The following is a 71,430-nucleotide window of genomic DNA, read 5'->3' as shown; positions in this document are numbered from 1 at the left end:
TCTCCCCTCCTCTATGCATTGCACGTTTTATGGCATAACTGTTGCCTCCAGTCTCTCTCCTTTTTCCTCAACACCTCAAACTTTCTCTTAATCCTAGCACTTGCTTTCTCAGTCCTTCACTCCTCTCACTTCTTGAATGTATTTTTCTCTTCTGCAAAAAGAAAGTCCTTGTCCTTCTAACATAAGGGAATCAAAGTTTGTTTCAGCTCCTTTGACTCTCTCCCTTGCTTCCCTAATCTGCACTAGTACCGAAAGCCCAACTCTTAAGGACAGGGGTCTCCTGAGACAGTAAGAGAGACTAAGAGGCTGAGAGTACTCATATTACTGGGGATTTTGTGTCACATAGACTAGGTTTTCTCAGCACCAGAAAGAGGTTTGCCTGCTGTTACGGCCAACCTGCTTTGCTCACCGCTCCCACACTGGCACAGGGTAACCAGCATGATGGTGTGCAAAGACCCTGGGCCCTCGTGAGCCTCTGACTGGGGAGGGAGCCTATCTTAGTTACCAAGTGCTGATGTAATACAAACACCACAAGTGGGCAGCTTTAAAGAACAGAAATTTTTTTTGTCACAGTACTGGAGGCTAAATGTTCAAATCAGGGTCTCAGCCGAGTCAATTCTGTCCTTGTTGGTAGCTCCAAGTGTTCAGTTCCTTGGCCATCCTCGCGTGGCATCTGTCTTCCCCAGTATGTGTGTGCCTCTGTATCTAATTTGCTCTTTTTATAACTCAGAATTAATTAGGTTTAGGATACATCCTACACTGATTGGTATGATCTCAGCTGAATTGATTGATTACATTACATTAGGTTGCATTATGAAAAGTGATTACATTACGTTGCATTGCGTTGTATTACATCCATAGGTATAGGGGTTAGGATTCCAACACATATTTTGGGGGACACAATTCAATCTTTAACAGAGCCCAACTATTCTTAAGAGTCTTAAGTGTCACAGATATGGCCATAAGGTGAGCCACAAACTCACCCCTCACTTAAGGCCTAAGATGGACTTTCATTTGCTTGTTCTGTGAACTTAAACAAAATAATAGGAATCTTTAAGGCCACCCCCTTTCTTTCTCTTCCACATTAATTTTTCTCAGATCAACAAATCCAGGGGCCCCGCAACTTCTCATGCAGCCTGAATTTCCTCTAAAAATAACCCTTCATTCCAGTCGAACCTGCTTTGCTGATGTTCATTCTATCCCCCATCTCTGCCCTGACCACTGCAATGGCTTCTCTAATGTCAGCATTTGCAGAGGCTCCTTTTTCCTCTCTCAGTGCATGTTCAATCTTCTTTCTTGCACCCTTCTGAAATGACCAATTCTAGTCCAAGGTTTGCTGGGTAAATTGGCCACAGACACAGAGGTGGTTGGAGCTCTGAAGCCACTGATGACCTTGGATGGACAGCTGCATGTCCTTCCCATCCTCTCCATATAGCTTCCTGCCCCAGAAGGCTGCCATTCTTGAAACAGCTTAGAGCATGGTTTGGCCACAAGTCAGAATCCTCATCAGGCACTGATAATGCTGAGCTACCTGAAAACATCCACAATTTCTGGTGCTACGGGGTGATTTTTCTGGACAAATTGCCTCTCTCTGATTATTAGTCCAGTTTAAAGGAAATTATGCCCAAATAGGAGTCCCTGGATTGGAAGTTCAAGCCCACCCAGAGGCACCTTAGAAGAAAGACCTGGTGATCTAATTCTGAAAAACCAGCCATTGAAAACCTTATAGAGTACAGTTCTTCTCTGACACACATGGGGTTGCCATGAGTCAAGGTTGACTCAATGGCAAGGAGTAATCTCAAGTATCTAGGGCAGGGTAGGGACTGTGGTATGTCTACCCCAGACTTCCATTTCATTAAAGGAGATTTTAGAAATTTAGTGTCCTTCAATGTTGCTTTATGCAACTTCCATGATCTCTTCTCAACTGTCATATCTTTTTTTTTCAACTGTCATATCTTGAGGAAGCCTGTGAAATTCTGCTTAGAGAAAATGCACACAAAAATTTGTAGATCTCATTCTAATACATCTAGTTATACTCTGCCCCTTTCAGAGAACCTAAAAATACTGTCAAAAGTGGTGTCTAGCACTTCCCTCTTGCTATGGGATGGTGTCCCGAGGGCCAGCAAGACACTATCAGCTGCAGTTTAGCAGTCACTGCAGGAGTATACTCCAGTGTTACTCCACAGATGCAGAAGAAGACTATGCCAGTGTCATCGACAAGGAGCCCAAAATGTAATCCACATCTTCAAAACGTTACAGCAGTGCTGGGTCTTAGGCAGAAGTGAGGAGAAGGGCCCCGTCAACCACACATTCACAGTTTAAGGGCACAAGGCCTGCATTTTTAAGGCAAAAGGACCCTACTGGAAAACCTCCAATGGCCTCCCTTTCAGAATAAGCCGTACCTGATCTGTTTCTCTCCACCCTATTCCCGTCCACCTTTTTGACTCACAGCCCACCTCTCTCTACTCCAGCCCCACCAGGCTCCTTGCTATTCCTCTGCCCTAGGTCTGTGCACATGCTGCAACCCTCTTCCCCTAGAATCTACATGCCTCCCTTCCTTCAGGTCAAACATGGCCTTATCAGTGAGGCCCCCGACCATCACCTTATACAACACAGCAGCTCCCACTCCCTTTATCCAAGAACTCTCTAATTCCATTACTTTGCTGTTATACTATATTATACTGTATTTTTTGCTTGTTTATTTATTTATTGTCTCTCATCCCCACTTAGAATGTAAGATCCATTAGGGGAGGGGTTTTGTTTTGTTCACTGCTGTATATCAAGCATCTAGAATAGTGCCTGGCACATGGTGGGTACTCAATGAATATTTGTTGAATAGATGAATTAATGAAGTCTGAATCCATATCTAGACAAAGCAGCAGCTCCCTTAAGTACATGTAGTCTGCAGAGCTCCAACTCTGCCTTCTGTTAGAGAGCAGTTAGCGTCCTGGGTTTCAGCCATCTACTTTGGTGATCTGTGGCTTCTAGTTGCACAATTAAATGCTCCATTTAGTGAATTTTCTGTTACTAATTTTAAGATTGCTAGCTGAAAGGGGATATTATTAATAGAAATAATTTTTAAATATTAATTTTTAAAGCTAGTGTTCCTCTTCCCTTTGAGTTCCTGAACTGTCAAACTGTAATAATTTAAGGCAATGTTAGCCTAGGGTACTTTTTACTATTAAAAAATTAAGACCTATTTGTCCCTTGCTTGTGCCCTTCCCTACTTCTGTCCTAAAACCAAAGCACAAAACAGAACAAAAACAAACCAAAAATTCTACACATTTGTTAAATATCTAATAAGGGATGCATAAAAATCAGTCTTTCCGGGAGAGTAAAGCCAAATTAAAACCAAACATCAGACAAGGATAAGAAAAACAGTACCCCAGGAATTGAAGTCAGTCTCTAAACAACGTAAGTAGGACAATTTCAATAAGGCTGTGTTAGTCTCCACAGTATTGTCTGGGTCTCTAAGAAGCAAGAGGGCAACTGTATGTGAAGTTCATTGCTGATGGCCCAAATCAAATGTATTAAACTGGGAACTCGATCCTTCCCAGAGGGTGATCCCAAGTCACATATCCAACTTCCTATTCCTCCCAGCCCATCCTGTATTATTAAAAAATCAATTCCCTCTTACCGATGTCATTAGTGGCTCTTTGTTGCTCAGCAGAATAATGGTACCATCTAAGATGCCTCTGGAAATGGTAGATACTAAGTTACCCAAAATTTCACATTATTAGAACATTGAAATTGCTGCTGTTTGTATTAAAATGTGGGCTCTGAGATATAAGGCCTCTCTGCTTTATATTTGTGAACGTTTATTAGCGTTTGGGGACAGTTCTCTTCATAGAAAAGAGTTATGGAGGAAAGTTCAAAGGAGAAGCATGGAGATGATATTAGGGCTGTTATTTGGGATCTGCATTCTAATGGAAGAAAGGAAATAATCAACAGTGATCTAAGAGAGAAGGAAAAGCTCAAAAGAACTCCGTAGAGCTTTAACTCTGAGGCAAACTCTAGCACAGAGGCTGGTGAGCAACATTGTCCTCTGATTCCATGGAGGGCAGGAAGAAGACAAAGCATTTAGGTCAGGTCTCTTGAAGGACTTCTTGAGAGTGATGGATATGTGAGAGGAACAACAACAAAAAAACTCATTGCTGTCAAGTCAATGCCAACTCATAGCAACCCAATAGGACAGAGTAGAATTGCTCCATAGAGCTTCCAAGGAACACCTGGTGGATGTGAACTGCCAACTTTTATGGTTAGTAACCATAGCACTTAACCACTACGCCACCAGGGTTTCCATGTGAGAGAAAGGAGCCTGGAATCTCCTTTCCGGGAGACCTTGGAAGACAGGAGTGAGTCTTACTTGCCTGAGTTTAGCTTAGTAGAAATGTAGTTACCTACCACTGAGGCCTGCTGGCTCTGCGATATTTCTACAATCCCACTATCCACATTTTAACCACAAATCAAAGTTGAAAGAATTCCAAAGTGATTGCGTGATTTTCAAGATAGGAAGGTTACCATGGTCTCCAATACCCATAGACAGACATGTCCCTAATCCATCTGCTCATCCCTATTCTACAAGCAACACTATACTTCAGGCCCTTATTATCTCTGCCTGAGGCATGGTAATATCATCTGTTATTTCACTTCCAGTCTTCCCTCTGACCATTTTTTCCCCTCTCCTCCCCATATATCCACCTCTTCACAGCAACTACCAAAAACCAAACCCACTGCCATTGAGTCGATTCCAATTCATAGCGACTCTATAGGGTAAAGTAGAACTTAATAGGGCAAAGTAGAACCGCCCCATAGAGTTTCCAAGGAGCGCCTGGCAGATTCGAACTGCTGACCTCTATGGTTTCAGCTGTAGCACTTAACCACTACGACACCGGGGTTTCCTCACAGCAACCGGAGGAACTCACATTTGAGCCTTTCACATCTCAATTTCCAAAGCCTTCCCATAGCCTCCAGGCTCATTTTTTTCACCACTTCCTACCCCCTGGTTACACAAATCCGCTGGCAGTTCGCATACACACAGCACATTGTTTCAAGCCTTCATTCATGCTGTTCTCTGCATAAAAGTCCTTTCCCCCTTTCTTTTGTTCTTTCTTCTTCTCTTTGTGGATATTTATTAACTGAGAAATATAGTACAGATACATAGAAGTAAATAAACATGAATGTACAATTTAATTAATAAAAGCATGCCTATATAATCACTATCCAGGTCAAGAAACAGAATATCACAAGCATCTTTCCCCTACCCAAAAGCCACCCCCTCTCCTACCTTAAGACCCTTCACGGTCAAAACTCTTTCCTGCATCCCTAGAAGTAACCCTTTCCTTGATTTTCGTGATAATGATTTCCTTGCTTTTCTTTATAGTTTTATTACATATTTATATATCTGTAAATAATATAGTATGATTTTGCCTGTTTTGAACATTATATGTATTTTTTTTTTGTCTGCTTTTCCACAACATTATATTTTTGAAAGTCATCAGTGTAGTAGGGGTAGCCATGTTTTTTGTTTTGTTTTGTTTTCATTTTCATTGTTCTACAGTATCCTATTGTATGATTGTACTGCAATGTATTTATCTGCATTCTATCGTTCCACTCTACTGTTGGTGGACATTTCAGTTGTTTTCAGATTTAAGCTATTGTTAGCAATGCTGCTATGAACATTTTAGTACATGTTTTATAGTTCACATACGCGTGACTTTTTAGGATTGCAGAATCATAAGGTATGTTTATCATCAGCTTTACTAGAGAATATCAAATTGTTTTCAAAGGTGTTTGTAATAATTTACACTCTACCAGTAGGATAAGAGCTCTCATTGCTCCGCATCTTCACCAACACTTGGTATTGTTAGACTTTTTAATTATTAATTTGCTTTCTGATATAATCCAAAGTGCCTAGAATAGTGTCTGGTTCATAGTAGGCACATATTACATATTTATTGAATAACTGAATATTTTCTAATTTCCAAACATGAGGATTTGCCAGTTGTATTTAAAAGCTTAATTCCATGGTGGTTGAAGAACATTTCCTGTTTGAGTGCCACCTTTTGAAACTTATTGAGATCTGCTTACTAGACAAGTTTTTGCTTATAAGTGTTATTACATGCATCATGAAAGAATATGTATTTTTGCATTTGTTGAGTGTAAGGCTTAGATTTGCCCATTAGGATAAGTTTATAAACAGCGTTGTTCAAATCTTCTCTATCCTAAGTGATTTTTTTCTACTCATATTACAAATTTCTAAGAAAAACGTATTACAATCGTCTACTATGTTTGTGAATTTATCATTGTAGTTCTGATAATTTTTGCTTTATATATTTTGAGTCTATGTTGTTAAATGTGATTTAAATTTTTAAATTGTCATATCTTCCTGGAAAATTGAACTTTCATTATTATGAGATGATTCTCTTTATCACTAAGAATGCTTTTGGCCTTAAAGCCAGTTTTGTCTGGTATTAATATGGCTGTACCAGCTTTCTTTTAGTTGGTGTACATGATATACATTTTTCCTGTCATCAACTTTCAATCTCTGTGTCTTTATGTTTTAGGTGTATGTCTGGTAGACGATGTAGAGTCAGATTTTGATTTATTTTTCTTTTAATCTATTTTCACACTCTATCTTTCAACTAGAGTGTTTAGCCCGTTTATACTTAATATTAATGCAGTTAAAACTTGGACTTAAATATATCATGTTATTGTGACTTTCTATTTGCCTCTCTTGTTCTAAGCTTCTTTTTATCTCCTTTCTTACCTTTTTTTAGATTGATTGAATATGTTTTATCATGTCATTTTCCCCCTCTAATAGAATTGACTCGACGGCAGTGGGTTTGTTTTTTTTTTTTTTTTTTTTTTGATTAATAGTTTGTAAGTGATAAATCCACTTTCATTTAGTGGTTTACCTAGAAACTGTTGTTGTTGTTAGGTGCTGTTGAGTCGGTTCCAACTCATAGTGACCTAATGTACCACAGAATGAAACACCGCCCAGTCCTGTGTCATGCTCACAATTGTTGCTATGCTTGAGCCCATTGTTGTAGCCACTATGTCAGTATATCTCATTGAGGGTCTTCCTGTTTTCTGCTGACCCTGTACTTTACCAAGTATGATGTCCTTCTCCAGGGACTGATCCCTCCTGATAACATGGCCAAAGTATGTAAGACGCAGTCTTGCCATCCTTGCTTCTAAGGAGCATTCTGGTTGTTCTTCTTCCAAGACAGATTTGTTTGTTCTTTTGGCAGTCCATGGTATATTCAATATTCTTCGTCAATACCACGATTCAAAGGCATCAATTATTCTTTGGTCTTCCTTATTCGTTGTCCAACTTTTGCATGCATATGTTGCGATTGAAAATATCATGGCTTGGATCAGGCATACCTTAGTCTTTGAGGTGACATCTTTGCTTTTCAACACTTTAAAGAACCTAGAAATTGCAACATGCAAAATTAACTTATCAAAGTCTGAAGTTAACGTTTTTACCCTACTCCCAAGAAATACAGGGACCTCAAAACACCTCCTGACTTGTACATTATTGTTATTGTCCATTTTAAAGTCTATCTTTTTTTTTTTTAATCCTACAAGATATTATTATTCTTATTTATTTAGATTTAATGGTATTCTTTTCTTTCGTTCCTCCCAGGATCTAAGGCTTTTATCTGGGATCATTTTCTACCTTAAGAAATTCCTTAGAAATTACCTTAGTGAGGGTGTGTTGGTGGCAAACTCTCACAGTTTTTGTCTGAAAATGTCTTTATGCTATGAGTCGGAATCGACTCGATGGCACTGGGTTTGCTTTTGGGTTTTTATACTTGAAAAATATTTCTGCTAAAAACAAACTTCTAGTTTGGCAACTACTATCCTCCAATACATTGAAGATATCATGCCACTGTCTTCTAATGTCTATTTTTGTTGTTCACTAGTGAGCTCTCAGCCTGATTTTTGCTCTTTGGTTTTTGACCCTCAAGCTGCTTTTAAATGTTTTCTCTTTGTTTTTCTGAGGTTTCACTTCAGATATATCTTCTTTTTAATCCTTCTTAGGTTTTAATGGACTTCTTAAACCTTTAGACTGGTATCTTTCATCAGTTCCAGTCCCGTGTTTAAGTATTCCAATATTGCTTCTGTCCATTCTCTTTCACTTAACATTCTGGAACACTGATTAAATATACAGCAAAAATGTTCTCACTCTATACTCTCTGTTACCCTTAACCTCGCTTCTATGTTTTCCTGGTTTTTTTTTTTTTTTGTCTCTCATGCCACATTCTGGGTATTTTCTTTAGACCTATCTTATAGCTCACTAATTCTCCCTTCAGCTATGTCTAATTTGCTATTAAACCTATTATGTTTTTTATTTCACTTACTGTGTTTTTCAGTTTTAGAAGTTCTATTTGTTTATTTTTCAAATCTGAAAGTTATTCTTTATGATTTTCTGTTCACAACCAGTATTTTATTTCCTTAAACATGGTAGGCATGGTTGTTTTATAATCCCCATTCAATAATTCTATTATTTGAAGTCTTTGTGGGTCTGTTTCTTCTCTTCTACTGGTTATTGCTAGGGTGACTAGTATCATGAGTGCTTGGTTATTTTTCTTATATGTAACTGCACTGTCCCTGGGAATTTGTGTGTGTGGAGGTGGGGGCGGGGGGCAGGATTTGAGGCCTCTAACAAAGTGACTTCCTCCGGAGAGATGTACTTGCTTCTGCCAGCTGCTCAAGTGACTACCAGTCAGAACCACTTTAAACCAAATCAAGAAGTTGAGGTTTTTAGGACAATCCACATAATGTGAATTTGGACTTCAAATCTTCGAGAGTAGTTGTCTGGGGAATCATCATGCCTGTCCACTGAAGAACATCCTTCTGTGTTTCCTCACTCAGAGATTCATCCATGCCTCTAAGTCATTCTGTTTGTTCATATTCTTCAGTGAGATCATTGGCTTCGTCAGGATGCTTGTAGCTCATACCAAAACCAAAAACCAAACCCAGTGCCATGGAGTCAATTCTGACTCATAGCGACCCTGTAGCACTACTAAATTTTTAATTTATTTCATTTTACATTTTTATCACCTCTTACACTGAACTTATTTGCTTTATCCTACAATACGCATGAAACAGTTCCACAATACCAGTATTAGCACTAACAGTAAAGCTACAGAATGAAGTTTTTGTTTGTTTGTTTGTTTTGTATGTTTCAGATTTGGGTTTCAATGTTATATTTATTTCATTAAAAAACGTTTTGAAGTTATCCTTTTTCTGTGCTTTGAAATAAAGATTCCCATGTAAAGCCATCTTGGACACTTTTAAGAAGATGAAAAAAAAAATTCTATCCAGTATTTTTAGTTGCTTTCAGCAGGATGGCTGGTCTAAATAAGCTAGCCCATCTTTTTCCTGGGGGAGAACTCTCCACCTCTTCTTACCTGGTTTACTCCGTCTAATCTCTCAAGACTTCATCAGTTATCATCTCCTCTAAAATGCCTTCTCCCAATCCCCCAGATTGTGTCAAGCACCCCTCTTCTGTGCTCCTACCAGACATTGTTCATTCTTGTGTTATTGCACTATATTGAAGTAATCCATTAATGCAGTCATTATCCTCCATTAGTGGGAAGTTTCTGAGGACAGGGATCATGCATTGCCTTCATTTTTGAACTTACAGTGTCTAGTGCCAAACACAGTACTCTCGACATACAGTAGGAGCCTTGATAAATATTTGATGATGTAATCTTTGATCAGACCCCTCCCACACACACAGACCTGTTCCTATCTTTGTAAATGGCTCTTCAGTTCATCCAGATGCTCACAGCAAAAATCTAGGAGTCTTACTTGGCAACTACACACCCTCATCCCCAGCTTACAATCAATTGCCAAGCCCTATCACCTCTGACGTTGAAATTTTTCAAACTTACCCACTTCTTTCCCTCTGTGTAGCCAGCCATCCTAGTCCAATCCCCCATCATTTCTTGCCTAGATCACTTAGACTGCTGTTTTCCCTATTTAATACTCACCTGCCCCCTCTGTAACCCCTTCTTCACCAACAAGTCAACATGATCCTTTAAAAACCCAGATGTAATCATGTCACTTGCATGAAACCTGTCGATAGCTTCCTTTTCTTCTGGGATAAAATTCAAAATGCTTAACATGTCCCCCAAGACCCTACTTAATCTGAAGCCTCCCTACCTTTCCAGTCTAAGCTTGTGTCCCTCTCCTCATCTTCCAACTTCCTAACTCTTCCCCTCTCAGCCCTTTGAACACACTGCTCCGTTTACCTGGAAGGCCCCCTCCCTGCACCTTGTTCCTGTCTTTAATCTGATTACTTCCATTCATCTTCCATGTCTGTGCTCAGGGAAGCTTTCCTTTATCTTCCAGCCTGAACAAGGTCCTCTTCTGAATGGTAATATGACCCTCTACACTTTTCCCTTACGGAACTTATGATGATTATTTAGGCATTCAGGTGATTATTTCTCTAATGTTTGTTAATCTTACTAATCTAAAATTTCCCTGAAGGCAGAGACCATGTCTGTCTTGTTCTAAATTATATCTTTAGCATCTATCACAATGCACAGCATAGTAATAGGATTTAATAAGTATTTGTTGGATGAATGGATAAAAAAATGAATCAATGACTAAACAAAAAAGGAATTACTGAACTTTGAATAAAAAGCCTCAAGGAGCAAATACTCTATTTCTCCTCCAGGGGGAGACAAACTCCTACTAGAAATAGCACAGGCCTCCAGAGAGCAGAAAATTCTGAGATCAACTAACTTGCTTTTCAAACCCCTGAAGCTGATTCAGAGTATCTGATTATATCTCTGCTGGTGGAACTTTCCAGATCAGTCTGGACCACCCAATGGTACCAGGCCGGTGGGCATTTTCTCTCTTGGGCAATCTTAAAACCTCATCTGTTAGAGTTTGTCCACTTCAGTCTTGGTTTGCCGGGTAACGTAGTTGTGAATGCCTACATTCTTGGGAAAGTAGTATCATGTATATTGCATTTTAAAATTAACATTAATGTTGTAATTTTTAGTTTTTCTGTAGTTAGTTTTTCAAAATCCCTCCGGCAAACTTTGTCTTCGAAGACTGAAAATATTTAAAAATTATTCTGATAGTAGAAAATATTGGTAGCCCATAGGGCCAAAAAATAATAAAATATTGATGAAAAACTAATTTGAAAAAGTAATCCATAAATATCCCTGAGCCTTGGGGAAAGTTAAAACGAAAAAGATTTGAGTTTGAATAACGAGAGCATGTCTGTCTTTGAAGTGTTTCTGAAAGAAGTCCTTGTTTAACCCTAATGACGCGTCGGAGGAGGCAGTCCCTGCTGCACATAAATCCCGCTCTTCCCTCCACTGACCTCTTTCTCTAGGACAAGGCTTAAGAGTCTAAAAAGTTTCATGAGACATTCTATTTCCTCTGAACTTTCTTTTTCTTTTCCGTTGCTCTATTTCTAAAGCTTTCTTCTTCTTTTTTTTTTTTTTCGTTTTAAATGTGCCTCTGATCACTCTTTCAGTACTTACAGGCTTTGCATTCTTCCTGTCTTGGGGAGGTCCGTTCTCTGAAGTTCAGTTCATCTGGGATTAATCCACTACCTCCTGTGTGTCTGGAAACCCTGGTGGCCTAGTGGTTAAGTGCTACAGTTGCTAACCAAATGATCAGCAGTTCGAATCTGCCAGGCGCTCCTTGGAAACTCTATGGGGCAGTTCTACTCTGTCCTACAGGGTCTCTATGAGTCGGAATCGACTGGACTGCACTGGGTTGTTTTTTGAGTGTCTGTTGGGGCTGTGCTATGTGGGAGGAGGTGAGGGCAGGAAACCTAGTCTCTCAGCTAGAGGTGTTTACAATGTAGCTGGGAAGAATAGACATTTGGTAACCTTGAACAAATATAAAATGATACAAAGATGACATAAATAAGAATCGATATTTATACAGTTTACAGAACCACTTTTCAGAATGCGATCTAACTTTTGTGAAATTAATCCTTGGGATAGTCTTGTTACGCTCATCTCCATTATAAAAAAAAAAAAAATTTTTTTTTTCCATCTCCATTATACAGATCAGAAAACAGACTTATGACAGGAAAAGTAACTTGCTTAGACAGGTGAAGTAACTAGAGTTACTATCAGAACTGGAGCCCTGGTCCCTATGGTGTTTGCATGATAAACCAAAAAACCAAACCCAGTGGCAGTCGATTCCCATAGCGATCCTAAAGGACAAAGTAGAACTGCCCCATAGAGTTTCCAAGGAGTGCATTTTTGGCCAGAGGCCAGAAAACTGTTGTGAAAGGGTTCATGTTACCACTTAGAGAAGTCTCAAGACAGAATTCCTCTCCTCCAGCACACTGTCACTCTAGACGATCACATGCAAAATCAGGACAGCATTTGGAGCCAGCAGGTAAAGGAAGGAGTTTTTCACTCCAAAAAGGAATGGCACAAAAGCCTGTGGCTGTTAGGTACTCACAAGGCTCACAGGGCAAGACACCTAGGTCTGTTATCTGGGACACCTCCACAGCATCTACCCATGGAGGCTGGATACTAATAACATGTTGAACAGTGACAGCAGCAGTCATTACAAGAAAAAAAACATCATTATCAAATTTCCAGTTCAGATTTATTCCAAGGGCTGAAAATAGGAACACTAGTTGTAATGTCAATCAACACCATCCAAGGAATACTTCTTGAGCACAGAACTGGAAGTAGCAAGGGATAGAAGAGAAAATAATGACCAGAAAATCTCATGGGAGTCACAGCACATTAAAAAAGAACTTATAGTATCACTTATTATAATCAAAAGTTGAACAGAAAAAACCAACTAGAATACATAGAGATGAAATCAAGATGTTGAATGCAAGATTCATGCGATGTGATCCAAATGCAACTTTATTTGCCTTTTACCACATTGTAAAATATATCACAGGGAAGTATTTGTCCCCTGCCTTCGAATGGAAAATTGGGATGATTACCTGACTTTTCTGTTCACTCAGATAATTGACAGTCTTTCAGGTGACCATACTTTAAGTCAAAAAAGGCAGTCTTAATTTAGTAATTAGATGTTTGCAGTCCAAGATGGTTATCAAATAACTTCAGTCTTCATTCTCAGGTACTGGTCTGAGACTTCTTGTCCCTCTCACCCGTGTAAGGACTATTGCCTTGCTTTCAGCTTTCTCTTCTACTTGCCACCTCCTTCAGTTAAAAGAAAAGAAAATTGTTGTCCTTGAGTCAATTCCAACTCATAGTGACCCTACAGGACACAGTAGGGTCCCCATACGGTTTCCAAGGAGCAGCTGGTGAATTCAAACTTCTGGCCTTTGGTTAGCAGCCAAGCTCTTAACCAAGGCTCCACCAGGGCTCCCCTCGCACACTGGGTAACTGCTATTTGATCTGCTGGTATCAAAGTGGGAGGACGCAGGACAGCTAAGTTCTTTTTCAGTAGAGTTACCCTGCACTAGCTGGGTCTGGCAGATGGTTAAAGTTAACTCTTTCTTTTGCGGGGTGCTTTTAAAGGTTCTTTGGAGATTCCCATCATCGGAAGCCTCTCACTTGAGTCCCTTTAACCCAGGTGGATGCAGGTGATAGCCTGTGACAACCTCTGTGGATTCTAGGATTTCCGGGTTCATCTCTAGCTTCTGGCCCCTGGGTCCCTCCAAACCTCTAGGCAGCCCTTTTGAATATACCCAAGGCAGTCCCATGTGGCTGTCTTCCATGTGGCCCACATTTATACATTTGTCACCCCTCTTGAACCCGGGATTGTAGGTGGATTCTACTGCAGTCTCCTCTACTCCCTGAGCATAAACCAAAAAATATCAAACCCATTGCTGTGGAGTCAATTCCAACTCATGGTGACCCTATGTGTGTCACGCCACAGAGTTTTCAATGACTGTAATCTTATGGAAGTAGGTCACCAGGCCTTTCTTCCACAGCACTGCTGGGTGTAGTTGAAATGCCAATCTTTTGGCTAGTAGCCAATCATAAACAGTTTGTACCACCCAGGGAAACTTTTTGTGGCCCTTTAAAAACAAATGGTTGCCATTGAGTAGACTCTGACTCAAGGCAACCCCATGTGTGTCAGGGTAGGACTGAGCTCCACAAGGTTTTCATGGTCATGACCTTTCAGCAGCAGATCACAGGCCTTTCTTCTGAGGTGCCCTCTGGCTAGGTTTGAACTATCAACCTTTCAGTTAGTAGCCAAGAGCTAACCATTTTTGCCACTCAGGGAGCCCCTCTATGGCCATAAAAACCAAAACCCACTGCCGTTGAGTTGATTCCAACTCACTGCAATCCTATAGGGTGGAGTAGAACTACCCGAAAGGGTTTCCAAGGCTGTAAACCTTTACAGAAACAACTACCACATCTTTTTTCTGCAGAGCAGCTGGTAGGTTCAAACCTTTGACATTTCTGTTAGCAGCCAAGCCTTTATAAGGCAAAAGTTGGTGCAGTTCTCTGTTTTACCACTACGGGGAACACATTCCAGGATCTCTAGTCCCACAAAGCCCTCTCTAGGCTTGAGGAGAAAAAAGCCACACCACTGCTTCTTCCCTGTTTAGGTGGAAGGGGAGTGGGGACTCAACAGCACAAACACATTTCTCCCCAAGAAACCTCTTCGCAGACCCTCGTCTGGCCACTCTCTTGATCTCACTGTGAAGTAGAACTGTCCTTCAACATTGGCTTTGTACATAAAAACCTTGTTGCAGTAATCATCTTTAATTATAATCAACCATTTGCATATCTAGCTCCTAACCCTTGATGATAAGGGACTGTGTCTCTCTATTTCTGTCTTCCCTGTACTGCTGAGCACAGGGCCTGAAACAAAATAGATACTCAGTAAATGTCTGATGAGTGAATGAATGAGCCTGAAACATTGGTCCCACTCACACTGTAAAATGTTGTCGTTGTGTGTGTTGTCGAATCAGTTCCGACTCATAGCGACCCTATAAGACAGAGAACAACTGCCCCCATAGGATTTCCTAGGCTGTAAATCTTTAGCGGAACAGATCATCAGGTCTTTTCTCTCAAGGAGCTATTGGTGGGTTTGAACCTCCGACCTTTTGGCTAGCAGCCAAGCACTACAGCATTGCACCATCATGGCTCCTTGCACTGTAAAATAGCCTGTATGAGTAGCCTATTTTATTACTCCCTGGCAGACTCTAATCTTTCTTACACTTATGATTGTAGTTTCCCAGAATTTATATGCCTTAGCATTTACCAAAGAAGCCCTGGTGGCACAGTTGTGAAGCTCTTGGCTGCTAACCAAAAGGCTGGCGGTTGGAACCCACAAGCTGCTCCACAGGAGAAAGATGTGGCAGTCTGCTCCAGTAAAGATTACAGGCTTGAAAACCCTGTGGTGCAGTTCTACTCTGTCCTATAAGGTCAAGATGAGTCAAAATTGACAGAAAAGGGGTTTTTTGGTTAGTGTTTATTAACCAAGAAATTTTGAGATCTAAGATAACACCAGGGGAAAAAAATCCATCTTTTTTAAGGAATAAATGGATAAATGAACATTCAATATTTCGGTGTTTTAGAATGGGATGTCAAATCAAGTCTTCTCAGAAAAAAAAATTCCCCCAAAGGTATGAGAATTGTGAGTATTATTTGAGTAATTTATTTCAAAAACCTAGAACTGGCCAAAAGAACAAAGAAATGAAAAATTACATAAACAAATTGGCAAAATGTTAATATGTTAAATAAAGGTAATGGACACAAAGGAGTTCATCATACTATTCTCTCTAGTTTTACTGTATGTTTCAACATCTTTATAATAAAAACAACATTCAAAAACCGAAGCTGGGAATCAACACTGTCTTTAACTTGCTTTAGAAAGGAGGTGCCAGAAGAAACAAAAATGAAACAGAGATAATGCCACCCTTGCATCTTTGCTGTTGTTGTTGTTAGGTGCCATCGAGTCAGCTCTGACTCATAGTGACTCTATGTACCACAGAACATCTTTGCAGGTTCCATTAATATAGTAGTAGTATGATAGCCACAAAGCTGTTATCATTTGGACTAGAGAGCAAAATTTTTGAAAGGAGAAATTTTTGCCTAGGAACAAGGTAGAATCAGAATTTGTAGAACTAGAAGGATATTTAGAGATCATCTCTGTCAACCCCTCACTTTACAAAACCGAAAACAGAGAAATGAAATAATTTATCAACCTCAGAGCCAGGCCAAAAACCTAGGTCTTCCATACTCTGGTCTCAAGCTCTTTCCAACATGCAAGTTGGCATGTGATGTTGAGCAAGAGCTTCCAAGGCATGAAACCTAGGAGGAGGGGCAGATGCCAACCTGCAACTGTGGTACTTGTATTTGTTGGATCCTTAAAAAAAAAATTTTTTTTTTGACTATTATCTCTGCTGTGTGCAGGTGGGGACCTCCTTTGGTTTTGCAGTGGATTCTCAGAGATAGAGGGGTGGATCCACTACAGTTAGACTTAGTAAGCTGAAGGCCAGAAAGACAGTCACCAACTCCTCAACAGGTTAGTTGTATGAAGTTCGTAGTCCACTCTCAGGGACTGTGGGTGTTGCCAAGCAGACCATCACCTTACTAGATCTAGAGAGAAGGAGATTTAGCAGGTCTGGCCCCACAGCATCATGGAATGGAACTTATTACGTATTACTGCCTCTTGCCACATAATTCCCCAGCCAGGTCACATCCAGGAGGGCTTAGGGGAGAATATACCATCGGGCTGTTGATGTTCATCACAGTTTTAGACACAGATGTGGATGGAGGCTTGATGGGTACTGAGTGAAATGGGACTAGGTCTGGACAAGGCATGTAGGCGGCTGGATTTTCCCTGTGTTCTGCTGCTGCCCAGTAAAGAAATAGGTTCCCAGAATGCACTCCCCCATTTTGGATCAGCACAGACTCAAGTACATTTAGTCCCTGTGTTTGGGAGTTTAATGTTCCTTTGGGCTCTGACATAGATTACAGAAGCATAGATTGTTTAGAGGCAATGGGCACAGAATCAAACTCTTTCCATTCACTGACTGCAATTATATGCAGTAAAGTAGCTTGGGGATGGGGTTGGGGGCTCTTGCCTCCACAGAGTCTCATTCAGACCCCTTTCAAGCTACCCCATGTAAACCTGCAAATTAAGTAAAAACAATGTGGTCAATTTGTAACTACAGCTTCAAGTCAATCCCCCAGGCTTCCCATCCCAATCAGAGGGCTGCCTCCTAAAACCCTCTTACACAGAAATCTTGGAGCTTCCAATGACCAACCCCTATGTGTCTGTCAGTTTGTTGTACTATGGGAGCTTGCATGTTGCTGTGATGCTGGAATCTATGCCACCTGTATTCAGATACCAGCAGGGTCACCCATGGAGGACAGGTTTCAGCTGAGTTTCCAACGAAGACAGGCTAGGAAGAAGAACCCAGCGGTCTACCTCTGAAAATAATTAGCCGGTGAAAACCTTATGAATAGCAGCGGAACAATGTCTGATATCGTGCCAGAAGATGAGCCCCCCAGGTTGGAAGACAGTCAAAAGATGGCTGGGGAAGAGCTGCCTCCTTATGTACAGTCAACCTTAACGATGTGGATGGAGTAAAGGTTTCACGACCTTCATTTGCTGATGTGGCATGACTCAAAATGAAAAGAAACAGCTGCAAACATCCATTAATAATCGGAACCTGGAATGTACAAAGTATGAATCTAGGAAAATTGAAAATCATCAAAAATGAAATGGAACACATAAACATCAATATCCTAGGCATTAATGAGTTGAAATGGACTGGTATTGGCCATTCTGAATCAGACAATCATATAGTGTACTATGCCGGAAATGACAACTTGAAGAAGGAATGGTGTTGCATTCTTCATCAAAAATAACATTTCAAGAACTATCCTGAAGTACAGTCCTGTCAGTGATGGGATAATATCCATACACCTACAAGGAAGACCAGTTAATACAACTATTATTCAAATTTATGCACCAACCACTAAGGCCAAAGATGAATAAACTGAAGATTTTTATCAGCTTCTGTAGTCTGAAATTGATCGAACATGCAATCAGGATGCATTGATAGTGACTGGTAATTGGAATGCGAAAGTTGGAAATAGAGAAGGATCAGTAGTTGGAAAATATGGCGTTGGTGATAGAAACAATGCTGGGGATCGAATGATAGAATTTTGCAAGACCAACGACTTCTTCACTGCAAATACCTTTTTTGACCAACATAAACGGCGACTATACACATGGACCTCGCCAGATGAAATACACAGGAATCAAATCGACTACATCTGAGGAAAGACAATGGAAAAGCTCAACATATCAGTCAGAACAAGGCCAGGAGCTGACAATGGAACAGAACACCAATTGCTCATATGCAAATTCAAGTTGAAACTGAAGAAAATTAGAACAAGTCCACAAGAGCCAAAGTACAACCTTGGGTATATTCCATTTGAATTTAGAGACCATCTCAAGAATAGATTCGACACATAGCACATTAATGACCAAAGACCAGATGAGTTGTGGAATGATATCAAGGACATCATACATGAAGAAAGCAAGAGGTTATTGAAAAGATAGGAAAGAAAGAAAAAATCAAGATGGATGTCAGAGGAGATTCTGAAACTTGCTCTCGAATGTCAAGCAGCTAAAGCAAAAGGAAGAAATGATGAAGTAAAAGACTGAACAGAAGATTTCAAAGAGTGGCTCGAGAAGACAAAGTAAAGTATTATAACGACATGTGCAAAGAGCTGGAGATAGAAAACCAGAGGGAAGAATACACTTGGTGTTTCTCAAGCTGAAAGAACTGAAGAAAAACTCAAGCCTCGAGTTGCAATACTGAAGGATTCTATGGCAAAAATATTAAACTACGCAGGAAGCATCAAAAGAAGATGGAAGGAATACACAGTTATTATACCAAAAAGAATTAGTCAATGTTCAACCATTTCAAGAGGTAGCATACGATCAGGAATCGATGGTACTGAAGGAAGAAGTCCAAGCTGCACTGAAGGCATTGGTGAAAAACAAGTCTCCAGGAATTGATGGAATATCAATTGAGATGTTTCAACAAACAGATGTAGCACTGGAAGTGCTCATTTGTCTATGCCAAGAAATTTGGAAGACAGCTACCTGGCCAACTGGCTAGAAGACATCCATATTTTTGCCTATTCCCAAGAAAGGTGATCCAACTGAATGAGGAAATTATAGAACAATATCATTAACATCACATGTAAGCAAAATGTTGCTGAAGATCATTCAAAAGCAGCTGCAGCAGTCTATAGAGAGGGAAATGCCAGAAATTCAGGCCGGATTCAGAAGAGGATATGGAACCAGGGATACCATTGCTGATGTCAGATGGATCCTGGGGGAAAGCAGAGAATACCAGAAGGATGTTTACCTGTGTTTTATTGACTGTGCAAAGGCATTTGACTGTGTGGATCATAACAAACTAGGAATAACATGGCGAAGAATGGGAATTCCGGAACACCTAATTGTGCTCACGAAGAACCTTTACATAGATCAAGAGGCAGTTGTTTGGACAGAACAAGGAGATACTGTGTGGTTTAAAGTCAGGAAAGGTATGAGTCAGGATTGTATCCTTTCACCATACGTATTCAATTTGTATGCTCAGCAAATAATCCAGGAAGCTGGACTATATGAAGAAGAACGGGGCATCAGGATTGGAGGAAGACTCATTAACAACCTGCATTATGCAGATGATACAACCTTGCTTGCTGGAAGTAAAGAAGACTTGAAGCACTTACTGATGAAGATCAAAGACCACAGCCTTCAGTATGGATTACACCTCAACACAAAGAAAACAAAAATCCTCACAACTGGACCAGTGAGCAACATCATAATAAACAGAGAAAAGATTGAATTTGTCAAGGATTTCATTTTACTTGGATCCACAATCAACAGTCATGGAAGCAGCAGTCAAGAAAGCAAAAGATGCATTGCATTGGGTAAATCTGCTGCAAAGGACCTCTTCAAAGTGTTGAAGAGCAAAGGTGTCACCTTGAAGACTAAGGTGCACCTGACCCAAGCCATGGTATTTTCAATTGCATCATATACATGTGAAAGCTGGACAATGAATAAGGAAGACTGAAGAAGAATTGACATCTTTGAATTGTGGTTTTAGTGAAGAATATTGAATACACCATGGACTGCCGAATGAACAAATCTGTCTCGGAAGAAGTACAAACAGATTGTTCCTTAGGAGCAAGAATGGCGAGGCTGCATCTTACATACTTTGGACATGTTGTCAGGAAGGATCAGTCTCTGGAGAAGGACATCATGCTTGGTAAAGTACAGCGTAAGCGGAAAAGAGGAAGACCCTCAATGAGATGGACTGACACAGTGGCTGCAACAATGGGCTCAAGCATAATAATGATTGTGAGCACGGCACAGGACAGGCAGTGTTTTGTTCTGTGGTACACAAGGTCACTATGACTCAGAACCAACTCAACAGCACCTAACAACAACCAATGACCAAAGCAGCCTTTAGTCTAGAGTTTGAAAGAGGTAGCTTGCAGGCATAATGTAAAACGATTTTTAGAAAATTGTTGCCAACATTTGCAATTTCAGGGAATTCCCATTCTTAAAAATCTAGATTTCAGCTTCTTTTGAGAAACTGGGCAACCTCACCATGGTGGGATGGGAGGGAGGGACCCAAAACCCAGTGCCATGGAATCGATTCTGACTCGGGAGGGAGGGGGACGCATTCCTGCATGGTACAAATTCACCCTTCAGACAGGGCATGAGCTGCATGAACTGTCTGACCCCTGCTTTAATCTCAAACCGGTTAGATTTTGTGACTTAGGCCAGTTTTGGGAAGTAAGTGCTGCAACACTCTTGACCCAACAGGCTGCTTCGTTAAACCGCCCGTGTGGGGAGCTTCTTTCTTTACATTCAGCACCATGTGCTGCTGGCTTTGAAATGTTTACGCTGTACACATGAAGCACATCTCTCAGAGGTGCCAGCATGGCTCTCCCTGGGTAGGAAGGGTTACTGTCAGCAATGACATCCGTTTTAGTCCTCAACATTTGGGCTACACCCCTAAGGTGGTTGAGTTTGTCTTCAGTGTAGTTCACTCCGATGGAGGGTGGACAATATCCAGGACGGGTACTAAAGAACATGGATTCGCTTCAACATGGTGGATAAATGCTGGAAGTCTCTCATTTGCCAAAGAGACTTTCTTGGAAACAATCTAGTCTCCTAAGCAAGTGTACCGGTGTGAATTCAGTCGACGCAAGGTTTGGTTTAGCGAGTGTGGCTAAGGAGGGTAGAATAGTCTGGGGATAAGGTGCCCAGGCCGTTTCTCGCGTGGAGACAGTGGCGAGGTAGAAAAGGGCACGGATGGCCCCACCGCAGGCCTCGTCTACGCAGGTGTGACCACAGAGGCGGCCCGAGAGCCTGGGCCCCTGAGCTTTTTCCCACGGTAGGACTCGGACCCGAGCCCCCTGACTGTGGCCGAGAGTGCTACATCTCGCGCCCGCGCAAAGCCTCTGGGCGAAATGAGAAAGTAACGGGTGAACGAAGCTCAGAAGGACACAGGTTGCCCCGCGAGTCTGCGCAGGCGCAACTGGTTCTCGGACGCCGGCCCGTGCGCAGGCGCGCTTCCTAGTCGGCCTTGTCCTGTAAACAGAAGGACCCGCTGCGACAACTTCTGCTTCCGGGTCACGCCTTGACAGCGGCTTTCGCCTCCCAGCTCAGCCTTGCGGTTCGGTGAGTCCGGCACTCGGTGCGGGAAGGTCTGCAGCCAGGTTCCCCACCCCGGGACACCACACCCAGTAACGCTCCCCGCTCGAGGCCCGTGAGCCCTCCAGGCTGTGAGACTTCGTTCCGGGCTTTGGGGAGAGATCCGTGCGAGGGTCGGTCCACTTCTGGGGCTTCTCTGGCGCAAATTGCGCGACCCCCTTTCAGTACCACCACCAGGAGATTTGCCGGGATCGCTGCGACCTTTTGGGAGCCCATGTGGAAAGTGACACCACACGTCCTTGCATGTTGTGCCCTTGCCTCCCGCCCCCTAGCCTCGGAGAGACCGAGCTGCCGCGAGCCCTTAAGGGTCCAGCAGGTGCGGTGGGTGGAGGGCGCCTCTGGCTGGGCCGAGGGTCTCCTCGCGGGCCGGAGGCCCAGGCCTGGCTAGCGCCAGAGCCTGAACGTCGCCTCTCTCCCACTTTGCTTCCAGCGTCGCAGTAAAAACTCTTCGGTGATACCTCCCGATCCTGTCGTAAAGAGAATGGGGGAGAAAGGGCTGTCAGCCCCAGCAGAAGGGGCCCAACAGGGTCAAACCGTGCACGGGTGCACGGAGAGAGGTCGTGTTTAGATTTCCTTGACCGTTCCTTCCTGACAGGGAATGTTGTCAATCTGCCCGAGATTTACCTCTTCTACCGGGAGCTTTGGGGCAGCAGCAGACGACCAGTGATGAGTTAGGTCGAGAGCGCCTCGAAAATGAGTGCAGGTTGTTTCATCAGATTATGAAAGGTGTCGGTCACCTAGAAATGGTGAAGAGTCTCTTCAGTCCAAGCCTTCCGTTTTAGATAGACCCTTTCTTGGAATCGCTGACTCAAATGTCCCTCTGCCTTTTTTGTTTGTTTGTTTTGTTTTCTCCTTCCTTGTTAGAAAGAAGTGTGAGATACAGACCTTCTCTCTGGCTGTTGGAGACATTAAAACATACGCTAAATCTAAAATATCTAGAAAATTTCAGAGAGACATGTAAACAAACGTGTAAGCTCATTCATTCATAGTAGGAGGGAGATGCTCAGTTTGAATCATTGACACATATGAGTTGGATATTTTTCACTCTCATTCTGTTAATGGAAACCCTGGTGGTGTAGTGGTTAAGTGCTACGGCTGCTAACCAAAGAGTCACCAGTTCAAATCCGCCAGACGCTCCTTGGAAACTATGGGGCAGTTATAACTCTGTCCTATAGGGTCGCTATGAATCGACTCCACGGCACTGGGTTTGCTTTTGGATTTTTTTTTTTTTCTGTTAATTAGCACTGTATATTTTTTAAACACATAAATGGCTACTCACTAGCAAAATAGAAACTATTAGAATTTGTAGTATATCCCATCATGTGTAAAGGGATACTTCATTATAAAAAGTAAAAATTAATTATTATGAGATAACCAAAATAATTATTCCTTGGTTTTTTAGTAATCATTGTATGAATAATGTGCTTAATTATTACAAGTATTGAATTTATTAGGATTCTAAGTAATAAGGTTTGTATTGGTTCAAAAAATACAATTGCAATTTATTGAGGTCCTGTCATGTGTCAGGCACTATTGGAAAGAAACACAGTCTTTATCACCAAGGAGATTATAGTTTAATAAGAACAGAGACTCCTAAACAGTTACACCTAAAGCGTTGATACTGTACCCTCTTTTTTCTACAGTTTCTCATATGTACTTTTTCATAGAAATGTTCCACCTTATTTGCTGTAATTTTAAATGTTCCCAACTAGCACCTCTTACATAGCCAAAAGTTTTATCACAGTTGAATTTAAGTATATTGCATTATTTTCTTCCTCCATCCTAAAATTCTCCATCCTGTTGTGGTTTCAATACATACTTCAATATATATTCAATATATATACTTGCCCAAATCTATTTTTCAGTTGTCATAAATAACCAATTGTCAAAATACTTAATTCTATTAGCACTCTTAAATTTGCTTTCCCAAAACTTGAAAGCATATGTCATTGGTAAGAACTTGGATTTTTTTTTACTCTAATTTTATATAGATGATTCCAGAGTGTTCATACTTTTACTTCCTTCCTTATTTTATAAAATATCATATGTTTCCCTTTTTTTTCTTTGCTGAAAACATTTGAAGATATTTTATAGATGCCTTGTCGGTAGTAACATATATGCATTTGTTCCATAGCATTCTCCCTGTCTTTTCATAGGTAACAATTACTTCCATACCCTTTAGTCACTCAGCCAACCAATATTTATTAAACATGTGCTTTTTGGGAGACTCTGTGGATGGGGAAAAAAGTATAAGACAAAGTTCTTGCCCTCCAATCAATTACAATTTAGATGGAGAAATAATATTTATGTAATAACTGTAAGGCCAAATGTCATAGCCTAAAGGTTGTGCCAATAATAAAGATCACAAAAGTTCAGAAGAGGAAAAAATGTCGGTGGCATCTTTACCATTTAAAAATCCCCTTCCTTGCCTAGTTGTGTATAACCACATAGATTTCCATGGGTTCTTAGGACCTGTTGGACAATTCTTGTCTAGACTACTAAATCAGAGAATAGAACAGAGGTCGTGAGGGTCAGAGCATTTGTGTCCAGGTCTACCCAGCTCCCAAAGCAACTACACCTTCTCCTCACTATTGACATGGTTAGGTTCCAAAGACCAGGTTGTTATGCAAAATCGGTGTTATGCAAAATGGAGGATGACCACACCAGATCACAAGATGGAAGATGACTACATCATTACATAACTGCCAAAGCACTGAGAATCATGGCTCAGCCAAGTTGACACATAACCTTAACATTCACAGTCAGCTTTACTCTCGCATTGCACCTCAGGCACTTCGTTACTGCCAGACGTACGTTGTTAAATTGCAAAATAGATAGTAGATTTTTTACTATTGTTGTAAATGCAAAATGTCAGATAAGAGAGTCAATAAGAGAGGAAAAGGTATATTATAATCTATATCTGTTTCCTTATGATTAAGGAAAAAATGATATTAATCATGATCTTCTTGAAATCTGCTTTAATATTGGGAAAGCCTCAGAGAACCCTAGCTCTAAGGACAGGTATGTCCAGTGATGCTGTGTATGCCTAAAACTTCTTTGTTTCAGGCAGTTTGGAGCATGTGAGCATATTCTGAGCCTTGATGAGTTCCAGTATGTGGTATATTATGCAGAGCATTCAGAGCAAATACTCTCTCTCAGAGCGCTTAATCCGAACAATTGCTGCCATCCGTTCCTTCCCACATGATAATGTAGAGGACCTCATCAGAGGGGTGAGTGTGCTGTTACTAACGCTAGAGTCTTGGGAGGTAAAGTGGGAAAATTCCTGGGGAATCCTAATCAATTACAGATTTGCAGCTTTGACTCAGCATAAGATCACAAGGAGTTGTTATAGTCTCCTTAAATGTATTGACTTGCTCATTAAAATTTATTTTTCTGTGTTTTGCTTCTCTTCCCTTCTCCTTTTCACTTTGTGTGTCTTATATTTTTCTTCATGAAATGTTCTAGATGATCCTAGTCTCATTTTCTTTGTATAAAATGTCTGGATATGGTGTATATGGAATCCAGTGAGCCCAAGGTCTTCTATACATGTTGTACTAAGGAAGGAAGGAGGCAAGCAAAGCTGAGGTGGTTTTCAATTTCCTTAAGAGCCTTTCTTCACATCTGGGTCATAATTACATGGAGAAATTTTACTTGCCTTCTATTTTAACAAAAGCTACCACTTCCTATTGAAGATATCAGTCCCTAAAAGAAAAATGCATGGTAATTTGTGACAAAATACTCAACTAATATCTAACTACTGCTATTTAGTCATTCTGTTATATGACTGGTATGCTAGGTGTGTGATTCCCTGTTCTGTATGTTACTACTGTTGAAGAGAAGTTACCAGGGTAACTTTTTGATCACTAGAAAATACATCCAGATGGTTACTTCTGTACATTCTTTTTAACAACTTTAAGATCCTTATTTGTAGCCTGAAGCTGTGTAACTACTTCAGTGATGTGGCACAACTGTGAGAATGAAGAATCATACAGTGTTATTAGCTCATTTTCGAAAAAGTGGCATCAGAAGACTTGACAGTAGAAACTTTGTCACATTCTAATTCTAGCTCTGAGTCATTTGGTGACTTTGATCTGACTGTAGTATCTCCATCTCCTTTATCAGATTTGGAATAGAAGCACTAGCAGGAGCTAGGTGGCAGAGAATGCTGATACTAAGAGACTTCTTTGAAGATACCAGTAAATAAAAAGATAACATTAAGATGACCCTTCTATTAGTGATGGTCATCTGTTAGATGGCAAAAAGAGCAAGCCCTCTTTGTCCTCCTGGCCTCAGTCTGACAGACTCAATTTCCTGACTTTTTCAAAGCACAGCAGCCAGAGAAAGTGGATTGCTGGCCTAGCTTTCCTGTCCAGTGGTAATGTTCCCAGTGCTTTTACATGTATGGTTAGGTCCTCAATGGTGTCCAATGGCCATATGACGGGCTTCCTTATGGAGAAACGAACAACATGATCTAAGGAAATGACGGTTCTTCTCATTTATCTCTAGTGTGTTCTCTAGGTTTTGACATTGGTATTATAACCTTATTTGTTGAATTTACAGAAATGGAAATTGGGAACCAGTGGTATGTTTATGGTATAATTAGGACCCGAACTCTCCCCCGACCCCCACCCCGGGCTCAGTTCTCAGTCTCATCCTGCTCAGTGAGCCAGAGCTGAACATGCTGATTGAAGTCTCCTTCTACCCATAGGGAGCAGATGTGAACTGTACCCATGGCACACTGAAGCCCCTGCACTGTGCCTGTATGGTATCAGATGCTGACTGTGTGGAGTTACTCCTGGAAAAAGGAGCTGAGGTAATGTTTTTAATATCTTTGTATTAATGAGTCACTAAAACTTGAACTTCATGTTTTCATAGAATCTCTCCCTGTCTCTCCTCCCATCTCTTCCCACCTCCAGTTTCACCTTCTAGCTCATGGTAACATTGAGTATAATCAATATTAAAGTAAAATGTAGTGGTAAATATATAAAATGATCCTAAGGATTTCATTCCTTTGTCTTTCTTATTCTCTTAAAGCATCTCTAACTCCAGGAAGAAGGAGTTTTCTCTATTTTCCCTTCCAGCTCACTTTCTGGTAGTTGTTTACATTTCCATTTAGTCCTCTTATGCCCTGTTGACTGTCCAGGAGCTGGTAAGTGTAGAGGCCTTCAACTCTGATTAAATCTAAACCATTTGAGACCAACTATCAGATGTGCAGGAGTCCCTGGGTGGTACAAATGGTTAACACGCTCAGCTGCTAACCAAAAGGTTGGTGGTTCGAGTCTACCCAGAGGCACCTCAGAAGAAAGGCCTAGCAGTCTGTTCCAGAAACTCAGCCATTGAAAACCCTATGGAGTCCAGTTCCACCCTGACACACTCGGAGGCACCACGGGTCAGAATCGACATGGTGGCAGCTGCCTGGATGTCCCTAGCTGGCACAGCTGGTTAAGCGCTCAACTACTAACTGAAAGGTTGGTGGTCTGAACCCACCCAGAGGCACCTTGGGAAAAGGCCTGGCGATCTGCTTCTGAAAGGTTACAGCCTTGAAAACCCTGTGGAGGGCAGTTCTGCTCTACATATATGGGGTCTGCATGAATTGGAATCAACTCGGTGGCAACTGGTTTGGGTTTTTTTTTTTATTATTATTATCAGGCGTGTGTTCCTAATACCACTGTCACAGGGGGATAAATATCATTAGGCAATCCCTTCCTCGGGATCAGGGCACTTATGCTATTTCTGCCCATGAATCATTTTCTGTTGTAATATATCTTGTTCTCGTCTTCTTTTTAATGTACCTCAGTGTAAAAACATGGATTAATTTTTGCAAGTAGACCCTTGGCATTAGTAAGAAGCAGCATAGTAAAATGAATGGTTGAAATAAGACTTTGGAGCTAGACTTCATGGGTTCAAATTCCAGCTCTGCCACTTCCAGCTGTGTGACCTTGAACAAGTTACATAAGCCTTTCTTTGCCTCAGTTTCCCCATCTGTAAAATGAGGGTGATAATGGTACTATCTTCATCAGTGTTTGGAACACTGACATGTAATTGCTAAGTAAAAACCAAAACAAACAAACCCGTTGCCACTGAGCCGATTCTGACTCATAGTGACCCTATAGGACAGAGTAGAACTGCCACATAGGGTTCCAAGGAGCAGCTGGTGGATTCGAACTGCTGACCTTTTGGTTAGCAGCTGAGCTCTTAACCACTGTGCTACCAGGGCTCCAAAAGTGCTTATTAAGTAAATAAAACAGCAGTTTTGACTATTCGCAAGTAATCTTGAAGGCTTATTTACTGAGGCACTAATTTGAATCATATTTGTCATGAAGCTGGTGTGCAGGCCCCCAAACACACTGGTCAGTAAGCCTGAGGGACCAGCCACCTAGCTTCCTCCTCTCCACATTGTCATTCTCTTGTCTACTTGTTGTTATCTATTCTGTAACTTTTGTGATTAAAGACTCTTTCTTTGTGACACTGAAATAAAAGCCAGTGATTAATGCCAGTGATAAAAGGAAAACAATGGTTTTTAGCCAAATAGAAGGTTGAACTCAAATGTTTTAGTTTTGCTTTATTGTATTTTATGGCAGAGGATAATACACTATTTATTAGTTTGGGGATTTGAAATCTTTGGCTGTAGCCTTCAAAAATTACAGGCATGAGGCACTGGTGATTCAGTGGTAGAATTCTTGCCTTCATGTGGGAGACCTAGTTTGATTCCCAGCCAACGCACGTCATGCACAGCCACCACCTGTCACTGGAGACTTGCGTTTCTATGATGCTGAATGGGTTTCAGTGGAGCTTCCAGACTAAGACAGAGTAGGAAGAAAGGCCTGGTGATCTACTTCCAAAAAGTCAGCCAGTGACTACCCTACGGATCACAGCAGTCTAATCCCCACTGTTCATGAGGGTGGCATGGGCAACATTTCATTCCACTGTGCATAGGGTCACCATGAGTCGGAAGCCAACTTCACGGCAGCTAACAATAAAAATTACAGGTGATGCGAACTCTCAGCAAGCCAGCTGCTTTCCCAGCATTGGAAGATTTGTGCTGTTCCCTCCACATGCTTTCATTCAGGTTCTCTTGTGAACCCACAGCATATTCTTGCAAGAGACTGACTTAGCTTAATAATTGGAGCTTCTCTGTATGTCTAACGAGCACAGTAAACTACATGGGCAGCTTTGGCCTCATTACTTTTTAGCCTGGTTGCCATTAGCCACAGGGGAGAGGATAAGTAAAATAAGTAAATAAGTAAGTAAAATAACCTAAGCAGCTAGTATATTCAAGCTGCTCTCCAATAAATGTCTTTGAGAGCAGTTACAAGGACTTAGACTTCATCTTCTTATTCTCTATCTCTTGACCTACGGTAGAAATTCTAATGAACAGTAAATAAGAGAAATGATGCAGCAGCAAAAATCTGAACAATGCAGGCCAGCTAGTCAATGCAGGTAATAGTGTTGATTGTTTTGGGACAACTCTTTTCGTGTTTGCTCGTAAGCTCCTGTCATTTCGTCATCAAGACTCCCAGGGACTTGCTTGTTGACCCTCCTGTTCAGAATGTTATATAAGGAAGGTGCGTAAATACATGCCAGCTGCTTTGCTGCCTATCTCCTTCCCAGTGTCTATCTACTGTAATAGTTCTCCCTCTTTATAGGTGAATGCCCTGGATGGTTACAACCGAACAGCCCTCCATTATGCAGCTGAGAAAGACGAGGCTTGTGTGGAGGTCCTGTTGGAGTATGGTGCAAACCCCAATGCGCTGGACGGCAACAGAGACACTCCACTTCACTGGGCAGCCTTTAAGAACAACGCCGAGTGCGTGCGTGCTCTCCTAGAGAGTGGGGCCTTTGTCAATGCCCTGGATTACAACAATGATACACCTCTCAGCTGGGCTGCCATGAAGGGAAATCTTGAGAGTGTCAGCATCCTTCTTGATTACGGTGCAGAGGTCAGGGTCATTAACCTCAAAGGCCAAACACCCATCTCCCGCCTGGTGGCTCTACTAGTCAGGGGACTTGGAACAGAGAAAGAGGACTCTTGTTTTGAGCTCCTCCATAGAGCTGTTGGACACTTTGAATTAAGGAAAAATGGCACCATGCCACGAGAGGTGGCCAGAGACCAGCAGCTGTGTGAAAAACTGACTGTTCTGTGCTCAGCCCCAGGAACTCTAAAAACACTCTCTCGCTATGCTGTGCGCCGTAGCCTGGGACTCCAGTACCTGCCAGATGCGGTGAAGGGCCTTCCACTGCCAGCTTCTTTGAAGGAATACCTGTTACTTGTAGAATAACATGGAGGAGATGCTTTTACCCACCACGTAGGCAACTCTGGGTGAGGTTTTCCCCTGCAGTACTGTCTCTTCACCATGGAGAGCCAGAAAAGCAGTTGTTCCTGCTGTGTGGTTTATAGATTTTGAGGCAACTTGTCACAATAATAACCTCCACACCACCTTCCCTCTCCAAACCAACCAACCAAACAAAACAACAACAAAAAAATCCCTCACTTTTGTTTTCTGTTTATTGCTTACTTAGCTTTTTATGTTGCACCCTGCAAAAGAGAGGTCTCCCCCACTCACCCCTTTAGAGTCAACAGTGCAACTGAATTTTTGTAGGAAGATGAAAAATATTTAAAGAATGTGTGTTTGATTTTCCTTCGGGACATGATTAACCCTCCAGAAGAATCTTTCTAGAATTATTTTAATTGGTCTCTGAAGAAACTTAAGAAAATCACAATTCCAGAGAACAACAACTGCGACCCAAAGATGAAGATACTGCAGTCTCAAATGGAGTGCAGATTCAGCATTGGGCTGGATGATACCCCTGGAGTGCCACATCATGGGGCATTCAGAAGGGACTAGCCCCATCCCCTCCATCAAAGGAGACAGCAGTCTTTGCCTCTTTTTCATGGGTGTGCCCAAGGGTTACAGTCGTTCAATGTTACTTTAAAAGGATTGTCTTGGCTGCTTGCCACACATTAGAAGAGAGAGCAAATTCTAGGCAATCCTAAGAACTCCTGTTTTCTTCTAATGTAGCTCTTTTTCTTCCTTAAAGCTAGTTTGCTCTAATGGGATTAGCAGGCATTTCTTGCACCTTAGAATAAGGTGTTTGCTCTAGCAGGAGAGGAATATGGGCTGGGCTGCCTTTTCCCAACAGTCTTCTTCATTCCCTCTGGAAAGCTCACTCTCCCAAGAGGCTGGAATTATTTTTCTTTCATTTGTTTTGGAAACTTTGCTTTTTATTGATCTATGCAAGACTTGGGGAGGGCGGGATTGGGGAAGGAGTAGGTAGAGTTACAAGAGCTTCTTTTGAAATGACCCATCAACCCCCAAAATAATCCATTTTAGTCAGTAATACTTAGTCACAATACTCTTTTCCATGTTCCTAAACTAGATCAAGTTGTTATTGATCTTAAATGACCTGTATGCAAATTTGAAGAACTTTTTTTTTTTTTTTTTTTTTAAGCTGATTGGGAACCACAAGCAAAATGAATGGAATCTGTTGACACAGCTAATTGCAAAAAGTATGTCTGGTTTTGTCCTTTTGCTGTTGGTGTTTTTTGCCCTCTTAAAAAAAGAAGAAATAAATAGTTCTAAAACCAAGTTTAGCAGTTTTTACTGTTCCTATTTTTCTCCACTTTTTCCTACCTGACCCCAGACATTTCTTCCATTCCTGCCTGGGTCTTCAGTGCATCTTTCCATCCCAACCTCACCCATCTCATCCATTAGCAAGTGATTCAGGGTGATGGTGAAGTGAACAGGAAGGCCCGGACAGTGTAATTTGAAGAAGCTTCCCTTTCCTCTCTCCCCCCACCTCCAATTTGGAATTTTATGTTTTCAACCTCGGCTGCACATTAAAACACCAAGGGAGCTTTTTAAAAACACTGATGCCAAGGCTTCCTCCCATATCAATTGTCTCAGAACCTCTTGGGGTTGGCTTCGGTGCATGGGTGGGTTTTTTACATTTTCCAGATGCTTCTACAGTGTAGCCTAGGCAGGAGTGAGAACCATTGTTTTAGTCAATGGTTCTCAAGCTTAGTTATTTATTAAACCCACCTAGGCCCTGGTGGCATAACGGTTAAGAGCTCAGCTGCTAACCAGAAGGTCAGCAGTTTGAATCTACCAGCTGCTCCTTGGAAACCCTATGGTGCAGTTCTGCTGTGTCCTATACTGTCACTATGAGTTACAATCTACTTGATGGTAACAGGTAGGGCACTTTTTAAAATACCGTGGCCTGGCTCCACCTCCAGAGATGGATTTAATTGGTCTGAAGTGGGCCTGGGTATGAGGATTTTTAAAGGCACCCCAGGTGATTCTAATATTCAGACTAGATTTACCACTGTTGAGGTGCCATGTCATTTCTCATCATAGACACTGTTAATATTCTGGAGAGGGAAAGTATTTTATCCACATGGGAAAAGATATTCGTTATTTTCTCATTAATCACCCATGCAGTTGGTGGCTGATAAATTCTGCTTCACCTCCACTTGAGAGTTTAAACAGCTTCACATATCTTTTTCACTCTGGGGAAATGGCATTTTCCTTCATAGGCTTTATTTTTTAGTGATGTCTTCGCTATTTTTTTTTTCCCAGATAGTAGTATGATCATAAATTTCTTACCTCTTTACAAAGTGACATTTTTCCTTTGTGATTAGTTTTCCAACCAGTTATCCCTTCCCTCACCATCATTTTCTTAAACATACAGCTCTAGGACTAAAGACAGGAACAAGAACCTATAAATTAATAGCAGATAGCACTTAAATGTTATGTCCCAGATCTGGAAGAATGCCTAAACTTTCACTTTGTTTTCATAGCCCTTGTGGTTTTAGATTTGATGTAGCATGGTAAGGAGAGGCAGGAGAAATGAAGTCAGAACTGAGTGAGTCGCAGCTTTGGTAAAGACTGTGAGACCTAGGATATAATTATTTAACCACCCTAAGCCCCAGTGTTCTCACCTCTGAAATGGGGCTGTTACCCTCCTCCTCATAAAGCTGTTTCGAGAATTCGATGATAACATGTAAAATGCCTAATACAGTGCTTGATATTTATTCTTAATTCCTCTTCCCCTTAAAGAATTGCACAAAGAGCATTTGGCTGCTTTAATTACCGAATCTGACAACAAGCTTCTCAATCACTATTCAGAACTGCTTTTAGGGTAGGGCAGTAATAGTCATACTTCGGGCAGCTAGCAAAAGTGGTGGGCTGGGATTATCCCTTCCTCTGCTCCTTATGAGGAACACTGGTGTCGCAGTGGTTGGTTAAGCATTTGGTGGCTAACCAAAAGGTCGGCAGTTCGAACCTCCCACCTCCACGGGAGAAAGATGAGGCAGTCTGCTTCCTAAAGATTATAGCCTTGGAAACCCTATGCAGCAGCTCTACTCTGTCCTACAGAGTGGCTATGAGTCAGAATCTACTCAATGGCAACAGGTTTGGTTTTTGGTTTTCTATGGAAGCCCTGGTGGCGTAGTGGTTAAGTGCTACGGCTGCTAACCAAACGGGCAGCAGTTCGAATCTGCCAGGCGCTCCTTGGAAACTCTATGGGGCAGTTCTACTCTGTCCTATACGGTCCCTATGAGTCGGAATCGACTCGACAGCACTGGGTCTGGGTTTTGTTTTGATCCCTTATACTACCTTGAACTTCATTTCTGCTTCAACAGGCAAGTAAGGAAACCATTGGGAGGAATATGTGTGCCTGTGCTGAGAGCCAAGATCTGTGTATTGGAGGTTAAGCTGAGCATTAAAGCAGGGCAATATCCTGTCAATTCAGGGTATAATCTATGGTCCTGATTCCCAGGACCAACTGTATTACAAATGGAGTCTGGCTTTCATCCAGGTAGGAGTACAGGGGAAAAGTTAAGAAGAAACCCCCCTGGGTTGGTAGAGGACATGTTGTCAGAGATCTTTGGATGGCCGAAAAAAAAAAAAAAAAAAAACCCTAAGTAGAGGGTATATGGTCATGAGGTGATACACGACTTTATGCTTCACGGAGATTGGAGAGTCCTCTTGGGTGCAGGTGATGCAGGACGGTTTAGTGCAGGATGAGGACGAGGACCAGCGTATGATGTGCTGGGAGCTTGTACAGAGAGCCAAGATATGCTACAGAAAAATCATCTGAGAGGTAGATAGAAGTGCATGAGGTGATCAATGGACTGCACTGTCCCACGTGTTCTGTCTGGGCACAGTCAGGTGCAAGGGGCTGGTTGGACTGCATCCCGCTTGTGAAAATGAGAACTTAAGGGAACCAAAAGGACAGTAACCAGTTGGCATTTATTAGTGTAGTTATAGCGTGTCACTGTAGTAAAAGTAGTACAGGAACCAAGACTCTTTGTTATCACAAATAAAGAAATAAATAAAGCTTATTTTTAGGAAAATTGTGCATAACTGAAATCTAGCAGTGACACTAGAGCTCAGCCTTGCATGACAGTTGAAGTTGGGGTAGAAGTCATGAGAAATTCTACTTAAAAGCAGCTTTACTCACGACCCTTGCCCCTGCTCCCTGGCCAGAGCTGATCATGGCTGCAGTTACAGAATGAAAGGAAACTTAATGACAAATGAGCTAAATACACTGAGAATATGTGTACTTGGATCTACCGAGGGGCGCGCTGACCATGATCAGATACTCTGGTCCCTTCACTCCAGAGAGGGTCAGACGGACGCTTCCCCAGACCGCTTCCGGCTGATGTGCTCCAGGTGGGCATGATCGGAGGTGTCCAGGTCAATCTCGTACTTGGCTAAGATCTTCAGGATGGGCCTCAGCTTCAGCCACCACTGTTCCTTGGGGATGCGATGCCTACGGAGGAATCGGGGCGGGATGGTGATATAATCTTGGGCACCCCCATCAACTTCTATTAAAGGCTTATGGGAAAAGCTGGGCAGAAGAGACTTATTTAGGGTAAGGGCATCAGAACTGAAGTGGGTTAGATGACAGGTGTTACTCCTAGGAGAAAAGAACTGAAGATACTGAAGAGGTTGAGGAGAGTGGATCTCCAAACAATCAGGGAGGGATATACTCACTCGAAATCTGTTTGCTCCTGCAGCTCAGTCACTGGTTGAAAGACCAGGGCCCTCTTACGCATTCCCAGAACACAGCCTGAGTCTGGACTGTTGGCAAAGATCCGCCCTGCCAGAAGGGGATGACACATCAGCTTCTATACTGGGCAACCAGCTTTTATGGGGGCTCCCCCTCTCACTCCTCCTACCATTACGATAACTCTCTTTGATTTTCCCAGACATCCAGTTCATAGCCTTGGCTCCCATCTTAGTGGCAAAATTCCTGTCAAACGGCGTTGGGCTCCCACCCTGGAAAAAGAATCGTAAAAGTTACAGAGGGAAGAAATCTAAAGAAGTGGCAGCAGAAATACATAAGAGAAAAAAGAAAGAGTGAGACCAAGTTTATAGCCAGAAGCAGGAATCCAGACATCTAAGTGCGAAAGGGTCACTGACATGGTACTGGAGCCAAGGTGAGTGGGCCCAGCATATCTGAACATTCATCTGGTAATAACTAGTTAACGTAAAGGGGTTGATGGGCTCACAATTTCCTCTCCTAGCTCTATAGCTGCCAAATCTTGTTCATTCTCTTTTCATCTTATTGGCCACTGGCCAATTTTCTGCCCTTGTTAGCCTAGCAGCTTTTGTCAATCGCCATCATCGATGACACAGAAGTGTTCCTTGTGTTCCAAACTGGCTGCCCTTGGTGGTTGTAGTTAGTTGCTGTCGAGTCAGTTCGGACTCATGGCAACTCCACGTGCACAGAGTAGTACTGCTCCATAGCATTTTCAAGGCTGTGACCTTTCAGGAGCAGGTCACCAGGCCTGTTTTCTGAGGCACCTCTGGGTGAGTTCAGATGGCCAACCTTTCAGTTAGTTGTCAAGTGTTTAACGGTTCCTACAGATTTTCTTCGAACCAGAGAATGTTAAGTGGAAGAGTGGGAGGGAAGGCAAAGTAGAAAATAGGTCTTCAGACCCTATCAAATAATACCCCACTCCTGCAGGGCCTCCCCTTCTTCTCCCACTCAACAATGAGAGGTACCTGTGATGTCTCACAATTTTTTAATCAGAAAATATCTGATAAACTCATTCAAACTGAGACACTGGGAATTCATTTTGGGGTAAGGAAAGGTCAGTGCTTAAGACGTATCAACTGGGGATATCTGGGATGGGGGAGGACCTCACACCACTAGTGCCACCTTTGAGTGAGGCCTACCTTGGGCAGGGGTTGAGTATGAACGATAGAAAATAATTCCTTTCCCCTAGCAACTCCAGTTTGTGAGATGGAACTCAACACCAGGAAGGTGCCTGTACTCACTGAGTAAGTTTCTTATGAAAGCATGGTGCAGAATAAAGAGCAATGCCCTAGCCTCATTCTGGCCCTGACTGGACAAGTGACCCTGGACAAATTATTTCTCCTCTGTAGGGCTCGTTTTATATCATCTAAATCAGTGGTTCTCAACTGGAGACAATCTTGTCCCCCAGGGAACACGTGGTAATATCTGGAGACATTTTTCCTTGTTTCAACTGGGGGAGGGTGCTACCGGCATCTAGTGGGCAGTAGATTCCAGGGGTGCTGCTAAAGCAACCGACAATGTGCAAGATAGCTTCCCACGACAAAGAACTGCTCAGCCCCAAACGTCGACAGTGTGGAGGCTGAGAAACCCTCCCCTAAACGAAGAGGAGGGACCATATAATCTCATTTCCAGGATAAAGATGTTTTGATTCTACAATGCCAAGAGTTTGTAGGCCCATTCTCCATGGTGGCCCTGTCAGCCTCCCAGAATGGAAAAGGCTGACAGGTACCTAAATGGCTGCTCAGGGCTGTGGTCACCTGGGGACAGGCATGACTGGGCACGTCTTCCCTACCTGCTGCATGTGGCCAAGCACATTCTTCCTGCTATCGAAGATGCCCTTTCCCTCCTCAGAGTACAGATTGAAAATGAAGTCAGTGGTATAGTTCTCATTGCACTTCTCATTCCTGCCAGGTAGAGACCAAAAGCCCATGACTTCAGTTGTCTCCCCCCATCTCTCTACCCTCTCAGCCTTTGTGGGCTTTGTTGTTCACTTTTCTAACTCCTGTGGGGCCCAAGGGATAGGCTGTCCCCTCCCTTTGCATCTACAGATTCCTCGGGTGTTCCAACCATGATCCATTCTATGGGTTTGGGCCAAGGCCTGATTTTTGTTTTCTCCACTTAGGAACAAACAATGGATGCAGTACCTTAACACCAGGCCCCTTTTCACAGTCGTTTTCATCTTTTGCACCAGATGCTCAACATTGGCCTGAAAATGAAACAGCAAATCCTAAGCCTCCCTGGGCAGCAGACAAGGGCAGGCAAGGGCGTAAATTTCTCTTCCACATCAGCTGGATTATAGAAGGGAGTTGTTTACAATCTTGGGCCTGAGCTCTGCCTAATCCCTTTAATAAGTTCAGTGTAAAACCGAGACTCCAAATAAGACAGGCAGAATTGGAAGAGGGAAAGTTAGAGACAGTCATGGTACCCGTTTGTCAGTCTTCATCCCCTAGCCACCTCCCCTCCAACGTCCTTTTCCCGGGCTTCCTTCTCTTCCCTCAGAGAACTGACTCTATTCACACTGTGGGCCTTTAAATGGGTTGCTTTTATGCAAAGCAGTGATTCATTCATCTGGAAGAATATGTTCCTTCCCCTCATTTGGGCTTTGAGTTAGGGGTGAAGGAGGCAGGCTCCCACCCTCCATTCCTTGCAGGGGCTGGCCGGATTCTCAGATTAGGGAATTCCTCAGCCTGCTGCCCACCACTTCTCGGCTCCTTCTCTCCTCCGAGGACTGGGATCTTGGAAAATAAGGATCATGTGGTCCTTCTGTGAAATAAAAGTCTGAGCCCCACCCCCGAGGTAAAAGGATATCTCCCTAGAAAATGGAATGATAATCAATGCCACCAAATTGTACAGGTAGAAGCTGCTGTACTGGTATATATTTAGCTATACGTATTCTCAACAACGAAAGAAAACTAAAAAAAAAAAAAAAAAGATACCGAGATCCCAGAAAATATAGATGAGACACTGACCCCATCAGCCACAGTAGACTAGTGTTATTGTTCTTGTTATTCTACTTTCTACTTTTGTAAAAACAAATAAATCCTGTGCAATAAAAAAAAAAAAAAAAGAAAAAAAACCCAGTGCCGTCGAGTCAATGTGCAATGATGGGGGCGGGGGGAAGAATGTAACCAATGTCACTGAACAATCCCTGCAGAAATTGTTGAATGGGAACCTGTTTTGCAGTGTACACTTTCATCAAAAACGTAATAAAATACTAATAAAAAAATGGCATGAAAAGAGTATAGCTTTCGTAGCAAGGGAAATCGGGAGGGGTGGCATGATACAGTAGAAAGATCACTGGCTCCCAATCCATCAGTTACATTACCTGCTGACTTAGGAGTACAGAGAAGCTTTTTAACCTCTCTAAACCATCCTCATCTGTAATATGGAGATAATATCTCCCTTGCGCATCTGTTGTGAAGATAAAATGCATGTAAAGGGCCTAGCAACATGCCGCCTGACTCAAAATGAGCACTCAAACGGCAGCTCCCGTTATGTATGCAAGGGCGCACAGGGGAAGGCCTGCATGGTGCTTTTTCGAGTCTCCTTGCAGGACCCTACAGTCAGCTCAGTCCTCATCTGGAGCTCTCCCAGCCCAGGCCAGTGTGGGGACGGTGAGAACAGACTAGGGGAGGGAAGGCTGACTAGAAGGCTCTAGGTGGCCCTTTACCTGTAGGTCTCGAATGGTGAAGGGGTCCTCAAAAATGTAGGCTGCATCAGCCCCAGCTGCAAGTCCTGCCATGGTGGCCAGGTAGCCACAGTAGCCACCCATCGTCTCAATGATAAACACCCGTCGTTTGGTGCCTGCCGCTGACTGCTTAATGCGATCACAGGTCTGCAAAGACAGTCGGTCAGAGTTAGATAGACGGGGCAGGGGTTGGATTCTTGTTACTTCTCTAGCCCTTGCCATTACCCCAACTATATTGCCCCAGCCTGGTAGGGACCCTAAATCTTATCAAGTTCTTGCATTCAAGGCCAGAAGGCATATTTCCCAACTCACTGAGGAATATCTCTTCTGGGAAGGAAGTTGTACCTACCCTTTCTGGTGCTCAGAGTAGGGAAACAGGCTGCACAATCTCAGGAAAGAAAAAAACATTTGGCACGCAGAGTACCAGTGCATTTCTAGGTTAGAGGACTCACAAGCTGAGGAGAATGAACACCATGTGTGCGGTGAAACAAAGTCTGAATAAATGCCTGGACTTAAGAAGCATTTTTCAAAAGTTGCTGCTTGGTTGGTATAAAAAAGTAGCCCACCACACTTGTGCCTGGGATCATAGTCCTGGGCAAAGGGGATGGGAAATGGTGGTGGGCTCTCACCATGCAAATAGTATTGAGGGCTGTGTCGGCCCCAACGCTGAAGTCTGAGCCAGGGACGTTGTTGGAGACTGTAGCAGGAATGACCACAAATGGGATACAGAGCTCATCAAACTGCTTCCTGCCCTCCATCAGCTCCAGGCCCCCAGTGTAAGCCTGAGAAGAGGAAGAGAGCAGAGGGATACTGACTGGGGAGAGAAGCGGAAGGTGGGAGGGAGAGAAGAAGAAGTGGTGGCCACTTACCTCAAAGCCCCCAATGATGACTAGGCCCTGAATGTTAAACTTTGTTATGTTGGCACTGATCTGCTCAAAGCTCTTCTTGGGTAGAGTCCTAGTTTAGCAGGGGGTAAGGGGTTGGGGGAAAATGTGGAATTAGGGGAAGAGGTGGCAAAATTGAGGGAGAAAAAAGCTAGAGTTACAAGATGCTTTGTTTATCATTTCTTGCCTTAAGCTCCCTTTCCTCTCACTCCTCTCCAAGGATACATACACTGGGGCCTTAAGTTGCCAGAGATGCTAAAAGATGTTTAATGGGCATGTCTGTTCTTGCTCAAGCAACTGTCAGCTTGTGGGTAGATGGCCCAGACAAGAGCGATGGTAGAAGCAGACCCTGACCTAATGAGCTGATGCCTATATTCCAAGGGACACGTTTAAGGGGTGACAGGGAAGAGCCACTCTGTAATGTCACTTACCTTTTGGTCCCAAGTTTGGAACCACCTTGCCCAGTCCAGCCCCCAACATAGCTCCAGCCAGCTTCTTCAATCTGCAGGGAAAGGTGACCCAGGTCTCCTTTGGGACTAAAGCACCAGGAGGCCTGTGTGGGACTGATGCCACTTCTCAAATTCTGACCCTACCCTTAACTCCCACCTGGGTCAGAGGATAACCCCAGGTACCTGTTTTTCCCGACCTCATCAAACTTTTCTCACCCTTATGCTTAACCACAAATATTAGGCACGTACTTCTACCGAGTACTATGCTAAGCTGAGGAAGAGTTTTGTTTGCACTCAAAGGGTTCATTCATCCAGAGCTTCTGCCTATCCTACTGCGCTAAAATTAAATATCTACTACCTGAACCCTAAGAGAGGAGAGGTGGTGAAGGACAGGGCACAGGAAAAGAATGGACAGGTCACCCCTGCTAGACGCATGCTCCCATGACTGCTCCATGGCCCCAGAATATGTGCCCTCCCCCCATTGTATTCTCCATACCTGACCCTTGGCCAGGCCCTCAAAGCCATCATGCACAACCAGCACGCGGTTGCCCTGGATGAGGCCAATTCTCACAGTGGAGCGGACAGCAGCATTCATGCCTGCAGCTGGGGCCCCCACATTCATCACTGCCACGGTGTGTGCAAAACCCTGGAGGGGAGCAAACAGAGAGAGAGCAGGGGAAAGGGAGGGGCAGAGGCCCCAGCGGGGAGTAAGGGAGGCAGAACTCTGAGTCCCTTATTGTCCTGGGATCAAGACACCTGCCTTCGACAACGCACATCCCTCTCCCAGGGAACACCAGCATTGCCTGCAACCTCATACTGTGTGAGCAAAATTCTTCATCACAAATCAATAAATAAAGGTGCTGTCCCTGATCCCAGGCATCATCATCATATAATGAATATAAGACCTCCCAGACCAGTGTTTCCCAAAGCGTGACCCTTGGACCACTTGCATCAGAATCCACCTGAGGAGCTTATTAAACCAGCATATTCCTGACCCCAGATCTGAATAAGACTCTCTGTGGGAGGGGCCAGGAATCTGCACATTTAATGAGCAACCCAGAAGAGATTTATATTTCAAAAAATGAAGGAAAAAATCAAGGTATCTTTAGACAAACAAGAACAGACAGAATTTATTGCCAGCAAATTCATACTAAAAGTTATACCAAAGGGAGTTCCTCAGGCGGAAGGAAAATGGTCCCAGATGATTCTGATACACACTGAATAGTGAAAGCTGCTACACCAATGGAAGAAGCGCCTTAGATACACTTAGATGTGATTACTCCCAGATTTTCCCAGAGGAAAAAATATGTAAGCCCTCTCTCCCACTCCTTGCACGCTACCTTGCCTCACCAGCACTGAATTGGACTTAGGGCTTGTGTTAGAGACTTCCATGGCAGAGGAAGAACATGGGGCTGGTCTCTAAGGTGGCTAAGAAAAAATGATCTTAGACGGGTCAGGGACTCAGCATTGAAGATTATCATGGGGCAAAGAATGAAGGTGGCAAAGCTGTAGTTTGTATGGATTGGGGGAAGCACTTTACAAAGGGAGACTGAGGAAGGGACGTGGCCAGGGGAGAGGGCAAGTTGCCAGTACCTTAGTCACTGGAGGTCTGATGTGAGCTAGAAGCTTGTATACCTCCCAGTTGTTCATGAAGCTCCTATAAACAGTAGAGAGAGAAGTGTCTTTAGGCCCTTCCCCATAGCCGGCAGCTTCCAATATGAAGTTCCATGGAGCAAACCTCTCAGGGCCTAACTGGGGCTGCACAGGGGCCACTAAATCACCAAACCCTCTCTGAGCACTCTCCTCCCAGGTGCTGTGCTCAGCACAAGAGACTGTCCCTTGCCTAGAGAAACTTACCATCTGGTGAGGTTCCCATATAGAAATAACAGATTATAACAGGCTGATCCCTGGGACATCATGCCTGATCAGCACTGTGCCTCCTGGTCACCTCACAGTTAATTTTCTTGAGGAAGAAATTGTTGCAGAGACAATAAGAACAGGAAGGAGCAGAAGCTCCTATTTTGGGTCTTGGTAGCTAACTCTTCCTCCTCTTGCCAGCAGAACCCCATGGAGATCTACAGATTTTTGGCTTCATTCTGACATCTGATTTCTGTAGCTAGTGAGCTTCCAAGTCATTTCCTCACCGGCCTCTCAGCTTTATCGCTTCATCAAATTTCTTCTCTTGCATGGCCCTGGTCACATCCTTGGTCTGCAGGAGGAACACAGCACCCGTCACAACTCCAAGGCAGGGCTCTGCACAGTTGGATTCCCATCCCAGGGTCAGACCCTGTGCCTCTCTGGGTTTGACTGGAGCCTGCCCATCATGCCTCCTGCCGTTTCTATGCCCCAGACTGTCACAGGAGTCCAAGTATCTTGCTTTTCCTTAATTTTCTGACTAATGAGCAGCAAAAGCAAAGGGCTGACTCAGAGCTAAATATACTAGAGTTATGAGCAGTATAGAGGAGGCTCACAGGTGTATAGCATCTTCCCCTATTTCACACCCAGATCTCTAGCCTCAAAAGGGCCTCCAAAGTAATAAGAAAATGAAGAAGGTCCTGCTGATAACCCAGTGAGGAAGGAAGGCTGATCCCAGGCATGGGCTTCCCAAGCACTGATCTCTGCTGAGTCAGTGCGTTAGCTTTGGGGCCTTTGAGATACAGTTCCAAGCATGAGCTGGAGCTTGTCTTGGCTGTGGGTAGTTGGGACTCTCGAGTCAGAGAGAGGCAGGGAACACTCAGACCCGCTGAGAATCAGGCCAGACACTCTGGCTCCCAGCCACATGTTCACTCTGTGGTATCAAAGGAGTGATTCTTCTATAATAATAGCCACCACTTCCTAAGCACTTAACATTTTCTAAGTACTGCATTAGAGCCTCTGTATATGTATCCTCTCCAATCCTTATAATAACCCTCAAGGTGAGTACTAGTAACCTCATTTTAGTTCAGAGAAACATGTTCAATGCAGAAATCATGGAGAGACAGCCACTATCCAGCCAGATCTTAATAATATTCCCCTACTTTTAATAAAGTTAGGAGGGATATTGCATTTCTCTTCTAATAAAGACATAGAAGGGTTAAAACTGAGGGTTGGAGATTGGATATTATGAGACCTCAAGTCTCACTGTGAGGGAGAATGTAAAGTCTCCCATCTTCTTTAGAAACATTTTACAGATGTGGAGGCAGGCTGAGAGGTTGTGGCTCCCATACAAAGCCCACTGTGTTCTTTCCCCATATGTCTCTTAGTAACCCGCTGCCTTCCCACCCCCTCCTGTCTCTGGCCTTAGGAGCTGGTCTCATGCCCCAAGAGCTCCAGTTCAGAGGCAGGGGCTTTGGGTTGTAAGGATCGGTACTTACCACCTGGACACACTCCATAAGGGGCAGGCGCACGGCCTGGTTACCAGAGAGGCTCACCACACAGGCTGGGGTGTCTGGAGTTCCCTCTAAAAGTGCCATCACTGCTTCCACACCCATCCGGCTACCCTGCAGGAACCCAGGGGTCAAAGACAATTGGGCTCAGGTCCCCCCATCTTGGCTTGCCTGGAGAGACAGAACACTCAAGGCTTTCCAAATCCCAGGGTTGAGTTCCACAATGAAGGACCGCAGCCAAGAACTTAGTGAGCATTACTACCGCACCCAGATTTCACCTAAAGCTTAGTAACTCTTCCTGCTCTTGCCATGAGAACCCCAAGGATTCTGCTGGTTCCACAGAAACATGCCCACCATAGTAAAAAAGGGGATTCCTGGGGCTTAATAACATTTCCTTCCTATTTATAAAATAGAGCCCTGGTGGCACAGCGGTTAAGAGCTTAAGAGCTACGGCTGCTGACCAAAAGGTTGGCAGTTTGAATCCACCAGCCACTCCTTGGAAACCCTGCGTGGCAGTTCTACTCTGTCCTATAGGGTCGCTATGAGTCGGAATCAACTCAACAACAACAGGTTTGGTTTTTTGGTTTTATTTATAAAACGGGAAGGATATTGCCTCTCTCTTCCAATGAAAGTAGGACAAGGGGCTTTCAACTTGAGTGTCTGAGGTTAGAGATTAATAATTTCACAGATGCTCAGAGCTCTAAGATATCAAACTTCATTATTAGAACAGAATATAGTTTCCCATCATATTTTGTGCCTGAAGAGGACTCTTGAGTGTATGGGAACAGGTCAAGGGCAATCCAGAGGCTGATGGGGGGGTAGCATGACCAATGGTTTAAGCCCCTGTGCTGGGAAAGTGCAGTCCTGCAGGGCAAGGACTGTAAGGCTGAGGGGTCTAAGGTGGGAGGGCCACAGGGCCCCATGACTTACCAGGATCCGGTCGAAGGCTGATGGTGTCCCACCTCGTTGCACATGTCCCAAAACAGTGACCCGGGTGTCATATCCCAGACGCTTTACCACCAGCTGATGGGACCGAGAAAGGGAAAGACAGAGTCAAGGAGCGAAAATAAGCAAGGATGCAGACAAACCATGGATGGTTTAGCCTCTTGCCTTCTAATGATTTCTGAGTGGAAGCAAGACAGGGGATGGGGAATCTGGGAGAGATGTGCAGAGGGACCGAGGGGAAATATAACAGCAGGAGACTCAGAAATCACTAGTGAATGGGCCCAGGGTGGGTACGGTGTCTGAAGCCTCTCTTGTTTCATTCATACTAACATTCTTGATGTTTTCTGAGGTGATTGGTTCCCCATTCCTGTCAATTGCACCTTCAGCCACAATGATAATGTTCAGACGAGAACCACGGTTCCTTGTCTGGTCAAGAACAAAGGGAAAAATGGTCTAAGGAATGAAAATGATGGGTGGGAAGTGGATGATCAGTGGATAAGGATGAGAGATTTTTATATGGGCAAAATAAAGTGCCAGTACCTCGCTGAGACGGCGGCAAAGGTGTTCTTCCCAGTCATCATCTGGTGGACATTCAGGAATAAAGACCCAGTCGGCCCCACAGGAGAGAGAGGTGACAAGGGCCAGGTATCTGAGATGACAGCCAGAAGCATCATGCTAGGAGCTACAGTCCACAAACATCCTCACTCAGATCCGACAAGTTCCCAAGCCCCCAGAGTTGGTAAAATGTCTGAGAGCCTCCATTTCGTTCTTGGGGTAAAGGTGAGAGCACCAGCACCTCTCAGTGAGATTCTGGCCATGAAGCACCCCTTTGTTCATCCTCACCTGCCATAGTGGCTTTCGATCTCAGAGCACTGCTGTTCTTTTACACTGTGTGTGCCTGTGCATGTACAGACACGCATGTGTGCATATACAAGGCAGATAGTGGGGACAGAGGAAGGGGACAGCTCGAGAGGAACAGGTGTGCCCGCAGATGGGCTACCACCGATGGACCTCCTGGACTCTCTGGGAAAGAGGAAAAGGCCATTACTGGGCCCACGGAATAAGTGAGTCAGGATGAATCTTACCCACAGTGCCGGCCCATCACTTCTAGCACAAACGTCCGCTGGTGGCTACAAGAAATAGACATAGGACTTACACAGTGCGACCATTCCTGTGGCCAGGATCAAGCACAGCTAGGCCAATTAACTCAGAGAGGCATTTATGCTGCTAGACCTTCCTGCAGGTTTCCTGAGGGACCAGAGAGACCTACGGGAAACACTTTAGCCATAGATTTCCTCCCTAGGCCTGGGAAAACATAGCTCTTTGGAGGCTGTTCGAGGGAGGGATAAGTCAGAGAAAGTGAGAAAGGGAAAAGAAGTGAAGAAGAGAGGACCAGACTAAACAGGAATCCTCTAGGATTACCCTGGGGTAAACTGTTATCCTGTCCTCCTCCCATCCACCTACACTGTCACCCCCAAGTCCCCTTACCTCTGAGCAGTAGTGGTGATAGTATCTATAATCCCTATGATATGCACTGCAAGGGGTAGCTCTGATTTTGGGCTCCTTGGATTTGTCTCAGTCTGGACGCTAATCATTTAGGGACCCCACAGGTATTAAAGACCTCAGAGCTAGTCTAATAGTTGACTGACCAGTGGTAAGAGACAAATCTTCTTATAGCATTTAGGGGGCAGAGCAACTTCAGAGCTCTGGGGATACTTACAAGTTAAAACATGTTCTAGTCCCAGAAAAATGGTCATAATCAATACAGTCACCGTGACTCAAACACCAATCTTCTCTAGCCCTAATACTTTAGTCAGCCCCAGCTCCCATCCTCCTCTGCTGCCTCCCCCATAACCCCTTACCTCTGAGCAGTGGTAGTGATGGCATCTACAATCTCTATGATCCGGTGCAGGGCAGAGTCAGTGCCAATGGTCATGTCAGTACCACAGAAGTCATTGTCAATAGAGCCAACGAGACCCACAATGTTCAGGTAGCTGGACTTCTTAGCCTCTTCTTCTGTGATCTTACCTGATGACAGGAAGTAAATCAGGAGCCATTGGTTTAGGAACTGGTGTGCCTAAAGCACAGATTACTAGAGAGAGAAAGACCTGTAGCCAATGAGAATTGCAAGCAGTGGCACAAGGGAGGACAAAGACTGCCTATTCGTGTCTGGGTAATGTCTTCTTCATAAGGAGCCCTGGTGGCGTAGTGGTTAAGCACTTGGCTGCTAACAGGAAGGTCAAAGATTCGAATCCACCAGCCGCTCCGTGAGAAAAAGATAATGCCAGTATGCTTCCATAAAGATTACAGCCTAGGAAACCCTATGGAACAATTACTCTGTCCTTTATAGGGTCACTAAGAGTTGGAATCGACTTGACAGCAATGGGTTTTAACAGGTAATGTCTTGCTCCAAGGGAAGGTAAGGGGTGTGGGCATGCATGTGCATGTGTGTACAAGTGTGCACGCACACACACACATGCATGTATAAATGAGCAATACTGACTCAAACAATGTCTCACCTGCTTTCTGGAGATCACTCAACAAGTCACTCCACTCAGAACGGAAGGTGTCAGCCCCAGTGAGACTGCCATCACCCCCAATGACACACAGGTTGGTGATCCCACGCTTCACCAGGTTGTGGGCAGCTCGGAGTCGTCCCTCTCGCTCCCGAAAGTCCTTGCATCGGGCACTTCCAATCACTGTGCCTCCCTTTGGGAAAGAGGAAGAAGTCAGCTTCTCAGATGACACAGCCACATTTGGGCTCAACGTGCTAAGATTTCCTCTATCTCAACACTGTGATGGGCTGACATAACCATGTGGATGCCTAGGAAATTCCCTGGTATCTGTAAGTCATTTGTCCCTTCCAAAGGAGAGGGAAACGATGTCAGCAGAGACATCACAGGGTCATTCCCATCTCCTGCTATACCTCTTAGAAGACTGCTAAGATCCAAAGCATTTCTTTAAGGCTTTGTCATCAGTGATTATCTTCAAACAGGAAAAGAGAATACATACATGTCTGTTGGCTTCTGGGATAATCTCCATCTTTCATATCTTCTCATAAGCATAAGAAGTAGCAGTGACTTCAGTCTTTTGAAAGTCTCCCTAGTAGCCTGGCATTACTGAATTATGTCTAAATTATTGGTATTATTTTTTCCTTTCTAACACACTGTATTTTACAAGCTATAACCAGGCACTGCTGATCTTTTCTGCCCTTTGCTCCTTGAGGTCTATGGTCTTAGTGGAAGAAGCTACAAGGTCTAGGTATTCCTAGGAAAAATAGCTCTGCATATAGAAAGTCTTGAATTCCCTGGGGATTACAGATATACTCACCTAAGAGATTGTATACTTGGGTTCTACACAAATCACATAAGCTCCTGGGCATCTGTAACTTTGGTGTATTGGTGGTGAATTCTAGCTCATTCTTAGGACCCTTTATGACAGGCACCTGGGCCTGTGTATAGCCTTTACCAGGCATAAACTGGATATAACATTTCCTCCCATGGATTTTTGGAGGACTGAGGTGAAGAATGGGGATACAAATTGGTAGATATTTCAGTAAATCAGCAAATGGGTATATTTCTATTGGGCTAGCCCACAGTAGATATATATCTATATCTGTATTGGCACCCTGGTGGCTCAGCAGTTAAGAGATCAGCTGCTAACCAAAAGGATGGTAGTTCAAATCCACCAGCCACTCCTTGGAAACCCTATGGGGCAGTTCTACTCTGTCCTGTAGAGTCGCTATGAGCCAAAATTGACTTGACGGCAACGGATTATATCTATATCTATCTATGTGTACGAAGGAGTTTGGAACAACTTGGGAAAAGTAGCAAAAAGGTCTGTGGATATGATTGGGATATTATTAGGACTTTTTCTGATACTATGAAGGGCTGCCTTGGTTCCTCCCGCCCCTAAATGGTCGGGTTTCAGTTCACCTCATCTCCATCACATGAGGACTAGCTCTGGCTCCAGTCCTCTGGTAGGGTTATTTTCAGGGCCAGACCTTCCCCGTGACCCCAGAGTAAGACTTGCTTATGTGCCAGTTCCCAAAGTCTTGCCTATGACCTTTCTATAAAGAGCAAACCATTCTGGACACTATCCTGTAACCACTCTCTCCAACCCCGAGGGAACCAGGGTGATGTTCTCAAATGCAAAGAGTAAAGGTCAAATACAGCCCCTCCCTTGTCACTAAATCCCTTCACATCAAACCACATGACAGGGAATTTGGGAGACCATGAGCCCAAACCAGAGTGGGGTAAAACAAGGACAGAACAGTTATGGGACAGCAGTCCTCTGGAACATACCAGCTGAAGCATCATCGAAACGCTCTCCCAGGTGGCTTCCCTGATGTGATCTCCACCATCCACCAGGCCTTGATAACCCTGTGGGGCACATTACACCCATTCAGCCTCTGCTAGGTTTCCCTCTAAACTCCCAGGATTAAGATAGGATCCCTGGGAAAAGGTTCTCTGATAATCAAGTCATCTCCTCCCATTATTGATTCTGAACACTCATGAGACCATCATATTTAACATTGTCCAAGGAAAGAGATGCCAACTTTTTCAATACTCTGTTCTAGTTTCGCCCATTCTTGAAGCATAAGAATATCCTTTCTAATATTTCATCTTAATTCTTCTTATTTTTGGCTCATCCCATTTCCCCCAATCTATTTCCCAGAGGAACTAGATAACAGATAGTCTTGAGAACAACCAAGAAAAGAGAGAAGGGGGTATTGGAGAGAAGGAGAGAGGGAGGGAGAGAAATGTGACTTGATAAGAGACTCTAAAGTTTGAGAGAAGAAAGGCAGATAGGTCTTACAGAGAAAGTAGGAGAAGCATGAACGGGAAGTGAGAGATGGAGCCAAAGAGAAGTTAGAATCTCCGAAAGGTAGGAAAAATACAGAAATATCGTGAGACTCTTCTTTCCTTGGGCTCTATCCCTGGTTACACAAATTTGCTGTAAACTACTAACCCATTTCGGTTTCTCTCTCTGTTTTGGGGGAGATGGAGAGAAGAAAGAGTTATTTCTTCCTTTATATCGAACATGAGGACCCAATTTGCAGATCTCTGGGTCCCAGCATCAGTATTGGAGCCAAGAGTGGGGAGGAATGGAGATAGGAAGCCAAGGCAAATCAGACACAACATCATAACTGGGAGGTGAGTAAGGGAAGAGAAAGTGGAAAGGGGGCAGATTAAATAGAAAACAGAGAAAGAATGATGGAGGAAAAGGCAGAGAACCAACCTCATGGACAAAGAAGACACGGGCACCGGTAAAGATACCAACTCGAACCACAGCCCTGACAGCAGCATTCATACCTGCAAAGAGGAAAGAAGAAAGAAGTTACTCCTAAGAAAAGCAGAGTTGGAATCCACAGAAGTTACATCTGTCTAAAGATCTGAGACAGTACTTCCCTTAGCCTCTTCTCTGAATCTAGAATACTACTCTCACCCAAGTCTTCTGGCCTCCCCACCCCCAATCACCATCTTCAATGTTAATGGAGTTCAAGATACCCCTTCCCTCCCCAAGAAATCCTGTCTTAGGTAAGACCATTCCTTGCCAGGGCAATCTGGGGAATAATAATAAAAACAGCAACAAGCAAGCATTTCCTTGAATGCTTATTGTGGAGTTAGATACTATGCTAAGTGCTTGTCAAACATCAACTCATTCATTCCTATGTACAACTGTGAAGTTGCTTCCATTTTACAGATTTGGCAACTGAAGCTCAAAGAAGTCAAAGTCACAAAGCTAGTACTCATAGAAAGCTCAGATTTGAATTCAAGTCCTGAAATGCCAAAGTCACCACTCTTGACCTCCAAAAATCCCAATGGTTTTTCCCTCCCTTCTAAACTGAATCTAGATATCCAGCTTTAGTATCCTTTTTGGAACAAACACATGATTCTCTGCAGCTCAGTGACCTGACCAGTCATAATTTGTTCACAAGTATGTCCATTAACTGGCTGGTGGATTCTCCTAATACACACACACACACTCACACACAGAGCTTTTCCATGTCATTTGAGTTTGTGTACATTCCAATGCGTGCCACACAGGTGCGATTCTCTAGCTCCCACGCTGCCAGAAGCATTTGTGACCAAGTGTGCAAGCAGACTCAGTGGGGACTCTATTCTCTCACTGCCTTCTCTTGGCTTTCACTCAATTAGTCAACAAACACTTCCTCCCTGTATATAAGATGTATATGAGGAACTTAAAAATTACAGCTATATATCAGTCTCTCTCTGCTTCCACTGGGAGAAAAAACTAGGGCTAAAATAGAGCAGAGAGCCCTTTCCCTGTTTCACACATGAGTTTTGGCCCTCTCCTAGTAGCTGCTCAGTATCAAGAACTGTCCCTCCCAGGAGCTCTGTGGGGGAGCTAACCGTCCACAGTACAAACACATAGTGGGAGTTGTAAACACCCCCATATTAGAAATAATGCCACTGATATTGTGCTAAGCATGGCTTCACTGGTAAGAGACGGAACACAGTCGTGGATATTGATCTTGGTGACCTTGTCCTATCTTGTAATGTTCACGGGGGCTCACAACGATGCGTAAAGAATCTTGGGGCCATGACAGATCAACTTCTTATGAACCATTTTAACCACCCTCCCTCAGATACTCCAGTACATATTTTTGTTTCGATCTAAAATTGGCAAAAAACAAGGCTCCAGAAATTGATGAAATACCAATTCAGATGTTTCAACAAATGGATGCAACACTGGATGTCTATGCCAAGAAATCTGGAAGAGAGCTACCTGGCCAACCAACTGGAAGAGATCCATATCTGTGCCCATTCCAAACAAGGGTGATACAACAGAATGCAGAAATTATTGAAGAGTATCATTAATATCACAGACCAGTAAAATTTTGCTGAAGATAATTCAAAAACAGTTACAGCAGTACCTGGACAGAGAACTGCCAGAAATTCAAGCCAGATTCAAAAGATATGTGGAACAAGAGATATCATTGTTGATGTCAGATGGATCTTGGCTGAAAGCAGAGAATACCAGAAAGATGTTTACCTGTGTTTTATTGACTGTGCAAAGGCATTCGGCTGTGTGGATCATAACAAATTATGGATAACATTGCGGAGAATGGGAATTCCAGAACACTTAATTGTGCTCATAAGGAATCTGTACTTAGACCAAGAGGCAGTCATTCGAATAGAACAAGGGGATACTGCATGGTTTAAAATCAGGAAAGGTGTGTGAGGGTTGTATCCTTCTACCATAGTTACTCGATCTGTACACTGAGCAAATAATCTGAGAAACTGGACTGCATGAAGAACAGGGCATCAGGATTGGAGGAAGGCTTATTAACAACCTGCATTATGCAGATGACGCAACCTTCTTTGCTGAAAGTGAAGAGGACTTGAAATGCTTACTGATGAATATCAAAGACCACAGCCTTCAGCACGGATTACATCTCAACATAAAGAAAAAAAAATCCTCACAACTGGACTAATAAGCAACATCATGATAAACAGAGAAAAGAGTGAAGTTGTCAAAGATTTCATTTTACTTGGATTCACAATCAACGCCCATGGAAGCAGAGGTCAAGAAATCAAACAACATATTGCACTGGGAAAATCTGCTGTAAATGACCTCTTTAAAGTGTTAAAAAGCAAAGATGTCACTTTAAGGACTAAAGTGTGCCTGATTCAAGCCATGATATTTTCATCACTTCATATGCATGCGAAAGCTGGGCAATGAATAAGGAAGACCGAAGAAGAATTGATGTCTTTGAATTATAGTGTTGGCAAAAATATTGAATATACCATGGCCTGCAAGAAGAACGAACAAATCTGTCTTGGAAGAAGTACTGCCAGAATGCTCCTTTGATGCGAGGATGGTGAGACATTGTCTCAGGTACTTTGGACACATTGTCAGAGAGACCAGTTACTGGAGAAGGACATCATGCTTGGTAAAGGAAAGGGTCAGTGAAAGAGAGGAAGGCCCTCAATGAGATGGATTGATACAGTGGCTACAACGATTGGCTCAAGCATAGTAATGATTGTGAGGATGGCCAGGACCAGACAGTGTTTCGTTCTGTTGTACACAGGGTCGCTATGTGTGGGAAATGACTTGATGGTATCTAACAACAGTTTAATATTATATAGAATAAAATGTAAGATAGGAAGTAGTGAGAGATGAGGCTGGATAGGTGGGTAGGTACCACATGATAAAGGGCCTAGGATGCCATGTGAAGAAGTTTGGATTTAATTCTATAAACAAGGATTTCATTGGGAATCCATGAACCCCATGAAACTGTATGAAAAGTGTGGGCATGAGAATTTCTCTTGGGAGATCTACAGTTTTGAATTGATTCTTAAAGGGACACATGACCTAGGGGGAAAAATAAAGTAGATAATGGAGAATCTTTGAGAATGGAGGAACGTGATGAGATCTGCACATCAGAAAACCCACTCTGGCAGCAGTGTGGAGGACAAGCTGAAGAGAGGTGACACTAGGACTAGGATGCTATCCGGAAGTGCAGACAAGAAGTGATGAGGGCTGGACTGGAAGAGTAGCATTTGATATAAAACAGAGAAACTGGACAGGAGACCCTTAGGAGACAAAAGCAACAGGACTTACATCTAATCAGCACTGTGATGATCAAATTTCAAGTTTTGGAAAGGAAGAAGGAAATCTCCTACAACTGACTTTGGCAAAGGGTGACACTGCAGCGTCATCAATTGCATAGAGGTAGGTTTGGGTTTGGGAAGGCAAGGGTGAGGATGACATGTTCATATTTGGGTATGTTTAGTTTGAAGTTCTTGTGGGATATACATGTGGACTTGGAAGAGACTGTTTTGAGAGAATATGTAGAATTAGAAAGGGAAACAGGCAAGGAATGGAATCCTGAAGAAAACTAACATGGAAGAGGTGGGCAGAGGAAGACGAGTTCCATGAAGGAAACAAAAAAAAGCAAGATAAACAAAAGGAGAACCACTTAACAGTGTCTTGGAAGTCAAGTGGGAACAATTTCAAAAAGTGGGAAGAGTGTTAAATACTTCTGATAACTGATCTATGATAAGGTCTAGACAATTGGGCTTGTCAGCAAAAGGTCATTGGTGAGTGCTGATGTCAAAGTTTACTTATGACATTAGTGAGGCAAAGCTCCATGAAGTTAACAAGTCTGCATTCACACCCTCAAGTTGAAAGAATCAAAACCAAAAAATCTGTGAAGAGAGGGGACTTCTCAGAAGCTTTAGGAAAAGCTTTCCAGTGTGAAAAGAACACGGTCAGAGCTGATGCAGAGCCATCGGTGCTTTAGGAAAGGTACAGATAAAGTCAATTCAATAAAATCAGAACAGATACGAAACTGCTATTTGTTGGTTTTCTAGCTTGTCCCAAGGCCAATGGGATTCTCTAAGGGGTACGTGGAGTTTTAGAGTATGAATTTATAATCCTAGAAAATAAGAAAAAAACATTCTTCTCAAATGTATAGGTTGGAACACTGTTTCCTGCTCCCAAGCTGAGTAAATGTGGGGGGAAAAAAAACAACTTAAGAGAAACAAAATACTTAAAAGATTTTCAATATAAAGCAAATAATAGATGTGGACAGGAAATATCCTAATCTGTTGGGCAGAAGAAAAATCCCATAAGAAAAGATATTCTTCCCTGCTCCTTCTACCTTCTAACCTCAACCCCACTAGAGGTCATTTTCCTGCCTCTCTGGGGGTAAATTGGATATTTGAGTGTTTTATTAGTAATCAAGTTTCAGTACTCCCTTAGTGCCCCTGTAGCCGTGTCTCAAGCTCCCAGGCCCCCAAAAATCATCGACTGGGATGTGTAGATAGCTTATGCTAGTGAGTCCCAGTAATTCTTTGGGCTCTCCTACCAAAACTCACTGACCTAGTCTGGCCCCAAGCCAGTCTTGGCCAGGCTGTCCTTGGCTGTTCCATGTTGCCCTAAATAACCCTGTATGAGCAGCTGTCCAATTTATTAGAAGCAAGATGAAGGATTAGATTACAGGCACCATCCTGGGGGTATTCTGGGTACAGCCAGGAGGGGCTCTAGAGAACATCATAAACATGTCGTTTGGAGTTTCCAATTATAGCCTGTCAAGGAGAGGCTTTTGGGAGAAGAACTATGGGTAATGAGCCTCCATAAGATGAGACAGAAAAAAGTAATAAATGACTTTGTCACTATCTTTTTGAAAGCAGATGCTAAAAAGCTTATTTCTACCTTAACTGAATTTAGAATAAGAAAATATATATATTGTAATTCTAACTTGAGCAATAAATATTTGTTAGATGTGAATAGCACTTTCTGATAAATATGCAATGAAAAATTATAAACCCTAGACTAGGCAACCCAGGCAAGTAATAGAATCTCTGTCCATGTAAATCTTTAAAAATAGGACAATCATGGATTTGGAATGGACTGCCTTCTGGAGACAGAGGCTAGGTCAGATGATAGAAGTCCTTTCCAGCAGTAGAATATGCTGAATTCAGAAGGCTAAATGTGCCATGGTTTAGGGGGCTAAAGTCATTCCTGGGCTGCAAAGGGAATTAGATTTGGTATGTTAATTAGCACAGAATCCCAGAGTCCTTAGCTTCTAAGTCCAGGATGCCTGAATTCTGGTCATTCTTCCACTTCCAGAGGTTAGTAGCTTTGCTGAACCCAGGAAATGATGGAGCTGTGGCCTCCATGAATTTTACAGAGCCCAATCTCACATTCCCATGTGGCCCATATCCTCCAGGAAATAAGCATCTCCGTGCTCTCCTCCTAGGAGAACTAGGGCCATCAAACTTACCTCTTGATCAGGTCACATCTGTATTTGAGCTACTCCTTCAGCTGGAACCTCTCAGTTCTATTTTGAATTTTCTGTTTTGCCTCCTTGTCTCCCTAGAATTTTATTCTCCACCACTTTCAGCCCCCCTTGACATGCTCCTATGATGTTATGTGGACTCACAGGTGGATATTTTCCTGGGTACAAGGTGCCTGATACAGAACCCCATGGGCCCTGACCCAGCTGGGCCTCCAGAAATTAGCATATCTAGCGCCCCTGCATCCATGGAAGATGATCCTTCCCTCTGAGCAGGCAGATAATGGCCATCGTAGAACAAGAGGGCCTCACTGACAGATCAGAAGTTGGAAGGGCTCTGCTGCTCTTAGGCCCAAGTTAAATCATAGGCTTCTACATTTCTTCCCTTTCCCTCTCCAAGAGCCTTTCCCTCGACATTTCTTAACTCTGTATGCCTCATTTGGATTTTTAGCAGACTCTCTCTTCCCCTAATGTGACAGTCCAATTCCACAGGCAATCCTACAAGGTTTTAAGATCAACACTCATAGAGTTTGTGTTGAGGAGCTGAGTACTGGCATGGGATCCTTTTCCGGAGAGAAGAGAGAAGTGATAGAGGCAGGTCAGCAGTCTACAGCCTCAACAAGGCTCCTGCATTCCTAATCTGCTCACTATTCCTAACCTCAGGCCTCTTTGCCTTCCTTCCTCAGTGTCTTCATGCTAGCATTCTCCTAGTCATAACATCAATCAAAATTTTATAATGAAATAAAGATTAGTTTTTAAAATAGGTATAGTCTAGCACTCCAGGTCTCGCAAGTCTTCTGCCTTTGACAGGGTACAGTCCTACCACTTTTCTACTGCTCTCCATTAGTGGAAAATATTTGAGTTTTCCTTCTCTGACAGATTCCTACCTTACACAGGTTCTCGCTTTCACAGGTTTTACTGTACCAATAAGAAATATCATAAGAGCAGAGACTATGTCTGACTTTCTCATTGATGTATCCCTAGTGCCTATTATCCTGCTTGGCATACAGTAGGTGCTCACTAATTCATTTTTTAATTAATTAGTAATATATTTATTGAGCACTTACTACATTCCAGGCACTGTTCTAAGTACTTTACTCCAAAGATGAGTTCAGTTTCTTGAAACCTATCTTTTCTGCGAAGGTTTCCCTGATTAATCTAACCAAGGCCTATCATTATATAAACAGTTTTTACTTGTTTTATGCACACTTGATTATTTTTTAACAGCTTTATTGAGATATAGTTTAATATCATATAGTTCACTCATTTAAAGTATACAATTCAATGTTTTTAGTAAACTCACAAGGTTAAGCAAATAAAAAAAAAAAAAAAAAACCCGTTGCTGTCAAGTCGATTTCTATTCATAGCGACCCTATAGGTCTGAGAAGAACTGCCTCATAGGATTTCCAAGGAGCAGCTGGTGGATTCAAACTGCCGACCTTTTGGTTAGCAGTCACAGCTCTTAACCACTATGCCACCAGGATTTCCGTGCAAATAGCATCACAATCTAATTTTAGAACATTCTCATCTCCCCATAAAAACATCCATATCCATTAGCAATCATTCCTCAGCCCAAGGTGGCCACTAATCTACTTTCTGTCTCTATAGATGTGCCTATGCTGGACATTTCCTATAAACAAAATCACACAATATGTGGTCTTTTGTGAATGGCTCCTTTTACTTAGCACAATGTTTTCAAGGTTCATCCAAGTTACACCATGGACTGTCATTATTTTTATGTGCCTTATATAAGAATTCTAGTAATATATGGTATCTTTCCTTACCAAAATTCCAAAGGAATAACAACTTCTTTAAAATATACAAGGCTCTATATACAGTGGGTGCTTAGCACAATGTCTAGGATAGCCTAGAGAGGATGGGGCAGAGGAGGGGGTAGACGAGCTGAAATCTCTTTCTTTCTCTTTTTCTCATCACTGTCTCCGTGTCCTGGTATCCCTTTTGCAGAGATTCCGTCCCCTATTAATCACATTGTAAATTAGACTGTACAAAGAAGAAACTTGGGGGGGGGGCGGAATATCAGACATCCTTTAGATTGCATTTCATTTTTCCTATACACTAGATTTTTCTGACCCCCCAGATTTCTTGGACTCAACCCAGGGAAGGTTCCTTCTCTGGCTTTGCTTTCTGCCCCTCTCCCTCCAATGGACTTGTACTGATTAAGTACTGCTGTTCAAGGGCTAAAGGAATGGAAGGGGATGGAAAGCCAGAGAAAATGGAACAAAGCAGAACTATGCCTAGGAGAAGGAAATGTGCTGTAAGACTGAGGTGCCTGGTTCTGGTCACTGCAGGAACTCTCCACATATCAAAGTTAGTACCTGAAGGTTTAGCTGTGGCCTATTAAATACCAGTTCTAGGTTCCTTCCCCTTCCCACGATTTCCAAAGCACTGAAAGGGAATCTACCTACTGCCTCTCAATGATCTTTTCTCTTTTGTCTCTTTCTTTCCAATGTTGAGAAAATAGCATTCTTTTAGTACCAAAGGACTGACAGGACTCAAATCTTTAAAGAAACTTGGAAGTAGTTCTATAAATATTTGGAGAAAAAATCCAAATGCACTTGGATACTTAGACCTGACAGATTTCAAGGAAAGCCCAGGATTCTAGTGTGAACCTACAGAAGGGTAGTTCTGTTCTACAGGATAAGGGAATCGAGAAATTTCCAGGGGGCCTACCAGCCATGCTGTTTGCCTTTTCCCCCAGGCAGCGCCCTCTTGCTTACCTTGGGCATCTCCACCAGAGGTTAAAACGGCGATGGCTTTGCCAATCCCCAGGGTTTTGGCTGCATGGTGCTCTTCATGGGTCATGATCCACTCTAGAATACAAGAGAATGGTCAGTTAAGACACAGCTGGATCAGGGTGCTACTAGCTCCAGAAATGGCTACAGCCACCTCAAGCAGATTCTCCCACTACACTGAGTCTGGGCTTTGAAATTCTGCCGGGGAGAGCCACACCCCAGCAGAGTGACAAGCTGAAATGTCACAGTAATCAAGTCCAAGACTGCAAAAATCCTGGTTAATCCCTCTCTGACCCTTCCTACCCCAATTGCAGCCTATTTGGAGAATAAGGTAAGGTTAGGGAGAAGGGCAGTTGATTGAACAGAAATGAGAAAGGATGGAGGGAGTTAGCTTCAACGGTTCTTCCCTTTTAATGAAGGGAAGGTTGTTGCAAAGGTAAGAGTCAGATGAGGTTTGGGGCACTAAGAACCAACAAAGTGGAAGCAGAAAAGCAAGAGTTGGTCGGGTTATGCTAAGGTTATGTTTGGCTGTCATGGAATTGGGCTACAGTTGGGACTGGAGTTTGAGGTTATAAACGGAATCAGAGCTTGGCCAAGTTAATGGAGTCAGGCTCAGGAATGGTTAGGGACTTTCTATGGCTCTTCCCATGCCTCTTGGGCTCCTAGCCTCCTGAGCATCTCTTGATCCTGTGTCTTCAGGCCAGGGCCCTCACACTATATCCTATCAAATGGGAAGAATAACAAAATCACTGCCATATATACACAGATATGTACAAATGACATGGGAACACCTTCATGTTTTTGTCTTTAGGGCTTATCTCTCCCAAAGGAATACATGAGACATGCTTTTGTATCCATAAAATGCCAAAGGAAACATCACTCTCCCAGTATCATGGCTAAAACCTGTTATTTTTAAATTTATCCCTTATCTTACTCTCAGAATCACAACAGGCATCAAATCCTAATATTCTCCCTTCTTATCTTTCCTTACTCATCCCTTCTTTTCTATCCTCACGGCCTCTTCCAACCTGAACCATTTGCTACAACAGCTGGTCTCCCTCTGCTTGTGTTTCCCTTCTCCACTCTATCAGAGACACAAAATAAATGGAAGGGTAGTAAGCCCCTAAGGCTTCAGCGGAGGGAGGGTTCACATGAGCAGGGGGTAATGACCTTTACAGCAGTTCATGCCTTTGCCCTGCATCTGGGGAACTTTGGGGAGCTGCTTATAGGGACATAGGCCACACAAACATACAAATCCACATCATGCCAACAGAATACATGCAATGAGACACATGAAGACATACATGTTCAAACACACATATTGTTATTAAGGGACAGACTCACAGATAAAAGTACATATAATCAGTTCTGAGTGATAAAGGCCAAACTTCTTGGTTTGGCATTTAAAGATTCCACCATCTAGCCCTTGCCTATAGCTTCAACCTTTGTTCCCAGGAATTCTGTGCTTCATTGTCACGTGGACATTACTTTGTTCCTCTCCACTTTTGTGCCTGGTCACACTGCATCCCTTGTCCAAAAGGCTACCCTTTTCCACAGATCCAAACCCCACTCATCATTTAAGGCCAGTCCAGTCGCCCCCCCTACAAGCCTATTAAGTTTTAACTAATGACCACAGGTCAAAGAAGGCTTCTTCTTTTTCTCTAATCACATATTGTCTGGAACTGGATCATTCACTTAGCACTACTACTTTATATGGTATTTTAATCGCTTCTTGTGCATTGGTAATATGGTTAGGCTAGGTCAGAGGTTGGCAAACTACAGACTTCAGGCCAAATCAGCCCTCAGCATGTTTTTGTATGGCAGCTAGCTAACAAAGGTTTTTATGTTTTTAAATGGTTGGAAAATAAAATAATATTTTGTGACACGGTGAAAATTATATGAAATTCAAGTTTCAGTGTTCCATAAATGGAGCACAACCACTCTCATTCATTCACCTATTATCTATGGCTGCTTCTTTGCTATAGCAGAGCAGCAGAGTATTGTGACGGAGACTGTCAAGCCTGCAAAGCCTAAAAGATTTACTATTTGACCTTTTATAGAAAAAAATGTGCTGATCCCTGGACTACATGGCATTTAAGTCACTTCCCCTAACTTGACTGAAAACTCCTCAAGGGCAGGGATCATGTTTGTTTTTTAAAACTCTCCCATAGCCTATCAAAATCTATGCACAAACTGAAGCTCTATAAATAATCGTTGAAAACATTAATGAAGTGACAAACAACACCAAATACAGACAAATCTATGAAAGATTAAAAATATGCTTGGATACAGACACACCTCCATATTCTCCTCACTTCTAATAACACACACAGACTTAAGAAATCATATAGCGACAAATATGATTTGGAATGGATACAGACACTCTCCTGTTTCGCTCAAGGGTTCTCATCCAAATTTCTGCTGTTCTCGAGAAAGAAAGGCTGGGTGGCTGCGGCAAACAGAAAGATACAAATTTGGAAAGGAAAGAACAAGAGGTGAATATGCTGATCCTTATCTCCCGGGGAGTTTTTCCTTCTGGTTCCCTCTTGGAGCTCATCATTGGGTAGAAGCCCATACAGGGATCTTCCGCCCCTGGAGGTCTCGGTGAAGGAGAGAATTCACAATAGCAAGGGGCAGGTTAGGAGGGTGCTGACTTGTAGAATACAGCTCATGTTCTCCTGCATCTCTAGGACAGTTACAGAGGCGCAGGACTCAGGAATACACACAGATTCATATACATAGGCATCCTTTATAGACACACAGTGACACGCATGTAGAAAAAGACACACATATTAAAACATACATATATAAAATCAGATGTTGGAGGGAGAAATACAGAGAGGCAGCAACTTAGGTGCACTAATATGAATTTGGTGAGCGCCAGGGTTGGGGTCAGGCAGCCAAGGGCATCGCAGTCGCGCACCATCCCACCTCATCCCTTGTCATGCTGTGCATGACAAGTAGAGGGAGGCTCGCCAAAGGGCTGGAATGCTTCACTGGCTGCCCTACCCATCCCCCTCTCGGCTCTGATGCCTTATCACCTCTTCTTCCCTTTCTGCTTCTTGTGGTTCTCCCTCCTCTCCGCCCTTTCAGTCCCACCTCGCTCTTAGTTTTTTCCCCCTCGCTCTTTACACCGGGGCCCCTCTTGCCTTTCAGTCTTTAGCTCTCCTCCGCAGCTGCTTCCTTGCAGACTGTCCTTGGGGACGAGGGGAGGGGAGCGTGGTGAACTCGGGGAGGAGCCAGGTGGAAGCAACAAGGGAGGGGGTTGGAGGAGAGGCTTCCCAACTTCCACTAGCAGATGCCGGCAAGGAGGCTCCGCCTGCTGCTGCTCTCCTTTCTCCTCCTCTTCCTCCTCCCCCTAAGAACACCACTGAGATATGGCAGCGGCCGAGCTCCTTCACTCACCGAATGGTTCTGAGCTCCTCACATCTAATTCGGGAGCCATCACCTCCTATACACCACGAAAATCCGAAGATATTTAGTTGCTCCCTTGTTTTCAGCAGAGAAAACTATCTCCTAGCCTGAACTGCCTGAGACTCCTTGCACTCAAACATCTTTAGCAACTAATACTAAATCCTGGCCCTATCCATTGTTTCCTACCTCTATCACTTATGGAGCATTCACTGGGAGTCTGTGTGCCAAGTATTGTATTAGGTGCTGAAAGATGAAAAGATAAACGAAAAAGACTTCCTGCCTTTGAGGGTCATTGAACACTGATATTTCCTATAGAGTGACCTCAAAAACTCCTTTTACATTTTCATTATATTCGTCGGAGAAAACACAAAAGCTAGAGATGGCAAGACCACTGCCATGATAACCCCGCCCCAAGCCTCTAGTAGGAGGGGGTGCAGGATTCTGGTATGGAAACACATATGCTGGGCAACATAGCAAACATGAGCCACCCTGGGGACATATGTAAAGTGCTCTCTGAGCAAGAGGCACATCCTTTACTCTGATCTCTACTCTTCTTCCCTGCCCCACCCATACCCTTGCTTTCCTGCATCGCCACAGTTACCTCTCTTCTCCTTGCCCTCCCTACCACTCTCCCTATTGCTTACTTTTGTTCTTACACTTGTACATTCCAGCTGCAAACAATAAGAATGCAAGTGAGAAGGAGATAAAACTTTGGCTACACAAAATGAAAAACTTTTGAGTGACAATGACACTGTCAAGAAAATGAAAAGACAACCCACAGGAGAAAATATTTGCAAATCATATATCTGATAAGGGACTGGTATCGAGAATATAGAAAGAATTTTGCAACTAAATAATAAAAATAACCCAATTTAAAAAAAAAAGGGCAAAAGATTTGAACAGGCACCTCACCAAAGAAAATATACAGATGGAAAATAAGCTTATGAAAAGATGCTCAGTATCAAATGTCACTAAAACAAAACCAAATCAAATCTGTTCCTGTAGAGTCGATTCCCACTCATGGCAACCACATGTGTTACAGAGTAAAACTGCTCCACAGGAGTTTCTTTGCTGTAATCTTAGTGGGAGCACATTGCCAGGCCTTTCTTCCATGGTACCTCTGGGTGGATTTGAACAACAATCTATGGATTAGAAGTCATGCACAAACTGTTTGCAACACCTACGGACCTTCCAAATGTTATCAGGGAATTGCAAATCAAAACCACAATAAAATAACACTTCATGTCTATTGTCATTGTTGTTAGGTGCCATCAGGCTGGTTCCAACTCATAGTGACCCTGTGTACAACAGAAGAAAACACTGCCCGGTCCTGTGCCACCCTCATGATCGTTGTTATACTTTAGCCCATTGTTGCAGCCACTGTGTCAATCCATCTCGTTGAGGTTCCTCCTTTTTTGCCAGCTCTCCACTTTACCAAGCATGATGTCCTTCTACAGGGACTGGTCCCTCCTGATAATGTGTCTGAAGTGTGTGATATGAAGTCTCATCATCCTTGCCTCTAAGCAGCATTCCAGGTGTACTTCCTCCAAGACACATTTGTTCATTCTTTTGACAGTCCATGCTATATTCAATATTATTCACCAACAGCACAACTCAAAGGAATTAATTCTTCTTTCTTCTTTGGTCCTTTATTCACTGTCCAGCTTTTGCATGCATACGTGCCCACTGAAAACAACATGGCCTGGGTCAGGTACATCTTAGTCCTCAAAGCGACATCTTTGCTTTTTAACACTTTTACAACAGATTTGCCCAATGTAATACATCTTTTGATTTTTCTTTTTTTTTTTAATTTTCATTGTGCTTTCAGTGAAAGTTTACAAATCAAGTCAGTCTCTCACACAAAAACCCATATACACCTTACTGTATACTCCTAATTGCTCTCTCCCTAATGAGACAGCCTGCTCCTTCCCTCCACTCTCTCTATTTGTGTTCATTCTGCCAGCTTCTAACCCCCCTGCCCTCTCATCTACCCTCCAGGCAGGAGATGCCAACATAGTCTCAAGTGTCTACTTGATCCAAAAAGCTCATTCTTCACCAGCATCTTTTTCTATCCCATTGTCCAGTCCAATCCCTATCTGAAGAGTTGGCTTTGGGAATGGTTCCTGTCCTGGGCTAAAAGAAGGCCTGGGGGTCATGACCACCAGGGTCCTTGTAGTCTCAGTCAGACCATTAAGTCTGGTCTTTTTACGAGAATTTGGGGTCTGCATCCCACTGCTCTCCTGCTCCCTCAGAGGCTCTCTGCTGTGTTCCCTGTTAGGGCAGTAATCAGTTGTAGCCGGGCACCATCTAGTTCTTCTGCTCTCAGGCTGATGGAGTCTCTGGTTTATGTCTCTTGGGCTCGTAATTGCCTTCTGTCCTTGGTGTTCTTCATTCTCCTTTGACCCAGGTGGGTTGAGACCAATTGATGCATCTTAGATGGCCGCTTGCTAGCGTTTAAGACCCCAGACTCCACTCTCCAAAGTGGAATGCAGAACGTTTTCTTAAAATACTTTATTATGCCAATTGACTTAGATGTCCCCTGAAACCATGGTCCCCAAACCCCTGCCCCTCCTACGCAGGACTTCTAAGCATTGAGTTTATTCCGGAAACTTCTTCGCTTTTCGTTTAGTCCAGTTATGCTCACCTCGCCTGTATTCTGTGTTGTCTTTCCTTTCACCTAAAGTAGTTCTTAACTACTATCTAATTAGTGAATACCCCTCTCCAACCCCCCCATAACCATCAAAGACTATTTTCTTCTCTATTTAAACTATTTCTTGAGTTCTTATAATTTCACTCAGCATAATGCCTTCCAGGTTCCTCCATGTTATGAAAACTTTCACAGATTCTTCACTGTTCTTTATCGATGTGTAGTATTCCATTGTGTGAATACACCATAATTTATCCATTCACCTGTTCACGGGCACCTTGGTTGCTTCCATCTTTTTGCTATTATAAACAGTGCTGCAGTAAACATGGGTGTGCATGTATCTGTTTGTGTAAAGGCTATTTTTTCTCTAGGCTATATTCCAAGGAGTGGGATTGGTGGATCGTATGGTAGCTCTATTTCTAGCTTTTTAAGGAAGCGCCAAATCGATTTCCAAAGTGGTTGTACCATTTGACATTCCCACCAGCAGTGTATAAGTGTTCTAGTCTCTCCACAGCCTCTCCAACATCTATTATTTTGTGTTTTTTAGATTAATGCCAGCCTTGTTGGAGTGAGATGAAATCTCATTGTAGTTTTGATCTGCATTTCTCTAATGGCTAATGATCATGAACATTTCCTCATGTATCTGTTAGCTTCATGAATGTCTTCTTTAGTGAAGTGTCTATTCATATCTTTTGCCCACTTTTTAATTGGGTTGTGTTTTTGTAGTTGAGTTTTTGCAGTATCACGTAGATTTTAGAGATCAGGCGCTGATCGGAAGTGTCATAGCTAAAAACTTTTTCCCAGTCTGTAGGTAGTCTTTTTACTCTTTTGGTGAAGTCTTTGCATGAGTATAGGTGTTTGATTTTTAGGAGCTTCCAGTTATCTAGTTTTTCTCCTGCATTGTTAGTAATGTTTTGTGTACTGTTTATGCCATGTATTAGGGCTCCTAGCATTGTCCTATTTTTTCTTCCATGATCTTCATTGTTTTAGATTTTATATTTAGGTCTTTGATCCATTTTGAGTTTGTTTTTGTGCACGGTGTGAGGTGTGGGTCTTGTTTTATTGTTTTGCAGACAGATATCCAGTTACGCCAGCACCATTTGTTAAAAAGACTGTCTTTTCCCCATTTAACTGATTTGGGGCCTTTGTCAAATATCAATTGGTCATATGTGGATAGATTTATGTCTGGATTCTCAGTTCTGTTCCGACTACTGTGGTGGTATAATAGGTTCTAAAATCAGGTAGAGTGAGACCTCCCACTTTGGTCTTCTTTTTCGGTAATGCTTTACTTATCCGGGGCCTCTTTCCCTTCCATATGAATTTGGTGATTTGTTTCTCCATCTCATTAAAAAATGTTGGAATTTGGATTGCAATTGCATTAAATCTAAAGATGGCTTTTGGTAGAATAGACATTTTTACAATGTTAAGTCTTCCTATCCATGAGCAAAGTATGTTTCTACATTTATGTAGGTCTCTTTTGGTTTCTTGCAGAAGTGTTTTGTAGTTTTCTATGTATAAGTCTTTTACATCTCTAGTAAGATTTATTCCTAATTATTTTATCTTCTTGGGGGTTACTGTAAATGGTATTGATTTGGTGATTTCCTCTTTGATGTTCTTTTTGTCGGTGTAGAGGAATCCAACTGATTTTTGTGTGTTTATCTTGTATCGTGATACTCTGCTGAACTCTTGGTTTCAGTAGTTTTCTTCAGGATTCCTTAGGGTTTTCTGTGTATAAGATCATGTCATGTACAAATAGAGATATTCATACTTCTTCCTTGCCAATCTGGATGCCCTTTATTTCTTTATCTAGCCTAATTGCTCTGGTTAGGACCTCCAGCACAATGTTGAATAAGAGCGGTGATAAAGGGCATCCTTGTCTGGTTCCTGATCTGAAGAGGAATGCTTTCAGGCTCTCTTCATTTAGGATGATGTTGGCTATTGGCTTTGTATAAATGCCCTTTATTATGTTGAGGAATTTTCCTTCTACTCCTGTTCTGCTGAGAGTTTTTATCATGAATGGCTGTTGAACTTTGTCAAATGCCTTTTCTGCATCAATTGATAAAATCATGTGATTCTTGTGTTTCGTTTTATTTATATGGTGGATTACATTAATTGTTTTTCTAATGTTGAGCCATCCCTGCAAAGCTGGTATGAATCCCACTTGGTCATGGTGAATTCTTTTTTGATATGTCCTTGAATTCTATTGCCTAGAATTTTCTTGAGGATTTTCGCATCTGAGTTCATGAGAGACATAGGTTTATAATTTTCTTTTTTTGTGGTATCTTTACCTGGTTTTGGTATCAGGGATATGCTGGCTTCATAGAATGAGTTTGGGAGTATTCCGTCCCTCTCTATGCTCTGAAATCCCTTTAGTAGTAGTAGTGTTAACTCTTCTCTGAAAGTTTGGTAGAACTCTGCAGTGAAGCCATCCAGGCCAGGGCTTTTTTTGTTGTTGTTGTTGTTGTTGTTGGGATTTTTTTGATTACCTTTGCAATCTCTTCTTTTGTTACGGGTCTATTTAGTTGTTCTACCTTTGTTTCTGTTACTTTAGGTAGGTAGTGTGTTTCTAGGAATTCATCCATTTCTTCTAGGTTTTCAAATTTGTTAGAGTACAATTTTTCATAGTAATCTGATATGATTCTTTTAGTATCAGTTGGGTCTGTTGTAATATCGCCCATCTCATTTCTTATTCGGGTTATTTGCTTCCTCTCCTGTTTTTCTTCTGTCAGTTTGGCCCGTGGTTTATCAATTTTGTTGATTTTTTCAAAAAACCAGCTTTTGGTTTTGTTAATTCTTTCAATTGTTTTTCTGTTTTCTAGTTCATTTAGTTCTATTCTTATTTTTATTATTTGTTTTTCTCTGGTGCCTGAGGTTTTCTTTTGTTGCTCTCTTTCTATTTGTTCAAGTTGCAGGGATAATTCTTTGATTTTGGCCCTTTCTTCTTTTTGTATGTGTGCATTTATTGATATAAATTGACCTCTGAGCACTGCTTTTGCTGTGTCCCAAAAGTTCTGATAGGAAGTGTTTTCATCCTCATTGGATCCTACGAATTTCTTTATTCCATCCTTAATGTCTTCTATAATCCAGTCTTTTTTGAGCAGGGTGTTGTTTAGTTTCCAAGTGTTTGATTTCTTTTCCCTGCTTTTCCTGTTATCGATTTCCACTTTTATGGCCTTATGTTCAGAGAAGATGCTTTGTAATATTTCAGTGTTTTGGATTTTGCTAAAGCTTGCTTTATGACCTAATATGTGGTCTGGTCTAGAGAATGTTCCATGTATACTAGAAAAGAAAGTATACTTGGCTGCTGTCGGATAGAGTGTTCTGTATATATCTGTGAGGTCAAGTTGGTTGATTGTGGCATTTAGATATTCCGTGTCTTTATTGAGCTTCTTTCTGGATGTCCTGTCCTTCACTGAAAGTGGTGTGTTGAATTCTCCTACTATTATCGTGGAGCTGTCTATATCAGTTTTCAATGCTGATAGAGTTTGTTTTATGTATCTTGCAGCCCTGTCATTGGGTGCATAAATATTTAACATGGTTATATCTTCTTGGTGTGTTGTCCCTTTAATCATTATATAGTGCCTTTCCTTATCCTTTATGATGGATTTAACTTTAAAGTCTATTTTGTCAGAAATTAATATTGCTACTCCTGCTGTTTTTTGATTGTTGTTTGCTTGTTGGTTTTTTTCCATCCTTTGGGTTTTAGTTTGTTTGTGTCTCTCAGTCTAAGGTGTGTCTCTTGTAGGCAGCATATAGATGGATCTTTTTTTTAATCCATTCTGCCAGTCTCTGTCTCTTTATTGGTGCATTTAGTCCAGTTACATTTAGGGTAATTATGGATAGGTATGCATTTTTTTTTTTTATGAATTTAGTGCTATCATTTTGATGTCTTTTTTTGTGTGTTGTTGACAGTTTCTTTTCCCCACTTAATTTTATGTGCTGAGTAGATTATATATTGTCCTTTCGTCATATTTGTTGTTGTGGATTTTGTTTCTGCTGAGTCTCTATTTTTTTCTTGTATTTTATTTTGATGAAGAGGATACCTTGTCTCCTTTGTGCTTACCTTATCATTTACCCTATTTTTCTACATTTAAACCTAACTTTTATTTCTTTGTATCACCATATGTTCCTCTCCATATGGAAGGTGTATGATTACATTTCTTAGTCCCTCTTTATTATTTTAATGTTGTCTTCTTTTATATAATAACATCGCTGGTACCCTGTTTGGGGCTTTTTTTAAATATAATCTTGCTTTGTTTTTTTGGATTTCCCTGTCTGGGTTGACTTCTGGTTGCTCTGCCCAGTGTTCCAGTCTTGGGTTGATACCTGATATTATTGATTTTCTAACCAAAGAACTCTCTTTAGTATTTTTTGTAGTTTTGGTTTGGTTTTTACAAATTTCCTAAACTTATGTTTATCTGGAAATATCTTAATTTCACCTTCATATTTAAGAGACAGTTTTGCTGGATATATTATTCTTGGCAGACTATATTTTTGTGTTACAGGCCTGTGTGTTACAGGCTCTGTCCTACAGTCTTAAAAGGGCAGGGGTGATTGGCGTATATGCCGGTATCTGATTGCAGCAGGAGGTCACGCTCTGAACAAGGCAGGGGGCTGAGAACTGACCCCTGAGTGTCTCTGAGGAAAGCGTGTCCCTGTTCCCTAGAGCGTGCAGGTGGGTGGGCTCTGCAGACGGACCATGGGCACCCAAAGTTTTAAGTTGTAAGGACCGGGAGGTACAAGTTATCTTTGGGCCCCTGTCATGGGTGGCTGGGTGACCTGAATGGAGCTACTAGTCCTTAGATCCCTGATGTGGGTAGGTGAGGACCTTGTTTAATAGGCAAAGCAATGTCAAACATCAAACACCCACCTTTCCTCCACACAGCTGAAACGGGTGGAGTCTGCCAACAAGGGCCTTTTCTCCCGAAATAGGCCCACACAGGTCCATGCAGAAGGGAAAGGTGCTCAAGGTCCACGGACGGTTTATGCCTCTACAGGAGCCATTTCTGTCCTGTGCTCCCCCGGTTAGTGGAGCTAGAAAATTATCTTTTCCCCCAATTGCAAATTTTTTCCTTCCCCAAGGCCAGGAGGATGGCTCTATGTGCTCAACAGTGCCTATGTCAGGCCCAGGGAATTCAGCCTCTGAAGCCAGCTTGGGGTTGGGGGGGCACAGTAAAATATATGCAGGTACTTAGCTTTTGCCAAGAGCACCATTCTCAGGTTCCGGAGGTGTGAGTAGGCTGTGTGGCTGGCTGCTTCTCCCTGAGGAAACTGCGGCTGAAGGCTGGAAGCTCTGGGAATGGTGCCTGAGGGTTCCCTACAATTCAGGTCTGGTAACTCCTCTCCTCTTCTGAACAGTCTCTTCCTCCCCCGGCCCCTCTGTTCATTTTCTAAGCTTGCCTTTGAAGCTCAGGGCTCCCAGCTTGTCACAAATATACTCGTTTCACTTGTTTTTTCAGGTCTTTGTTGTAAAGCGGGCTTGCCGGAAGCATCTTTGTCTATTCTGCCATCTTGGCGCTGGTAACCAGTAACTCTTGAGACCACTTCTTACTGAGCTGCAAATGGGGGAGCATGTCAAGAGATTAATTTCTCACCTATCTGCCCCCTGTGCCTACAGCTTCTCCCTGGAAGCATAAGACCTTGGTATCATATTCTTCGCTTCATCTAGGCTATCTGCCACCAGCATTGTCCATGCCCCCTGCTACTCTTTCTGTTCCTTTGACAAGAACGTTTACACTCAGGTAGTTTATGCAGACTAGGATGCAGAGTTACCCCAACGTTGATTGTGTGACTGATAGGTATAGATGATGACTGCTGCCCAGAGCCCAAGTTTCTTCCAAGCAGGTGTGCTTGCTTTTTGTGTTAGAGACAAGATCCTCCACATGTAGACACTATTATTTTGTAGCAATCCAAGGACTGTACTCTTGCTGAAGGAAAATCAGTGGGAGCTCCACCTCTACCAAGAACGCAGTCACTATTCAACACTGACTTCGTGAGATCCCAGACTTGTAGGTCCTGCTTCACAAAACTGGAGTCTCACGAAACTGAACCTTTCAGGGCTCTTATAACTTCAGCTAAATTGGGAAGAACATTGAGTGGGAAAAAATAGCCTTGCAGATGCTATTTGGCCAGTTAAAAATGCAAGGATACGAGTGGACCTGTGGTACACTTCTGTCATCTTCCATTAATAGAGACGATCTTTTATATCCTCTTGGGCCATCCTACTCTGTCTGGGAAAAAGTATTTAAGAGCCTAGAGTTATATTGCTTAGACCATATACTTACTAAACAGCTAATGCTTCTTCCTTATGCGCGATAAGGTGTTAGTGGATCTAAAGCGGAAGACTCCCAGGATTGTCTTACACAATGATTATATCTAATATCCCACAAAGCTTACTTTTTCAAGGAAAGAAAAAGTTTATCTTGCCCAAGACTGAGGCTGCATACTTCAGCTGAAGAGTTTTTTTGTTTGTTTTTTACCTCTGCCCTAAGCAAAACTTGAAAGTGTACCTTTAACCTGAAGTAGGGGTCATCTTGTCACCTGTGGCTTCTTACCTGAGCTAGTTTTCTCAAGAAACTGATCCTAGTTGACATAAATGAGCCCATGGAAGCCATCCAGGCTTTGAGTCATGCAGGCCATTCTTTAAGAAATGCTGTTCTTGGACCTCCACAGCTTAGAACAATGGTGCTTAAACTTTAGCAAGCCTCGGAATTACCTGGAGGGCTTGTTACAACACAGGTTGCTTGGTCCCACTCTCAGAGTTTCTGATTCTGTAGGTCTGGGGTGATGCTCAAGTGTTTGCATTTCTAATAAGTTTCCAGATTATGCTTCTGCTGGTCTGGAGCTTAGAATCATTGACTTCAACCAACTAAGACATATCCAGAAACTCAGCCTGCCTATGTTACCCAAAAAAAAACCTAGTGCTCTCGAGTCGATTCCAGCTCATATTATTAGATGAGGTGAAATAGCCAGACAGTTACCCTGTGTCAGAAACTTTAATGTTAGTGGCTAGTGGAGGCTGTTCCAGTATGGAACATACTCCCTCTCTCTCCGGAGGTCATCCTATCCCAGCTAGAGCTAAAGATGCTTGCAGACAATGGTTTTACGCTCAAACCCTGGATCTGTCCTCATGGAGCTTACATTTTAGTGGGGAAAACTGATGATAAATGATATATTAGTCAGGTAGTGTCTAGATGAGATCCAGAGGTTGTGCAGAAGTGGGAAGGTCAGATAGGTATTTGTTTTGCCAAAGAACTTGCACCAGACAATGTTAAACAGGGAGGGATGACTTTATTCTAATTGTACTGCAATAGAGGAGAGAGGCCAGAACTAAGTCTGAACTGAACTCCTCTGAAACAAAGGGCCACAGGGTCTTTAAGTGGAAACTCACTAAACCATATTTTTAATCACTGGCCTGAGAATGGATGAGTGATTTACCAAGTTTGCAATTAGGTCTGTTTGGCTTAGGATGCTTTCTTTTGCTGTGATTAGACTACCTGGGTTTTGAAAGGGCCAGGGAAGAGGGAGAAGGAAATAATGGACTTCGGATAATGTAAGGGCTGGGGAAGAGAGTATGGTTGGGTAGATAAGAAGCTTTCCTAAAGTTAAATCAAGCTGCCAATAGTGTTTAGACTGTTCTGGTCAGTTTCAATCCAGAGAGAGACCCATACCCAAGTGCCACAAATGTTTCACAACATCAACCTAGCAAGTCATTGCAGCCCATTTACTATTCTGATTCTAGTCCAAAGGGAATCTTGGTGGCCCTCTAATA

The 71,430-nt window shown here is 42.8% G+C and overlaps 2 protein-coding genes across 5 annotated transcripts; one reads left to right on the top strand and one right to left on the bottom strand.

Annotated features, from left to right (window-relative positions):
* The first annotated feature begins 21,552 nt into the window (after positions 1 to 21,552).
* On the top strand, positions 21,553 to 32,274 carry ASB8 (ankyrin repeat and SOCS box containing 8). 4 transcript variants are annotated; one of them, XM_049882961.1, is made up of 4 exons: positions 21,553 to 21,663; positions 24,767 to 24,926; positions 26,405 to 26,509; positions 29,343 to 32,273. In XM_049882961.1, exons 2-4 carry the CDS (start codon positions 24,798 to 24,800, stop codon positions 29,973 to 29,975), a joined length of 867 nt encoding a protein of 288 aa, XP_049738918.1. In that variant the 5' UTR covers positions 21,553 to 21,663; positions 24,767 to 24,797; the 3' UTR covers positions 29,976 to 32,273. The 4 variants fall into 4 exon arrangements, with proteins under 4 accessions (XP_049738918.1, XP_049738917.1, XP_049738920.1 ...); XM_049882960.1 differs by having other exon boundaries at positions 24,763 to 24,926; XM_049882963.1 differs by having other exon boundaries at positions 21,660 to 21,689; positions 29,343 to 32,274.
* Positions 32,275 to 33,911: 1,637 nt separating this feature from the next.
* On the bottom strand, positions 33,912 to 60,835 carry PFKM (phosphofructokinase, muscle). The gene is made up of 23 exons (XM_049882943.1): positions 60,748 to 60,835; positions 57,584 to 57,676; positions 49,316 to 49,389; positions 48,379 to 48,456; positions 46,594 to 46,783; positions 45,937 to 46,102; positions 45,160 to 45,204; positions 44,615 to 44,723; positions 44,405 to 44,500; positions 44,060 to 44,152; positions 43,118 to 43,243; positions 41,909 to 41,973; positions 41,358 to 41,421; positions 40,261 to 40,410; positions 39,747 to 39,817; positions 39,301 to 39,388; positions 39,061 to 39,213; positions 38,414 to 38,578; positions 36,888 to 36,949; positions 36,536 to 36,647; positions 34,880 to 34,979; positions 34,695 to 34,800; positions 33,912 to 34,470 (listed from the first exon to the last, which is right to left on the bottom strand). Exons 2-23 carry the CDS (start codon positions 57,666 to 57,668, stop codon positions 34,326 to 34,328), a joined length of 2,343 nt encoding a protein of 780 aa, XP_049738900.1. The 5' UTR covers positions 57,669 to 57,676; positions 60,748 to 60,835; the 3' UTR covers positions 33,912 to 34,325.
* Positions 60,836 to 71,430: the final 10,595 nt, after the last annotated feature.

Source organism: Elephas maximus, chromosome 4 (genome assembly GCF_024166365.1).
Source record: "Elephas maximus indicus isolate mEleMax1 chromosome 4, mEleMax1 primary haplotype, whole genome shotgun sequence".
In the NCBI taxonomy this organism is placed as follows: domain Eukaryota; kingdom Metazoa; phylum Chordata; class Mammalia; order Proboscidea; family Elephantidae; genus Elephas; species Elephas maximus.
Note: the sequence above shows the minus strand (reverse complement) of the source record. Positions and strands in the feature narration are given on the sequence as shown.

Bases quoted from the DNA above. Each gene is read 5' to 3' on its own strand.
- ASB8 (XM_049882963.1), top strand. From the start codon at position 24,798: ATGAGTTCCAGTATGTGGTATATTATGCAGAGCATTCAGAGCAAATAC. The intron at 24,927-26,404 runs GTGAGTGTGCTG...TTCTACCCATAG, and splicing joins TAGAGGACCTCATCAGAGGG to GGAGCAGATGTGAACTGTAC. The intron at 26,510-29,342 runs GTAATGTTTTTA...CCCTCTTTATAG, and splicing joins TCCTGGAAAAAGGAGCTGAG to GTGAATGCCCTGGATGGTTA.
- PFKM (XM_049882943.1), bottom strand. From the start codon at position 57,668: ATGACCCATGAAGAGCACCATGCAGCCAAAACCCTGGGGATTGGCAAA. The intron at 44,153-44,404 runs GTTAGTATGAAT...CGGTCCCATCAG, and splicing joins CCTCAGAAAACATCAAGAAT to CTGGTGGTAAAGCGTCTGGG. The intron at 39,818-40,260 runs GTATGGAGAATA...CTTTCCCTGCAG, and splicing joins AGGGCCTGGCCAAGGGTCAG to ATTGAAGAAGCTGGCTGGAG.